At 34.5% G+C, this 72,089-nt stretch overlaps 2 protein-coding genes across 6 annotated transcripts; one reads left to right on the plus strand and one right to left on the minus strand.

The window, feature by feature from the left end:
- The first annotated feature begins 31,997 nt into the window (after positions 1–31,997).
- On the plus strand, positions 31,998–36,628 carry LOC145071149 (AUGMIN subunit 8-like). Of its 5 annotated transcripts, XM_079018064.1 has the most exons (7): positions 32,006–32,154; positions 32,490–32,537; positions 33,711–34,940; positions 35,045–35,281; positions 35,401–35,490; positions 35,560–35,667; positions 36,324–36,628. In XM_079018064.1, exons 3-7 carry the CDS (start codon positions 33,843–33,845, stop codon positions 36,384–36,386), a joined length of 1,596 nt encoding a protein of 531 aa, XP_078874190.1. In that variant the 5' UTR covers positions 32,006–32,154; positions 32,490–32,537; positions 33,711–33,842; the 3' UTR covers positions 36,387–36,628. The 5 variants fall into 5 exon arrangements, with proteins under 5 accessions (XP_078874185.1, XP_078874190.1, XP_078874187.1 ...); XM_079018059.1 differs by lacking the exon at positions 32,490–32,537 and having other exon boundaries at positions 31,998–32,154; XM_079018061.1 differs by lacking the exons at positions 32,006–32,154; positions 32,490–32,537 and adding an exon at positions 33,165–33,491.
- A 428-nt stretch (positions 36,629–37,056) lies between these two features.
- On the minus strand, positions 37,057–41,267 carry IRX3 (Cellulose synthase family protein). Its single transcript, XM_079018058.1, has 10 exons — positions 40,942–41,267; positions 40,652–40,848; positions 40,357–40,453; positions 40,156–40,276; positions 39,806–40,072; positions 39,379–39,724; positions 39,034–39,297; positions 38,686–38,898; positions 38,192–38,602; positions 37,057–38,114 (listed from the first exon to the last, which is right to left on the minus strand). The coding sequence occupies exons 1-10, from the start codon at positions 41,210–41,212 to the stop codon at positions 37,179–37,181; spliced, it is 3,123 nt and encodes a 1,040-aa protein (XP_078874184.1). The 5' UTR covers positions 41,213–41,267; the 3' UTR covers positions 37,057–37,178.
- Between the last annotated feature and the right edge of the window lie 30,822 nt (positions 41,268–72,089).

Here is a 72,089-nt window from a genome sequence, read left to right on the forward strand (position 1 = left end):
ATTGAGCTGTATTCATCTGTGAGATAGAGAAAGGCTAAGATTGTATGTTCTAGTGCATTTTTGGAAGGAGATTGAAGAGCAAAAGGATTGGAACGAGAAGAAGCCCTTGGATCCGGTGTTATTTTAGTGCTAGCTGCTATTTGGAGGTAAAAAGCTATCACATTGATCATTGATTGGTTAGATCTCTTCACTAGGAAGTTTATGACCATTTCTATCTTTTTCTTTGGGTCCTTAAGTTGTTTGAGCTTGCCATGGAGTTGAGAATTCAGATCTGGACAGTATAAGGTCCCTTGGGTCTAAAGATTCAAGCTTTATCAGGATATTGGCCAACTTTCATGCATTGAGCCCTCTATAGAGCTTGTTTTGGCACTTTGAGCCCTTGATGCCATGCATGGACGTAAAGCTTGCAGCTTTACGTGATACTTCAGCCTTAGAAGGCTAGATCTAGAGTATGAGGCTTAGTTTTGCTTAAAAACGTCTGAATGAGAGAATAGACTAAGGGGACTCGACGAGTTGATGAGCCAACTCGACGAATTGGCTAGGGTTTTCCCCGATAGTCTGGACGCGTTACAACTCAACCAATTTGAGACGGATTTTCCCGTTACTTCAGAGAAAATGAAGGAACTCCACGAATCGCATAGATGCACTCAATGAGTTGGGTCAACATGGACTGTTGACTCGAGTGTTGACTTCCGTTGATTTTTAGGGTTTGGTCAAGACATGAATTATGGAGACCATGGAGGGGTAAAATGGTCTTTTACCCTTTCCAAGAGTTAGAGAAGGGGTTAGCCTAACTTTTTAGAGTTGTGGTTATAAAATGTTAATTAGAGATGATTATGATATGTAGGCGGAGTCTAGACCGATCGAGGGTACGAGACTTACTTGTTTACTTACAAGGTGAGTCTTCTCACTGTAGTTACCCGAGTGGTAATACTGTGTGACTGGAGGGTCTTATTGACTTATTGACTGGAGGGTCTTATGTACGTATACCGATTTATGTGATATTATGCATTTTATCTTTGTGATTTATGTTATATATTATTACGTGCCTTACTGAGTTAGGACCGGAGGGTCTTCACTAAGATACAGGACTGGAGGTTCCAACCCGAGCTGTGAGACTGGAGGGTCTTCACTGAGACACATGAGTTGAGGGTCTACACCGAGTCGTGAGACCGGAGGGTCCTCATTGAGAAGCATGACCGGATGGTCCATGCAGATCTATAGCCATGATAGGCTTATTATTTGTGTATGTGGTATTTTGGGGAACTAAGTAAGCTTCGTGCTTACCGTTTTGTGTGATATGTGTTTCAGGTAACTTCTCAGGATCGTGGGAAGACGCCAGCTTGATTGTACACACCAATTAGAAATTATGTTTTTGAGGGTTCTAGGATATTATCAAACATTTGTTGACTTGTGGCTTGAAAACTTATACATTTTGTGCATTTGGTTTGAACATAATGGTCATATATTGGCCTAAGATATATCTTTTCTTTCTGTTATCAAAGTTTATTCTACAATTCATTTTCCTTTTAAATCTTTTAATAACTTGTAAATTGTCTTTTTATGTGTATATGAAACATACTAATGGTGTGATGTCTTCGTAAAATTTGAGTTGTTACTCATCTTAAGCATTACACTCTCTTAATCCCCAGGAAAAATAGCAATAGTTTCCATTTTGGGATGTCTTTTTAGTGTTCTTTTGAAAACTTTCAAGCTAAGAACATATGTATGCCATAGTGATTGCAAAATATTCGTCGTATTGATTTTGATCCATAAGATTTCCTCTATTTTGATTTTATAAGGAAATTTTTTTATATTTAATAAATAGTCACGTACTTGCTATTAAACTATATGGTCATGATTTTCTTTTCTTTAAATTTGTGCCAAAAGAAAAGGATTTCAAATTCGCTCTCTTAGTGCTCGGACAATTTCACAAGTTGACATCACTTAAAAGATTTTTTTGAATCAAACTTATCATGCAAATTGCATAAAATTTGAAGAGATTGTCTTCAAGGTAGCCTTGATGTTTATTTTATTCTACTAATTGGACTACCTTCTTCCCTTCCTCATAATAAGAATTTATCTCTCTAAACCTAGAATTTTTGGGTTTGGAACCCGAGAAAATCCAATGTTCTAAACATTACACTTTAATTATTCATATTTTCCATTTTGAATGCAATTTAATTTACTATGTCAATCCCGTTAAAATATACATTAATTATTCATATTTTATGAAACAAAATAAACATTACACTTTTATCCCCAAAATCCAGCACCCAATTAAACATAACCAAAAAAAAAATAATAATAAAAAACCTACTAATATATCATTTTTTTGGTCATAGAATCTCGCAATAAGGAAGCATTTATTCATGTTATTAACTAAAAAGCAAGATGTCTTTATCCCCAAAATCAACAATAATTAGTTTTAATTGGTAAAGTTTACCATTATCTCTAAATTTGGAATGAATTTTGAACAATTATCCTCCTACCCACATTAAATGTTGACAAGTAGACTAAAATATTATCAATTTCATTAAATGTGTCATTAAATGAGACACATGTTAATATTTGATTGAGTCGGAAGATAAGTAGAACTAAAATGTAGGAGGATCTTTAATTTCTCTTTTTTTTTAATATCATCCTCCCTAATAAAAAAAAAACATTTTGTCACATGTCTTCTTCTTCTTCATTTGGACACATGACATTTTCTAGAATTTTTGATTTTTTTTTTCCACTTATCATTTTATTAAATTAAAATTCCACATTTAATATGTAAGGTATTTATTAGAAAGAGTTTATATATATATATATATATATATATATATATATATATATATATATATATATATATATATAATGTATTCATTACATTAAACTCTCATTAATTTTAATAATTCAAAAATTTTCTTCTTTTTCTTATACATTCAAAATTTTCAAATTGTTAAAATTTCATATTTAATTTTTTTTGATAAACCAATGTAATACATGAATCTCACACATAGTTATTTAATATAATATAAATACGTCTCATCCTAGATTAAGGTGTTGTTTGTTTTTTTATTTAAAACCTCTTCAAACCTCTTTGTGCTGCGCGGCGCAGCACACGCGCAACACTTTCATTCCCGCAGCTGTTTATTTTTTCGCAGACTTACAAATTAAAAACCTCTTCCCGTCCTCTGCTTGGGACAACACTTGAAAATTGCTTCTACCCTCTTCTAACCTAAACCAAAAAAAAAAGCGGCCGACCTCCCCGATTCTTTCCAAGAAATCGATCACAAGCTCTCGTCTCCTACCTCCCGTCGACCTCGTTGCTACTTTCAGCCCAACCCCCATCAGCGCAGCACCCCACCGGCGCCTCTTCCTCTCCCTCTGGCATGTTAGGTGATTGGATTGGAATATTAAATTACCTTGGATAGGGGTGAGCAAAAACCGCACCGCAACTAAAATTAACCGCAAAAACCGCAACCGCAATAAAACCGATGGTGAGGTTTTTTGTTTTTCAAAAACCGCAAATTTACGGTGCGGTGCGGTTATTAGTTTTCAAAAACCACAAAAAAACCGCACCGCACCGCATATATTATAATACAACTTTTTTTTATTAATTATTAATATATTAAATATTAAAAATAAGAAAAGTTTCATGAATGAAAGATGAATAAAATACTAGAAAACAAAAGTGTTGGTTTTTTATTATGTTTAACTTTGAAAAATGGTGAAATTAGATAATTTTAAGAAATTTATTGTTAATTACTATTGATTTGACGTTTTTAAGATATTAATTGTTTGTGATTTAAGTTAAATGTCTTATACCTTATGGGTTTTTTTTTTTTTTTTTTTTTTTTTTTTTTTTTTTTTTTTTTTATGATTACAAGTAATATGTTTGAACGCTTAAAACTGTTTGAGCTCTAAATTGTGGTTAAAAACCACACAAAATAACTGCACCAAATTCATGCGGTTAATAACCGCAACACAGAAAAAACAAAAACGCACCGCAAAAATAACCGCCTAACCGCACCGCAAAAATAACCGCATCAAGCGGTTTTGAAAATGGATTAACCGAATTTGCGATTAGTGGTGAGGTTTTAGCTAATAACCGCATCGAACCGCACCGCGCTCACCCCTAACCTTGGATACAGTTTGAAGATGACACCTTTGGGTAACAAACCCATAGGCAATCTGTTTGATTTAATATAACACCTGGAATTGCTAGGTGTTTGGATATTTTTGTGTAGGGTTTAAGGGAATCGGAGATATAGAGATAGAAATAGATGGAGAAGAGAGTGTTGTTTGCCAGCAAGAATACAGAGGGGATTAGGAGAATGATGAATTATTGATGCTTGTATTCTTGGGCTTTGTTTGGGTCACCCATAACCAATCGGGTAGATCCATGTGGACGTTTGTACACAAACTTAATATATATTTATATTTAGATGTATATAACTATATATAACTATGAAATCTCAATAACATCATTTTTAGCAATAGCTATTATTTGCCCTTCACCATTTTCATTTATCTATTTGAAAAGATGTTTTAATTTTATATTTTTAGCAATAGCTACAATTATTAATTTTTTGTTATTAAAAAACTATTTTTGGTTTATTAAATTACTTTATTTTATTTTTTTTTAATATTTGCAACAGTCTGCAGACGTTAAAAAAAACAAACATGCTTCTCATTACAGTCTGCAACACTTTGATCCACCTCTTCTGCTGCAGAGGGCAACAGAGGTGGTCTGCAGGCTGCAGACAGTTTCGCTTCGGAAAAACAAACAGCACCTAAGCTTCTCACCTTTGACGGTTTGATTTTCATGTGTTCATCTTTTAAACTCGATCAACGCCTGTAACTATAGAAAAATACCATTTTATCAATTTAGTGTATGCAATTTTTGGTCCTTCTTCCTTCGGTGTTGTCATCTAGTCTCTTTTTTATATACAAACTCCTTATAAGAGTCGATGACAATCTTTTATCACATTTTCGTTTGTTTTTCAGACAACATGTTTTTACACATGACTAATTCTATATTGTCATAAGTAGAGTTCAAAGTAAATAATAATTAAAATTGTTAATTTTAGATAAACATCGTAAACTTACAAATATAACTTTTAATGTATATAAAGAAGTTTTTAAATATATGAAAAAAAGTACATTGTTTTTTTTTAAATTGATTTGTAACACTTTTCTTTACAAATACAACTTCCAATGTTTTGTAAAAAAATATATCTTCTTATATTCATGTATGTTTGTTATATTACCTTACTTTCTTATTTTAAAGAAAACAATATTATATTTATGATTGTCTATATTATATTCATACATGAATATAAGAAGATATATTTTTTTACCAAACATTGGAAGTTGTATTTGTAAAAAAAAGGTGTTACAAAGTTGTATTTGTAAAGAAAGGTGTTACAAATTATTTTTTATATCATTAATCTAGATATAAAAAATGTTGCTTATTTATTCAAACCATTTTACATATAAGGATTATATATGTACAAAACATTTACCTATATTTATAAATAACTCCTTGCAAATAAGATTATTTTTACACTTTTTAAACTTTAAATGTTGTTTTACTTTGTCAACCGTGCTATAACCGGTAACAGACGCGGAAAGAAATACAATGAGTTTCACAATTTTTTTAGGGGTGCAATATTAGAAAACTCATTTTTGACAACAGTTTCCGTCATAAATTCCGTCACTGAAAGGGTTTCACCGATAGATTTACACTAAATTTACAGTTATGAGGACTTCATGACGAATTTCCAATAGATTTGTGATAATTTTTGACGAATTTACATTAAAGTTTGAACTTAATGATAAAATTTAAGAGGTTGTTCGTGTTACTGCGGAACATCTGATATGTCCCTTGGTGATAGCCTAGTTCTTTCATAAAAAAACCAAAACCCATTTTCCTAAAACTAATATCGTTTACAATCAACAAATTAGTTATAATACATCTGATGATAATTTTTGGATAATTTTTATCAATTATCATATGATACATTATTATAAAGCAATTTTGTTAATTGTGTATGAACCTACCAAACACGTCTCTAAGAAATCTTATTGTATTTTAAACATAATATTCCCACATGTTCTTCACTTGCTTTGGAAAATATCAAGTGGATACACTTAAAAAAAATTACAAAATACTGTATATCCATAACTAAATGCTATCCATTTTAGTAATTTTGTATTAACTTATAAAAACTCACAACTTAAAGTACTTGCAACACAATTAAAATTTTATCATATCTTTTAATAAACGACTGTTTGCTTGAGAAGTTTCCATTGAATATTTAAGTTTAGATAGTATATATGAATCCGAATTTGTCACATGAACAGTTTGATGCAAATTTATACTCGTCTGGTATATTAAACGCTCTTAAAGTATTGAGTCTAGCAAATCATAAGTTAGTTTTAAGAATTGGTGTTCACACAAAATTATTGAGAAATATTGATCAGAAAAACGACTTATGTAATGACACAAGACTGTAGGTGATATCATTGGGCAAACATGTTATTGAGGCACGTATAATATCTGGAATTAATATTGGAAACCAAACTTTTATTCTAAGAATGTCTTTAAGTCCATCAAGGAAAAAAAATTCCCTTCAAATTCCAAAGAATACAGTATCCTTTGGCCGTATGTTTTGAAATGACTATTAATAAGAGTCATGAACAATCGTTATCCAATGTTAGTTTGTTTCTCAAAGACCTCGTTTTTTCACATAGCCAATTATATGTTGCTTTATCTAGAGTTCAAAGCAAAGATAAATTAAAATTATTAATCATAGATAAAGACGATAGAATTATGAATAAAAGTTACAATGTTGTTTATAGGGAAGTTTTTCGAAATTTATAAGAAACTTTTTTGTAGTATCTTTTAGTCATTTTAAGTAAATCACACTTCATCCATCGTATGAATTAATTTATCTATAAATATGTATTGTATTTCTTATGTTAATTACATTACTGAAATGTTTTGTTTGTTTTATTGCAATTCAATTTCAATGATATTTTGTGTTTATTTCGTTTTACTTAATTGTATGTTGCATTATACAGACTCATGACTTTTATCAAATAGTTGGATTTACATACTTGTTAAATACTTAGAAATTACAAGGTTAATAAAAAAATACAATATCACAATTCATAATTTTTTCTAAATTAATGATATCTTATGTTATTATACAATTAAAATTTTAATTTTATTTAAAATTATCAACCGTAGTTTTCATGGGTTTAACCTAGTTAATTATAATACATCGGATGATAATTTTTGGATTATTTTTATCAATTATCATATTATACATTATTATCGAGAAATGTTGTTAATTATGTGTGAACCTACCAAACACGTCTCTAAGAAATCTTATTGTATTTTAAACATAATATTCCCACATGTTCTTCACTTGCTGTGGAGAATATCAAGTGGATACGTTAAAAAAAATTTCAAAATATATCCATAACTCAATACTTTCCATTTTAGTAATTTTGTATTAACTTATAAAAACCAACAACTTAAAAGGACTTGCAACACAATTAAAAATTTATCATCTCTTTTAATAATATAAAAACCTCATCCGAAGGACTAGGCGTGAATTCTTTATATATCCTATAAACGGTTATATATACTAAATATCATTTATAATATTCACATTTCCTTCTACTTTTATCTATTTCATTATCACAAAAGAATTCAGTTTCAAGTTCTTGTTTGACTTTAAGAATCCCCTCTACGACCTACCAGGAAAGAAGAGCCAATTCTACACTTATCAAAGACTAAGGGATAATCAAAAGGGCCATATGATGAACAATAAGCCGATGATAAGTCATCATGTAGGAACTAGGAAGCATCTTCTAAGTAATTGCAAGCTTAAAAGCGATAAAAGCTTTACCTACCTCACTTGCAAAACTTGGCCTCTTGTGTAACGAATAAGCTTACATATTATCTATAAAAGGAAACCAATTATATCATTTTTTTCAACTGAACAGTCATTAAGAAATAATGAGCGAAAATCTTATCGGACATTCATTGTTGAAGATAACACTGATCATGATTATCTTCATTTTTCGAAGAAGTGGAAGATCAGATGAATCAAAACCCGAAGAACCAAAGTGAATAATTCCGCTGATTTTACGAATATCTTTTGGTTTTCTTGACAATATTTAAAAATTCTTAAAAGACAAAACTTCAAAAATGGTCCCTGTGGTTTTCAAAAATATCAAGTTTAATCCCTAAGTTCAAAAAACCTCACAGATGGTCCCTATGGTTTCAAAACTTTTAACATTTGGTCCTTCTGGCTAACTCCGTTACTTTTTAGCCGTTAAGTCAGGGGTATTTTTGTCATTTCAATACTCAGGGACCATTTGTGAAGTTTTCTATTATTTTAAACAAATGAAAAAAATATAAAATAATTATTTTAATATATAATGGTCCTCTCTGTGTGTGTGTGTGTGTGTGTGTGTGTTCGCCTGCAAATGAACTCAAACTAAAACCACTCACCCCAAATGAACACTACCTATTCCGATTCTAAAAGTTTATAAGCTCTCTCGTTATGTTCATCACAAAAGTCAATAAAAGAGATGATATTTACATGTTTGTATGAAGAAAGTACTTTGATCTCATTTAAGAAATGGGTTGCTTGATCGTTAGAAACTCAAAAACACCCACACATACACTTTTTGAAAATAAAAAAATCACAACCTCATCCTACTGTCTTCTTCTTCCCCTTAACCATCGTCGATCTCTTTTCATAACCATCGGCTTTTGCCACCAACGGTGTCATTAAACATCTCCATCAATCTCCTCCGCCGTCAGACGCCTCAACAGTCGTGACTCCTAATTTCATGGGGGATTTGGTTTAAAATGGGGGCAGAACACACAATACGCTTGATTTACAATTTCTTCATGTTTTTTTTTCCGTGGCTTGAGGGTTTTAGATTGGAGAATTTTTTCAGATTGGGGGAATGGTGGGTTTTTCGATCTTGTTTTAGGTTTAAAGCGACACTCTCTAATGGTGGAATGAAGGTAGGAAAAAAGAGCAGATCTGCAAAAATGGTGATTGATGGGGGCATAAGCTAGGATTCATGATGGTGATGGTGGTTTGAGTTGCAGGTTTCAAAAGAGGAATAGGAGATAGAGTTGCAGGTTTCGCACACAATCACCTGCCCTAATCCTCCTCAATCTTCCAATACCCCTCTTAACTTTCAAAGGACCACCAAAACCTTTTTACCTCTGATAAAGGAGTATAAGAGGCAATGAAATCGATTATGAGTTCTGAGTTATTGGGTTTGAATTTCCGAAACAATGGATTTGAATTTCTGAAACAATGTGAAGGTTCGAAGCAAGGTAAAATGACTGAAAGAAGGAGATGAAGTATATGGATGGAGATTTATGAAGAAGGAGATGACGATGGATGGAGATTTAAGGTCAACAGAGAGAGAGAGAGAGAGAGAGAGAGAGAGAGAGAGAGAGAGAGAGAGAGAGAGAGAGAGAGAGAGAGAGAGAGGGGGGGGGAGAGAGAGAGAGAGGGCCATTATATATTAAAATAATTATTTTATATTTTTTCATTTGTTTAAAATAATAGAAAACTTCATAAATAGTCCCTGAGTATTGAAATGACAAAAATACCCTTGACTTAACGGCTAAAAAGTAACGGAGTTAGCCAGAAGGACCAAATGTTAAAAGTTTTGAAACTACAGGGACCATTTGTGAGGTTTTTTGAACTTAGGGATTAAACTTGATATTTTTGAAAACCACAGGGACCATTTTTGAAGTTTTGTCTTCTTAAAATTTGAAAGATAGCGAAGACACCTAGATTGTTAGGGTGTTACTGTTTACAAGAAAAGTAAACGTATATTATTTGGGCTTCGGTTCAATAGTACATGATAATAGAAAAATATCAAACTTGGGCCAAATTTGTGTTTACATTCGATAATCCGACTCAAGCCCACCCCTTGCACACAAGCCTATTAAACTTTTTGAACTTCCATATTATATTTTTCCTTCCAAACAAAACACTGGGTTTTCAAAAACAAAAAGTCATACAAATTTATATTTTGCGTGGTTAAAAGCCATCAGATCTTGAAGTTATTGTTAAAATACTTTCAAATTTTCCGACCAAAGAACTTGCGTAAAACGATTTCATAAATAGTTAGCTTGTCCAACCTCTACATTAAAATTTTGGCACTGAATTTTCTCTTGTTCCAATGGCACGTTAAAAATAGAGAAAATATCATATTAATTATCTTTTAGGTTAATTATTGACGAATCTGCTTACCGGGGATTATTTTTGGAATGGTAGAAATTTTAGCAAGATATTAAGAACTAAAAGAAGCAAATAGCAACAAACGTTTCGTGAATCAAACCAATCCGGTTAACTTTTAACTTTGTGCTCTTATGAGAAAAGCAAAAAGAAAAAAAAAATTGTGACAACCTTATCAAACAAAGAAGGTTTGATTGGTTTAACTGTTCCATAAATTAAGAAGAAGCGCATCAAAAATAAAGTTGGCTTCTTTTGCGGATAGTTAATTTGACTCGGGTTCAATTATCACAAGCCTCAATTCGATTCTTAGATGACCATTTTTCTTCTTTTAAGGATACTTTGCTCGGGTTACAATTAGGGATGAGCAACGGGCCGAACCCGGACCGGACTGGCCCGAAGATCGAAAACCCGAAGACCAAAAATTGTGAATTACCTTACTCGAAAATCAGACCGTTTTTTGGTGTAACGGGTCCGGTTCCGGGTACTAAACCGAGTTTCGCGTTTTGGACCAATTAGACTTTAGTACTGTTCTTTACGGTTTCGGTCCAATCTTGTTTTTGATAACAAACTGAGTTTCGTATGTTTGTTGTTTACCTTTTCAGGTTTTGTTTGTCATTTTACTCTTTAGCATACTATTTCAAAAATTGTAATTTTATTACGTAATATCCATCATTCTTATCTTTGTTGTTTACACAATTCGATTAAAAAAATACATAAAAGTAGATGAATACAACGATACGTTGCGAGACTCTAATTAAAACACGTGCAAATGAAGCGTATGCAAACAAATACAAACGCTATTAAAAAACTACATTATTTTTATAAAAAAAACTGCACTATTTCTATATAAAAAATTTGCACTTAACATCACTATTTTAATAATAATAATAATAATAATAATAATAATAATAATAATAAAATTGTACTATTTTTTTAAAACAAAACCGCACTATTTTTATAAAAAAATTGCACTTAACAACATTATTTTTATTAAAAAATATCAAAGTTCTAAATAACGTAAGGCGTGACTTGGCGGTAATGTCAAGCCTCAATCTTTTCTGAGCCTTGACGAGTCACGTCGTTTGTAAGGCGTGACTTAAGGCGGCAATTTTGTATATAATTCATATTTTTATATGTATTTTCAACTATTATTTATATGTATACACATATATGAGTCAAGGCGGCGTTTTGGTAAAACTTGGCGGCACATACAAGCCTTGGAGCCATGACGAGCTTTTTAGAACCTTGAAAAATATCGTATTATTAAAAAAAACTGCAATATTTTTATTAAAAAAAAACTATACTAGGAAATAATTTTTGGTTTTTCGAGAAAAAAAAATCAACACCATAACGCGATCAAAACAAGAGGCCGAAACAAAAAAAATTGACATTATAATGGGATCCATATGAGAGGTCGAATCAATTCAATCGGATAACATTTTTTTTTAATTTCAGTAATACTCGCTTACTGCTCGTCGATAAAAAAAAAAACAAAATAACTTTTGGTTTTCTGGTCCGGTCCGGGTTGTTAGAATTTCGGGGTATAGATATACTTGGATCAGTGAGAGTTGTGAAACACTTTCAGATTAAAGCATTTCGAGGGTACACTCAAAATCTCTAATCGGATGAAACTCACTAATTTTCTAGAATATAGAATGAAGAAGATGTTATGAATCTGTACCCAAAGGAGAATCCGAAATTGATCATATATAACAGAAAACTAACTTTCTGTCTTAAAACTGCCATATGGTAGTTATATATCTAAATAACTTCCTGTCCAAAAACGGTCATATTACCTGTCATAAACTACCATAAAACCGGATCTATTAAAAGGATCACAAAACCGGGTGTTTTTAACAAAATACGGATTTCTGAAACATTTTTTATATAGTAACATAACTAATAAAAAAAATTTCTGAAACATTTGTAAGGCGTGACTTAAGCACGACCCCAGCCAGGGGCTCTGCCCCTTGGACCCCGCCAAGGGCTGCCGCCCCCGGACCCCCGTCAGTTCAGGGGCTTCACCTCTAAATAGCAGTATACTTTCAACAATGACAAAAACAAACAAATGTGCACTCCGCACCATATTAATTTGTTCGATAATTGTCAAAGTGACATTGATCAACAAATTAACCCCATTACACTTAAATAATACTAGTGATATAAAATCACCAACACGGGTTTAATCTTTTAATTCGGGTACGGTTCGGTCCAAACCCGAAACCCGATTATTGATAAAAATCAAACTCGAAAACCGGCCCACTAATATGATAATCCGGTTTTGTCCCGTCCAGTTCCACTGGTCGTATGCTCGGTAGGATACTTACCTTATTAAAAGTGGAGATGAGAAGTTTGGGTATTCTACCACATGTCAAATTTTAAGGTGTTAGGCTCCAGGAAAGAAATGGGTGGTATCAAAGTGAGGAGTCTTTTTTCTTTTAATAGAGCTCTTTTTTTTTTAAATAGACGTGTAGGTTTTTTTTAGCAACAAGATGTTCTTTGGTTCATGTAATCAAAGTTGTACATGGCCTGAGATGCATACCTTCACTAATCCGAGGCTACTTTGGGTTCTCAAGGGCCTTAGGTATATATTTCTTGAGTCATTAGACAACTTCACTAAAAAAGGATAGACCTACAAGGATTATGTATCATTAGAGTTGGAAATATGCAGAATACTGAGTTCTGGATGGATACATGACTTGGAAATGTTCGGTTTAAAGATAAGTTTATGAAAAACTACATTTTAGATCTGGATAAGGGCGTCATTGTTGTGGGTCGATTCGATGCGACTCGCTTTTTGGGGTCATTGAGGAGAGAGTTGAGAGGAGATAAGAGGCATCCCAATGGCAAGTGTTGGCTGTCCAGATTCATGATTAAATGCTTTAGTGGAGCAAGACTAGTTGGTTTGAGATTTAAACACTTTCGGTGTTTTTCCCGTGTCGTCAGTACGTCTTTTCCCGGATGGTGGTACTTTGACAACTAATGGAGTTCCTACTAGATGGAACAATTTCATGCCCATTAAAGTAAATGTCTTCTAGTAGCACTTTTTCTTTAAATCAGATTTTCACGTGGCTAAATCTTCGCAATAAAGATATTGGTTTTCGTTATATTATTTTCCTTTTTGTGTGACGGAATTCGGGAGAGTATAGATCACACATTTACTACTTATCGCCCAATTATATCTTTTGTGGATTTAGATAGGTGTTTGGTGAAACGTCTCATGCCCTGCGGTGTCCTCCGTTTCTAGTTTTGTCTCTTCGTCCGAAATGACTTCTTTAGATGTTTTGCAAAAGACGTGTCTTGATGCGTTAGTTATCACAACATTTTGAACTTTGTGGAAATATCGGAACACCTTCCTTTTATGAAAAGCTAAATTGAAGAAAAAAAAAGACATTTTATGTGATATTGTACCGATGTCTTTCTTTTGGATTGGTAATAAGAGACTAAAATACAAAATGCATTAGGATAGTTGGTTGTATAATCCTATTTTAGGTTTAACTCTTATGTAAATAATTTTTATCTAGTCCTTTGGTGGAGCTACTTGTTAATATATTTGCGCCATTATAAAATAAAAAATAATAATAAACACATATTTTACACTACCTTTGGGTATGTTTAAGACATTTAAATATCGTTTGGTATTTGAGGATAGCGTCTGACGTTCATGAGTATTAGAGAAAATCAAATATCGACTTAGTCAAATCAAAATAATTTCCTCTGCTTTAGAATAATTCGTTGTTATAAAAAATAAAAATAATAATAGTTTAAATAAGATTTTTACAAGTCGTTGTAAATCCGCAATTTCAATCATGAATCTTTAGATATTATTATTATTATTATTATTATTATTATTATTATTATTATTATTATTATTATTATTATTATTATCTAAATAAATATTTTCCCCGTAATTGTCTATAAGGACGTAATTTTGAAGCAACAAATAAGTATATAAATTAAATAATTTGATAGAAACAATTATATTCAAACCAAAGATTAATTCATTATTAGATTTTTGTTCGTGGGAAGTATTTAGAAACAATATAAATACATAGCATTTAGTTTTGTGATCTTCAACGTATAATACATTTTTTTTTGGGAACAATAGAGAAGTAGGACAAAACTCCATAATTCAATAAATGATGTTTCAATTTGAGATATCAACAATATTGAAGATACATAGCATATTAGCCTATGAGATGTGACAAAAGTTCTTTACTGATTATTGTATTTTAATGGTTTTTTTATAAATATGTTTTTCTATAATTAAACAAATTGATAGAAAAAGAATACATAAACAAAAAATGTCATGATGAAAGGATTTTGAAACAAAAGTGATTAAAGACGATTTAAGTAACGGACAAGTATTAAAAGTTTAAAACTGTAAACAATTAAATTGTATTTTTTTTTCTTTTTTTTTTTAGAAAGTGACATACTTATCATTACATGATTTTGGCTATGAAATAATAAAGATACTCTCCAAAATACATATCTTTGGCTTTCTTCGGTCGTCAAGGTTCGACAATGATTCCAAGAATTTATGGCTGAGAACAGTTTGTATTTCTCATGGCAAGTATCAGGAAACGTCCAAATAGTATATTGAAAAGTCTCTGTATACATGCAATACATTACATTATACTATCTCATCAAAGAAATATCAGTTTTTACCTTATTTACGTCCCACATGTGGTGACATAAACCTTCCATGCGCGACTCTAAAGTCTAAAACCACAAGGCATTAGCCATTAGGTACTTCTTTTCTTAACTTTCCATCATCAACTTAAGGGTATTTATCAGTTTTACCAATTTATAATTTCTTTGTAATAATGTTATATAGGGTTAAACTCTAGAAAATCGTCATTAAATGAACATAATACACCATTTAGGGTTATGTAGGAAAGGTTTGTGCCGTGTGGTGAATTCATGATTCAAACCCATTTTTTTGTCCAACTTAAAAGAGTAAAAAATGTTTGGTTATAAGGTCGGTTTAACAATAATACAAAATATCAAATGTAATCTTACAAATACTAGTAAGTAGAATTCATGATTCAAACCCATTTTTGTCTAACTTAAAAGAGTAAAAAATGTTTGGTTATAAGGTCGGTTTAACAATAATACAAAAAATCAAATGTAATCTTAAAAATACTAGTCAGTATATTATAACTGTTTTCGACGAGTTTTAATGTTATGAAAAGAATCTATAAGTGTATCATTAGAAATATTATCCAAGACATATTTTTCGATATATGATTCCACACAATCATTCATAAATTGATCATATATTTTGTTGGGCAAATATTTATTTGTCAACTTTATTGCAGAAGTTGCACGTGTCAGTTTTCACGGTGGATCTTGTAACATACATAATTTTTATTAATTTCAATAGAAGATATATCATTACTAATTTCTTTTCCCCCTTTTTTCTTAGCCCATCTTTCTAAATTAGGGCTTTTATGCATTGGATATGGTTTATTGGTTTACTCCCGTAACACGTCTAAGCTCAAAAACAAAGTGTGCCATCTAAAAAATGTCATATTATTTTCAAAAATAAACTATGAACAATTGAACATAAGATATTTAAGAATTATCTTATAGCATCTAGTTATATATTCCAACTATAATAGTTATTAATAGCTAGTTGTATATTCCAATTATAATATAGAAAGCTTTCGTAGAGTCTTTTGGATATTATATATGTGGTTCTTGTATTTGTAAGTTGTAACATATAAATTAAAATAAATTTTAAATTTTTAAAGATTGATTATAAGACTATAAACTTGTTATACCTATCAATTGAACATGTTAAAGAATTATCATATAAAATTGCGATTTTAAGTTGTAATAAATGAGAGATGCATGGACAACGGGAATATGGGATGATAATGGTGGACCATAACATACAGCCTTGCAAGCAAGCAAGAAAAAGCAAAAGACCAAAAGCCATTGTTTTCTTAAAAAAAGTTAGGCATGTAAAGCCACATTTGGACCCATTCAAATTTCGGAACACTTTAGGGACCAATCGAGACAAATCCCCCTCGTTTGTGGATGGTCAACTAATCTATCCCCAAGCCTCCACATAGTTTCTTTGCTTGTGATGATGGGAAACATTCATCGGCAGTCGGCACAACATAAGATAAACATAGAATTCACTCTTCAATATATGTTATTTATTTCACTTATTATTCATGATAAAACTAATTAAATTTAAATACAACTAATATATTTTGTTTTAAACGAAAAGAAATTTTAATATAGTAGGGTTGTAGAATAGAAAAGTACTTTACAAAGATGAAAAAACAATTCTAACACTCCTCACTTTGGACATATTGAATAAGTATGGTTGTAAACAAATCTAATGAACATGAACGTTTAAGTTAATTGAACAAACGAACCAATACGAAAACATAAATGAACGAGTTTTCTTGTTCATGTAACAAATTTCTTTGTTGCTGTTAGTTCGTTTATATTCATTGAGATGCTAAATGAATATAAACGAATTAACATAAAAGGTCGTAAATGAAGAAACATAAACAAAAGAGAACAAATGAACATAAACAAATGTATGTAAACAAAAACAGAAATACATGAGTAAAAACATTCAAATCAAGAACCATAAGTAAATGAACAATAAACATCCAAATCAAGAATAAACAAAAGTTAACGTAAATGAACATTTATAAAAAAAATCATTAAATAGACATTGCTAGAAATGATTAGAGAAATAAGAAAACTTACAAACACAAACGAACATAAACAATCATTAATGTGTTCAATAAAGAATGAGACTATTGTTCATATTTGTTCGTTTATCTAAATGAACAAAAAAATCTTGTTCATCTTCATTCATTTGTTAATAAAAAACATAAACGAATGATTCACGAACGGTTTGTTAAACGTTTGATTCGTTTACATATATGAATAGCCATTTTAATAATAAAAATTCAAGTTGAAAATATTAATGTTGCGAAGTTTAGGTCCCAGAGTCCCAAAACAAGGTTAGTTAAGCAACTTGTTACAATTAATCCAAAACATAACTAAAGTAAAGTAAATATTATTACAAAACCAAAATCTTCTAAATTTCCTTACTACTTCCAAGCATCCATCACTAGCTTATGTATCTGATTATATGTCAAAATACAAGTGTTATGATTGTAAAGCATAATGAGTAATCTTGATGTCAATTCTTCAGGGGAGGTAGAGGGTTGTTGTAATGTCCCAATTCCCACGATAAAATTTTCAATTTTGTAACTCATATAAGCGAATCCATTTGTTAAGCAACATCATAAAAAACATTTGTTCCAAAAATTTACATTCCAAAATCAGAGTATGTTCAGAAGTGCGAAATCACAAATAACGAAAGCTGCCAATGTGTGTGTATAGTCATGCTTTCGCATTCTCACGGTCTATAAAGTATCTGCAACATTTAATCCACAATTATGAGTAAAATCTTAGTGAGTTCCTCCAAAATACCACACACCACAATATACATACAAGCATATAGACATTATCCTTTAGTCCATGACTGGTTCGCCTTACTCGCCTGCAACATAAAGGTGGTTTGCACCTGGCTTTCAGCGCTACGCCAGTTTGCCTGGTATCTTGGCATACTGCACAAAGCAGGACCACCTCAACACAACACAAGATATGTCGATATATATATATATATATATATATATATATATATATATATATATCCATGTACCAGACTTGAGTATGTTGGGCGTACACAAGGTACGCATGGCAGACTCCTATGTATGCGCGAAGCGGTGATGTCCCCTACGTGTTAGATGAAGTGTCTAAGCCCATAACTATAATTGATATGTACTTGACCCGATAGTAGCATGATCCATTTCGGTTTGCCTTCACCAGAACAATTTGATAGATGAATATTTGAGTAAGAGGTTATTTATGATTTATTAATATATTATAAGTATAATATATTAATTGAGGAATCATATTATTTAATTAGTATTGATCAAGAATTAATTTAGAAATAATTTAATGATTAAAAGAGACTAATTAAATTGATACATATAGATTGGGCTAATGATCCATAATTGATTTGTGATGGGTTAAGCTTATGGATAGTCCATGAAGTGTTAGTCCAAATCAAATGCATGGATCATAAGCTTATATGTGTGGATTAGGGTTACACATGACTCTTGGATTTCTACACATATAAATATGTTATTTTAAGCCCTAAAATTGACCACTGCTTGCATTCCAAGAAGAGAAGTCGATTTTCAGTCTCCAACTTTATGATGTAGGCACAGGAGACAGTCTAACCCTATGTTGTAGGTCTGGTGTGCATGCATTGTATGTGTATTATTGTGTGAGGTATTTTGAGGGAACTCACTAAGCTTTGACTTACAGTTGTGGATTTAAATGTTTTCAGGTATTTCAGATGACCGGGAAGACAAATGCGTGATCGTACACATCCTCCTGCTGATTTATGTTTTGATAGATTATTTTGATACTCTGATTTCTATGGTTTTGTCTTGAAAACAGTGTTTGATTATCTTATGAGTTTTATGAAAATGTATTTTAAAAATGAAAATTTTTATTGTGGTTTTTGGGATGTTACACGATTACACAAACATGCTTTGTAAAAAGACAATAAGGAATAATGTGTGGTTTTCATAAATTAGCAACAATTCACATTTCCTAATATACCTAAGACGTGAATTTTGTTTTAGTACTTTATACATTATACTTTTATCATGACATCATCCTATTAAACCCTTCTAGCTAATGACAATTAACCACACAAAAAAGTGGTGGGTGAAAATGTCATTCATTCAACGGTCATTTTATATGTCGTTTCCATATACCTCGCTTATAGCATGGTCTCAGGAATGAGACATACTCCTAATTAGACTAACAATGTATTTAATATTTTAGTTATGCATATACTATATATAAACAATTATAATGATATGTATGGTGTATTTTAAACAATTTAAAATTACACGATTTAAGCATATTAAATTAAATTAACTCTTAATGATTTAATTTAAAACTAATTATATATATATATATATATATATATATATATATATATATATATATATATATATATATATATATATATATATATATCAGAGTAGGCGGTATAGCCCTGTGTTGTAAGCCTGGTGTGCGTGCATTGTATGTGTATTATTGTGTGAAATATTTTGGGGGAACCCACTAAGCTTAGACTTACGTACAATTATGGGTTTAAATGTTTTCAAGTACTTCAGATGGTCGGGACAGTCGAAGGCGTGATCGTACACATCCTCTTGCTGATTTATGTTTTGAGAGATTATTTTGATACTCTAATTTCTATGGTTTTGTCTTGAAAACAATGTTTGATTATCTAATGAGTTTTATGAAAATACCTTTTAAAAATAAAAAAATTTATCATGGTTTTTGGGATGTTACACGATTACCCACATACGCTCTGTAAATAGAAAATAAGGAAGAATGTGTGGTTTTCACAAATTAGCAACAATTCATATTTCCTAATATTACTATAACGAGAATTTTGTTTTAGTACTTTATATGTTATGCTTTTATCTGGACATCATCGTATCAAACCCTTCTTGCTAATGATAATTAACCACATAAAAAAGTGTTGGGTGAAAATGTCAGTCATTCAATGGTTATTTTATAACACGTTTCCTTATATGTTGGTTATAGCATGGTCTCATGAGTGAGGCATACTCTTGATTAGACTAACAATGTATTTAATATTTTAGTTTTACATATACTACATATAAACAATTATAATATTTATGTAAGGTGTATTTTAAAAAAATTTAAATTACAAGGTTTAATATAAATTAACTTTTAATTAATTAAATTTGAACCAATTATATATATATATATATATATATATATATATATATATATATATATATATATATATAATTTGACCTTTTAACTAAATCTAGTATGAATTAAATTCAAACTTACCAAATATGAATTAATCTAATTATTATGTGAATCTTTCAAATCCGATAACTTATGAAACTAAATCAGATAAAAAATTAAAATCCTTAACAAGTTTAAATTTTACAAAACTCCTAAAAGCAGGGTTGATCGAAAATTCTAGTGGGATTTGATGTTCTTGAAAACCTTTGAAGTTAAGCTTCTAAACTTTAAGAAATTCAAACTATAATGCAAATATCATAGACTAAGGCTCTGTTACCACTATTAGGTTTTTAGTAATCCTAATAAATAGTAAATACACAGGTATCGGAAACAACAAAATTTGTTCCAAGGAAAGTGTAGATCTAACTTGAAGATACCTTTGTTGAAATTTGAATTCTTTTATGCTCTTGGAAGAACTGGTACCTAAAGTAGAATGTCTCTAAAGAATCACACCTAAAAGACTAATTACTAGAAAATAGGAGAAAGTGATGGAGAGTCAAAATCTCGAACTTGAGAAGGCTTGGAGCAAAGGGACGAAAATTCTGGGAGCCAGGAGGGGGTATTTATAGTTGGAGGTTACTTGTAGATAAAACATGTTTGAATAATTAAATAATCCAATTTAATCCAAATTCAAATATTATGCTCATCCGTACCCTATGGACGAAAATTCATAGGATTATCCTAGGGAATTTTCGTCCAACCCTAGCAAGGGTGTCAGAATGTTCCAACTATTCAACTTTTGAATAACTACAATTCAATCCACATACTTTTAATTAATACCAAAATAATTATAATTAATTCCAGTTAATACTAAATTAATTATAACTATTTTCTAATTTATTTATCAAGCAATGATAAATTAATAAACTCTCTCTCCCTCTTTATATATATATATATATATATATATATATATATATATATATATATATATCAAATCTAAGTCGTTTACCTCTTGAGGGCAACCCTAAAAGGACTTTGTTATTATTCTCAAAATTACACCAATTAGTTATAAAATTAGATACCCATTTCCAGCAACACCAACCTCAATCATCATCTCTTTCTCTCTCTCTCACACACAACTATTAGGTTTTTACTAATCCTAATAAATAGTAAATACATAGGCATCGGAAACAACAAAATTTGTTCCAAGGAAAGTGTAGATCAAACTTGAAGATACCTTTGTCGAAATTTAAGTTCCTTTATGCTATTGGAAGAACTAGTACCTAAAGTATAATGATTCTAAAGAATCACACCTAAAAGACTAATTACTAGAAAATAGGAGAAAGTGGGGGAGAGTTAAAATCTCGAACTTGAGAAGGCGTGGAGCAAGCGACGAAAATTCTGGGAGCCAGGACGGGGTATTTATAGCTGGACATTACTTGTAGATAAAACATGTTTGAATAATTAAATAATCCAGTTTAATCCAAATTCAAATATCATGCTTATCCATACCCTATGGACGAAATTCATAGGATTATCCTAGAAAATTTTCGTCCAACCCTAGCAAAGGGTGTTAGAAGGTTCCAACTATTCAGGTTTTGAATAACTACAATTCAGTCCATATACTTTTAATTCATACCAAAATAATTCTAATTAATTCCAGTTAATACTAAATTAATTATAACTAGTTTCTAATTAATTTATCATTCTATGATAAATTAATAAACTACCTCTCTCTCTCTCTCTCTCTCTCTCCTTCTTTATTTTGTTTTTTACATTTATTGTGTGCTACAATGCACCTATAGAAATTTAGTAAAGTAAATAATTATTTAATTAAATAAATATAGATATTAAGTAATTTCTATAGTTTGTGTATATTAAATGATATCCATAATTATAATTCTTTTTTATGAAAACTAATTAAATCCATCATTAATGTGAGCAATAACATTCTTTCAGAATGAATTCGCATATAGGTTTTTATATATGAGTTCGTTTTTTGTTTCAGAACTTACTTAAAATACAATAAAGCTGTATAGAATATCAAGAATAGGAGTGTATTCTACTAGAATACACTCTCATTTTGCTGTAATACACTCTTATTCTTCTATATACGAAATCATTATGAAATAATATTATTGTTGACATTAATGACGAATTTAATTAGTTTCCATAAAATTAAGTTATAAGTATGGATAATATTTAATATATATATATATATATATATATATATATATATATAATTATTACTAAATTCTTATTGGTGCATTTTAGCACACGATAGATGTGAGAAACATTTGAATCTACCTCTTTCTTTCTCTCTCTCTCTCTCTCTCTCTCTCTATATATATATATATATATATATATATATATATATATATATATATATATATATATATATATATATATATATATATATATATATATATATATATATATATATATAGAACACCAAAAAGGTTGAGAACACGAGAACAAAATATATTCATTTGTGATTCCATGTATGCAGTTGTGGAGAAATGATAAATTTTCACGCCTTTAATTTCAATTGAAGAGAAAAAGCATATTCATGTTGATTTTGCGTTAAAAATTATTATTTCTCCACAAATGAATAATGAAATCACAAATGAATATACTTGTTCTCGCGTTCTCAACCTTTTAGGCGTTCTCATTTGATCATTTCCCTATATATATATATATATATATATATATATATATATATATATATATATATATATATATATATATATATATATATATATATCAAATCTAAGTCCTTTAGCTCTTGAGAGCAACCCTAAAAAGACTTTGTTATTATTCTCAAAATTACACCAATTACTTATAGAATTAGACACCCATTTCCAACAACACCAACCTCAACCATCATCTCTTTCTCTCTCACACACATAACTATTAGGTTTTTACTAATCCTAATAAATAGTAAATACATAGGCATCAGAAACAACAAAATTTGTTCCAAGGAAAGTGTACATCTAACTTGAAGATACCTTTGTTGAAAATTAAATTCCTTTATGCTCTTGGAATAACTAGTACCTAAAGTTTAATGTCTATAAAGAATCACACCCAAAAGGATAATTACTAGAAAATAGGAGAAAGTGAAGGAGAGTCAAAATCTTGAACTTGAGAAGGCTTGGAGCAAGGGACAAAAATTCTGGGAGCCAGGAGGGGGTATTTATAGCTGGAGGTTACTTGTAGATAAAACATGTTTGAATAATTAAATAATCCAATTTAATCCAAATTCAAATATCATGCTTATCCATACCCTATGGACGAAAATTCATAGGATTATCCTAAGGAATTTTTGTCCAACCATAGCATGGGTGTCAGAATGTTCCAACTATTCAACTTTTGAATAACTACAATTTAGTCAATATACTTTTAATGAATACCAAAATAATTCTAATTAGTTCCAATTAATACTAAATTTGTTATAACTAGTTTCTAATTAATTTACCAAGCTATGATAAATTAATAAACTACCTCTCTCTCTCTCTCTCTCTCTCTCTTTCTCTCTCCCTCCTTCTTATATATATATATATATATATATATATATATATATATATATATATATATATATATATATATATCAAATCTAAGTCGTTTAGCTCTTGAGGGATACCCTAAAAGGACTTTGTTATTATTCTCAAAATTACACCTATTAGTTATAAAATTTGACACCCATTTCCAGGAACACCAACCTCAACCATCATCTCTTTCTCTCATACTCACACAACTCCTAGAACACTACACACCACCATCACATACCACCACCCTTTGCTCTCTACCCTCATATATCCCATCTAAAACCGTAAATTTACGTCTCCTAGAATAACCCGAAATCTATAAATAATGGAATAATAACACCAATTGAAAGTCACATCACTACTGAAGGCTATCGAACACCACTAAGCGTTGCATCACCGTCTCTAACATCACGACTGAACGCCGCCTAAAGCCACACCTCATCGTCTCATATATGAAAATCTTATTCTTTGCATCCCCATCGATCCACTCATATCCAAACTTGAATATGAAGATGTGTGTCCATCGAATAAAACCCCACCCTTTTTACCTTCTCAGATGTTTGCTCTATTGTCATATTATGGTTTGGTTCTAGTATCAATTTCATATTATGGTTTGGGTTTTAGATTCTAGTTTGGGTTTGGTTCTAGTATCAATTTTTAGATTTTGTGTTCATTTGGGTTAGGGTTTTAGATTTTGGTTTCTTTTTGGTTTGGGTGGTGACTAATGGTGCTTGCGGCCTTATAAGAGGTGCAGGTAGTAATAGGTGGTGGTTGTTGGAGTTGAAAACAATGATGGGAAAGAGAACAAGAGAGAGAGAGAGAAGGGCTTTATTATTGGATTTAATGATCGAGTTAGGGTTTCTTGAACTAGAAAATAGAACTCGAGGTTTCCTCAACCCCCAAATGACAGAGAGTAAAAGTGTAATGCAACCTGCAACCAAAGCCAAATTAAAAATTGTAGCCTCGCTGCCTCAACCTCTTTTCTCGGTGAAAGTTGCGTTGGACTTCACCATGGAGGATAATGATAAGAAATTAAGAATATACTGCAAGATATATGGCTCAAAAGCATGTCAATTTCTGTTACCATATTGTTCATATGATGATTAGGGAACCAAAATTAACCATGAGGGATCTATGGAGGGAGTTGTGAGTTTCCAGTGATGGTGGTGAATGTGGCGGTGGTGTTTGTATGTATGTTTGTGTGGTTACAGAAAACATGAACCAAAAATCCAAACACACTTGTGTTTGTTCTTAAGAACCATTGTGAAGAAATCTATTGTTGGAGAGGGAGGGAGGAGAGAGAGAGAGAGAGCGAGAGAGAGAGAGAGAAAGAGAGAAGCAGATAGTCGATCGTTGTTTGTTTTTTTTTGCAGGTTTTTGGTTTCTTTTACTAGTATCTGCAATGGTAGTGTTGGATATGAACAATAATTGTAGATTTTTGTAGTTTCTTTTGGTGAAAAGCTAGATACAATATTCATCTCTTCTATATGTATTTAGGAATTAGGATATCATTGTAGCAATGATTCAATAAAAGTTGCATACCATGATTATAAACATACCCAAACACCCAAGTTGTGTTCAGATCTGGTATGAAAGAGAAAGAGAGAGAGTGAGAGAGATAGAGAGAGATGGGTGGGCCCCAAGCTTTATTATTTTTTTAACTAAAAAAATGCCAAATCATCAAGTCCACCGATCTCCACTTAAAGCACCATTATTGCCTCCTTCGATACGTACACGACTATCGCCTCCCCTAAAACTACACCACACTGCCTCCTAGATCTGTAATGAATAACCGCTCCTTCATCGATTTTTTTTACGTTCATTGATGAATATTGAGATGAAATGTCGAGATTAATCTTTATTATGATCCTTCAATGATGCAATTCAATATTTGGATGTTAGCAATTGCGAGCGTAAGTTCCAATTTCCAGTCAGATTTTCCGATGACGCTAAATCAATTTATGGAAGAAGTGTGCCGATAAGGTTTATTTTTGTTTTTCATTCGTTTAAAATTATTGCAATGTTAATATGACAAATTGCCTTTGTGATGAATCATTATAAACATATGTTTGACATCTTTGATTTGTATATATGTTTGTGATGTGTATTATTAAATTGCTTTGTGTCATTCTTTGATTATCATTATTCCACTCTAGGTTTTCATAGTTTGAATTTTCTATATATACTTGTGCTTCCATTGCGTTTAATTTCATTAGTTTATTGTTTAATTCTATTTATTAAGTTCATCTAATTCTGAATTGAAAACACCTAACACCATCAGGTTGGTATGGTTATGCTCAGGTGGTGTCCACAAACTAAACTCCTTTTCACAACATAACGAAATAGTTTGATTTGGTTAGTGTGATAACCCGAAAATTTTCGTTTGGTCAAACCCTAAAGTCAATCACTTCAAATTATAAGTCAAGTTTATTTTTATTTATTTAAAAGTAAATTTAACGTTCGTTTGATTATAATAATAATTATTCTTTAACCGAACGGGTGAAAGGAAGTGCCGTCTCGAGTCTTGAAATTCCAAAACCGCAAGTACCACGTAGTTAAGAAATTCACGGCCAAACTTTTATGTTTGGGCCGTAAATTCTTCCAAAACCGTAAACTCATGCCTTAAGCAAGAGTTTACTCCCCAAAGCACCTCACTTCTTACTTGCAATCTCAAGAGCAAACTCTAAACACTCTCAACTACCATCCCGTCTTTCACCCGATTTCCCGAAAACGTAAGTACATCTTGGCTTGATTTGTTGTTATATCATAACAACTAGTGATTATACATCTTTTCATCCATCAAATTTTGTGTTTTGTTTAGATTTCCAAAACACCAAGAACACCAAGAACACACACTAGTGTTCTTGGGTCCTTAGCACATTTTCAAGCTTCTAAATAGTAAGTGCTTCTACCCTAGTGTATTGTACAGCTTATTACCTTTCCAAGCATCAAGAAAATGTCCCAAGAACACCAAGAACACCAAGAACAAGGTGTTCACAGCTCAAGAAGTCCTTGAACCGTAAACACCAAGTAAAGGTGCCAAAGGGTGCCTTAGTCCTTCACAATGCCTTAGGGACATGCCTAGATCCTTCCTTGATGTTTTTAACACATAAAAAGACACAAAAATCCATCTTTTATATGTGTTTACGGTGTGGGGAGCTCCCAAAACCGTAAACACCCCAAAGTAAGTATAAATGCCCCATTTTCCTTCCTATGCCGTAGAAGCTAGCATGGATCCATTCTTTGTTGAGCTAAGGACTTGAAAAAACCCCAAAATACCATAAACCTTTTGAGTTTACGGTAGTAAACTCAAATGAAAATGGTTTAGGGACCGTAAACTCCAATTAGGGTTGAATTGGTGCCCTAACTTCTTCCATAGGCTTATACTTCAAGTAGAAAAGCTTATAGGGACTTTTTAGACTTCAAACCAACAAATGGTCAAAAGAGTAGGAGCTTTCGGCCGTAAACTCAAGGGTTTACGGCCGTAAACTCTTTTAGTTGTGACCACAAAACCGTAAACTCCCTTAGGGAGTTTTCCTTGAACCTTACACTCACTAGCCATGCCCTACAACACTTGGTTGCAACCCTTGTGATCTTTAACACTTGAAACAAAGTGTTCCCATGTCCTAGAGTGTCTTAACTTGATTAATTAGTTATTAATTGACTAATTAGATTACACATATGTCTATTATATAATAACTAGGATCATAGAGTGTGTTCAAGACTTCACTTGACACCTAGTAATCCTACATCTTCAGTTCATTCAAACCATTTGCTACAGGTGAGTTCATACCCCTTGAATTAACCTTTTAAATGTTTCTAAATGACTTTAAATAGTTTATGGAGGAGAATACAGGTTGAATCATGCTAGTTATTATATCAATCACATGTGATTAATAACTAACATGCGATAAGATTTACTATACGTTAGTTGTTTTACTAAACAAATTTCTTCAAATGTTTCATTAAAGGTTTTATATGTTCAAAACTCTTTATCAAACCGCTTTATAAACCAACATCAAGTCGAACTTTTCTTAGATATTAATCTTTTTCAAAGGCTTTATAAAACTCCTTTTATGCTTTTATATTATCAAATACATGCCTGTATATGTATGGTTATATAAGTAATGCTTGAAGGACTTAGGAAGGCTATCCCGCTTTATTTCCTTTTCCTCGTTGGGATGTGGTCTGGTAGGGTATCGAGTACCCGTCCGAAGGTCATTCAACTATTAGTTATATATAATGTATACATATATAGACATAAAAGTACCCTCAGTCAGTTCAATACCTTTGGCTAGCAAAGGTATACCTTCAGTATACTTGTACCTTACTAGTAACTATTATAGGTATAGTTAGGAGATACTACTTACCATTCCAAGTACAAGGAATACACCAGAGTTAGTTCATTCATGAGTTTATACTAAATGATATATGAAGGGATACACTTACTTGAATACACTTACATATATGAACATAATAGTTCTAGTCAGCCAGTTCAGTACCTTTGGGTAGCAAAGGTATACGTTCATATATCCCTAGTAAGCTATTATATGTATAGTTTGGGCCTATATGATTTGGTAATAAATATGGATTTCGACCTAGCGATTCGTTGCGGAAGTCACCTTTAGTTCCAAATGTAGAATAGGGACTACCAATCATATTATTACTTACCTACAACGGGTCTCGTGAGAAGACTACTTACTTACTAGACGGGACTAACCATTCCGGCACCCAACTGTTAGCAACAGAGGTAATGAACATCTACAGATGCCTACGGTTAATACTTATATCAGGGTACCTTTACGGGACTAACCAGTCCTACGCCCTGCTATATGCTACAGAGGAAAATGAACATCTACAGACGTCTAAGGTTATTACTATTTCGGTAGTCGTGATGTCGGGTTGATCCTAATACAAAAGGATAAACACTTACATGGCTATATTTTTCCTATTACTTTTATTTTGTGTTACATTCACATGAATGATGAGGTAGAATATATATATATATATATATATATATATATATATATATATATATATATATATATATATTGTTAATAGTAGTCATACAAGGGAAAAACCATCTTTGTTACTTTCAAAACACTTAGGTCTTGGTAGAAGATTTCATCTATACTAATAGAAATCATAGGGATTTCTAGGGTTTTTCAAACGCTTTCCTTTACTTACAAACATTTCCACACTTGTACGAACTTTCTTTCAAAACAATGTCAAGACTTTCATTACAAGTTTTACAAATCAAAGACACATTAATACTTATGAATTCACCAGCTTTTTGGCTGATACTTGCTTTCAAAATAACTTGTATTCTCAGGTCACAAATAGACAGGTACGACGACCAGGTTTTGTGAAGATGGAGCAGTTCAGACTCGTCTTTTATTTTTATTGTGCATTTTGTTGTCTTATACTATGAAAGAACACACGTGTAACTAAAATTATACTATTAATGCAATGGATGATGTTGTTGTTTGTTTACTACTTTGCATTGTTGTGATACATTACATGATATCCTCCGCCCCAGAACGTTTCCGCCGTTCCGATTTTGGGGTGTGACAGTTAGCTCTTAGTTTCCGATTTGATTTTGGATTCATTTCACACGAAATAAATTGCTTTCAATAGATATAAACTACAAACCATTTTTTTTTCTAATTTTTGTTCACATGTAAATCACAAGTGATTCACATATGAATCAAATGTGATTCATATGAAAAGTCTTATGTAATTCACATATAATGTCATATGTAAATGTGATTCATATGTGAATCGCATGTGATTCATATGTTAATCATATGTAAATCACATATGTATTTTTGGTATTGTTTTTGCATCAATAAATTATTATTATTATTATTATTATTATTATTATTATTATTATTATTATTATTTTAATTTATTTTGTATATTTGGTAGAAATTGTGTTGAATATTGAAGAGGTGGAAAATGATAAATTGAAGAAAATATGGAAATATTGACATAGACATGAAAATGCTTTGAAAAATTGTATCATTTTTTTTTGTTTTTTATATTTTATTTTGTATCGAATAGAATACTTATTCTATTTTGTTTATAGATTAGTAAATAAATTGAGTTTTCATATGATTTCATTACAAATATTCCAGTATATGAAATATGCATATATGCATTTGTAAAAAATATGCACATATGTATCTAAAATGTTGGTTTTTTTGGTTAAACATTATTGTATTTTTTAAATATTTTAGTTTTTTTATTGATTTTTTAATGCTTTTAAAAAAATTATAGTTTTTTTTAAAAAAATATTTTTCCACTTTTTTTTTTCAAAAATTCATGTTTTCTATAAAAAAAATTAAAAATCTGCACTTTTTTAAAAAAATCGAAAAATACTATTTTTAAAATAATCCGAAAATTTGATTTATTATGTAAATTTTTAGACATTTCTATTAATATTTTCAGTAACACAAAAAATTAAATATTAAATGAGATTGATAACCAAAAGGCTTCTAGCCCGGTGGTATCGGGTGTTGCCCTCCATTATAGAGGTTGAGGGTTCAAGTCTCATTAGAAACATAGGTGAAATTAAGAGTAGTTTAGGTGTAGATAGGATTGTCGTTCTAAAAAAATGAGATTGGTAAGATAACAATCATGTCCTTAATGAATTACTTTTGATCTAACGGTCCACTTTAAGTTCTCGGGAAACTATGAGTTCATAACCGATCTCACTTCTATATATATATATATATATATATATATATATATATATATATATATATATATATATATATATATATATATATAGATTAAACACATAATTTGACATTTAAACTAAAGACGAACTGTATATTTTTTCAAAAAATTATAAAATCCGACGCGAGACCCAAGGGAGAGGGGGGGGGGGGGGGGGGGGACTATGTAGGTTTCAAATTTTAGAAAATCCAATGTATTGTGTTTAGGATGAAAATCTAAGGGGGTGTTTCGATAGGAAAAAAAGAGGTGCTTATTGCTTATTCCTACAATAAGCTAATTTAGGTGTTTGGATAAAATTCAGCTTATTAGGCTAAATAAGCTAATTTTAATAAGCATCCTTCCCCATGCTTATTGCTTATTCCCACCACAAATAAGCTATAAACAATAAGCTAAAAATCTAATCCAAACACCCCCTAAATTTTAGTATCTAACTTAAAAATATAAAAACTGCTAATTTCTTTTCTCTTTTCTAATATAGTGTAATTTTCAGAAAAGTATAAATTGGCGAATGAATGAACAGATCTTGAGCCCCACAAGGCAGAGACATATCGAGAGAATTGTAATCGATACATCGTGCTTGGTTCTAGTGGTCCTAATTGGGGTTTTTGTTAGCATGTTGTATTCCAATTTCCTAATTATAAGAAGCTGATGTATAACATATCTTTTTATATGAACCAAATAAAATTAATTCTTATGTTGAAAGATGGAGGTGTCTTATTCATCAAGTAAAATTTTCTCATTAACATGGTCTAATCGTTATACAAACTTTGAAGGTTTTTTAACCATTATATACAAGGCTTTTAGGGTTTATTTGTTTTTAAATTAGTTTATGTCTGTATATGGATGCTTCTCGAAAATAAATGATAAGTGAAAAACTATTGTTTGTTTTGGCCTTTTGGGTCAAAATTATCTTAAAATTGGTCAAATGTATGAGAAGTGGAGATCTAACAATGTGATATCGGCATATAAAAACATAGGAGATGCACAAAGCTATGACACTTATATGTTCAAATCAAACGTGATTGATTTCTTAGTCACAAAGAACCGTTGTTGTTATATGATGAGAAACAGAATCCCTGAAAATTGGAATTGAGAAATGATTTGGTTATTTGTGTTCATGGGTTTTTTTTGTTATTTAATAAATTTCAAACTTTATTATTGATTATGTTAATGGCTATATTTTACGGGCATTTTACTCTATGCACACAAAATACTACAACTACAAATCTACAATGCTTATAATATATATATATATATATATATATATATATATATATATATATATATATATATATATATATATATATATATATATATTTTTAACTATCTTCAAAGTATTTGTAATATATAAGTTACATATTAAATTTATGTTTGTAAGCTTTTAATATTAAAAATAAGATGTATTTTCTTTTCTTTTTGGCCAGGGTCATGCCAGATTATACCTACAAGCTTTTCCGGATCAGATTTTGTATGCTACAATTTCACTAAAAATATTAATATTTTAATTAAAAAATATTAAATGTTATTTTGGTCATTAGTAAAATGTGACAAAATACTCATCTCTTCTCCTTCAACCGAACGATTAACTGTTTATAACTAGAAGCCGTCTCTCTTTCTCTCTCCCGCTTTTCGAATTCCTGATATTGACTGATTCAATATTCAAAACTTAACGGCTGCGTCGCCGGAATATTCAGCCCTCTCAGCAATCTCCGGTCATCTAGTCTAATTGATCACCGGTCAGATTATTTTTCACTCTATCCTGTGTTTAATTTGTGTGCATCCGGTGAAAATTTCAAATTACGTTTAGTATCGTTTAAATTGTTGACTAGATTAACTAATTCACCGTCAACTTTCAGTTTCGAGGTCAAATTTAATGTCATTAATGGTGAATCAGGAGTTAGAAGTTTAATCAGTTTTTATTGAATATTTATTTTCATGTCTACGGTATCCGAGAGCATCGAGATGAAAAAGAATAGAATCAATCTCTATGCAGATCTGTTTTAGTTTATAGAAAAATATATGATGTAGAATGATAGTATATTTTATATTGATATCTCTTACTTCGACACAGTTCCTGATATTTCAGACAGAAATCTGTGGAATCCAGCCACTACATCATGTATGGTTCTCTGAATTTTTTACTGTTATATTATAGAAAATAGGGATTTTTGTAATTTGTATGAGGTTTCTTCCTTGGTTCTTAAAAGTATCAAATTGATATAAATATATTGATCTTTTGAACAAAGTCAATAACTATGATAAGTATCAAAAGAGTATCATATATGTAGCTTCTGAGTTTTGAATATGTATGATATAGGGTTCATACATCTATCATTAAGTGGTATTTGGTTAAAAGGTGTTCATGTTGTTTCATTTCAGCTTAATCAATCTCAATATGCATTTCATTATGTAATAATGAGATCTTTACCTAAATATCTTTTAGCCTTTAGTTAATTAGGTTGAGTTTTATATTGATAAATAGTATATGTTTTGTGTCTGTGTGAACGGATTCAGTGAATTAATCACAAGGAGGGACAATGATCCTGTTTGGCACATGGTCCTCCATGGATGCTTCCATAATCCCATCATTACATGCTTATTATTGACCATAATCTAATATTTACAGTTAACCTTTGACTGTAAATGTAAAAAGTAAGCTTCTAAAGTTTAAAAATCCAAAATGTTGATTGTATTAAATAATCTTTACTCAGATGTAGACAAACAAAGAATAAATATAAAGTATTAGACAATCTGGTGGGATTGTATTTTTGTTCATCAATGTTTTCAAGATTATATTGTGTGAATTTCCGCCATTACTCTGCAACTCCTTTTCCTTTCAGTCCTGTCGACCATGGCAAATCCGTGAAAGAGACAACAGGTGGCAGTTTTTGTGTTTTTTAGCAGGATTCTTCTCATAATCTTATCCTACGCACCCCTCCATCTCATCTCTTGTACCTATCGCCTTCCCTTTCTTCCTACTGTTTCCAGTATTCGAGTTAAATGGGTTGCATTCCTCCAATCAAACAAACGCACTTTTCCCTTTTTTTTATGAGCTGTAAGAGTAAGTGTAAGTGTAAGTGTAATATTCTTAAAGTGCAATTTTCTTGATGATGTTTAGTTGTTTATGATCATATTTAGTTTGTTATTATGATTCAAAGATATCCATTTGCTTTATTTTGGCTCCAAGTTACAAAAGGTTTCGCATTTTCAGATCTGTGTGCCTGTAAAGATGTGTACTTTTTATCACTTTTTTTCTTTTTTCATCATATTATCTTCTGTTTAATAATGACAGTGAAAGGATAGAACAGAAGAAGAAGAAGAAAGCAAATTCCATCGTCTTTTCAAGAAATTCGTGGATTATTTTTGGCAAATGTGTTGTTCGTGTGATAGAAGACATCAATGTGGTTGAATTCGAATAGAGTGGATGGACGTATGTGAATCAAATCAAGCATCAGACACCCGAAAGATCAAAAACAATGGAAGAATTCATCGGGACGTTAATTCAAGGTACAAATCACCTACACCACGGCGTTTTCCATCTCCAAACACCAAAACAACAGTCACAACTTCAACGTCAGCGCCGATTTCAAAGAGAGCTGTATCCGCCGGACGCAGACAACCGCCAGCGGCAGCAACACCACCGTCGCCGCCGTCCCCCTCCACCCCAGTTCACGATACATCTATTTACACCGAACTCGCCGCAAGAAAGGCGACTGGTAGTAGTAAATTGCCGGAGTCGTTATGGCCTTCAAGAATGCGAAGCCTAAATGTTGCTTTCCAATCAACAGCATTTTCAATGCCGATTAGTAAGAAAGAGAAGCCTCCTCCTCAAGCCATGTTTGATCGGACATTGAAGCCTTCGTCAAATGTCGGCCATAAACCGACTGTAACACCACCACAACCGACATACCGGAAAGCTACGCCGGAGAGAAATAGAAGTCCTCTCAAAGGCAAAAACACCATCGATCACTTAGAAAATTCTAAACCTTTCGATCGATTTGATCACCATAGATGGCCTAACAGAACCGGGTCTTCTAATGTTTTAACCAAAAACATCGACCCACCCGATCATGAACCCGTAACTCCAAAATCCACAAACGGAAATTCAAGAAAACCATCGTCGCTTTCCTATAATCCACAAAGAATATCCAATCTTTTATCCGAAAAAAACTCAATTCGATCTCAGTCGCCAAATAAGTCATCTGGTATCATTTCACGAGGTGTCAGTCCATCGCGAACAAGGGTTTTAATTTCTCCACCACCACCACCACCCGCCGCCGCTAGAGGCGCCAGTCCTAGTCGCGGCGTGACGTCATCTACTCCTACTCCTTCCCCCCAATTACGCAATTCGAATACAGTCTCTGTTCTCACATTTATCGCCGACATTAAAAAGGGGAAAAAGGTTGCAAATCGAATAGAAGACGCTCATAATCTACGCCTACTTTACAACCGGCAAGTCCAGTGGCGTTTCGTTAACGCCGGCGCGGAAGCCACCTTAAATTCTCAGAAACTAACGGCTGAGGTAAGAGGTTTGGTTCTTTCATTTGTCTGTTTTGTAAATATTAATTAAAAATTAAAATAGTATTCTGAAAACCGATATTGATATTATCGTATTTTGTGATGCAGAGATCTTTACTTAATGCACAGAGAACAACGTCACGACTTCAAGATTCAGTAACTGCAAAGAGGGTTAACATCAACCAGATGAAACTGCAGTTAAAGCTTTACTTGATTTTAATGACTCAAACTGGTTACTTAAATCAATGGTGTTCAATTGAAAGAGACCATAATTTTGCATTACATGGTGCTATTGAAGATCTAAAAGCAAGTACTTTACGCCTTCCTGTTACCGGATGGGCAACGGTATGTTTTTGATGCCTACGTGGCGTCCACATAGACAAAATCGAATAACCTATATATTAATATTAATATTAATATTAAACTAATAATAAGTAATAACACTTGTTTTTACAATTTACAAGGCAAATATACAAAGTGTGAAGTCAGCGGTTTATTCAGCTATTCAAGTAATGCAGTCGATTGGATCCTCCTTACAATCTACACTATCAAGAGTAAGTTCTATATCTTTTATTACTTGAAGTTTATATAAAAAGTGAATAAATAAATTCCTTTTGTTACAGTTGGAGGGGACAAATTGGGTGGTTTCTGAACTTGCAACTGTAGCAGCACAAGAAAGAGCTCTTCTTGATCAATGTGAAGCTTTATTAACTTGTGCATCTTCTCTACAGGTAAATAAACATTTACATTTTAAATGGTCAAAAAAGTTTATTAAAAAACATATTTACATATTAGTCCCACCACTTTTTAGTAAAGCATAACAGTAACATTCTATGTTTAAGTTATGGGCAGGAAGTTTAGGTAGCCTAGTGGTCCTCCATCATGCCATATGCAATTAAAGCATATGGTATGTGTCTGTGTGATGTGATGTGCCATATGACTATGATATGTCTCTTTTAATTGGGTAATTTTCTTTCTTCTCATTGATACAATAATAGGGTTCACGCGTGTAGTTGCGTATTGAAACTTTTGGCAACATTCTACATTTTCGGTTGTATAAAAAATGCGATCTTTCTATTCTTAGAAACGTAATTATGTAGTGTGTATAGAAATTAGTTAGGTTGGCAAATTAGGTAATTCGTTTTCATGCTTTTAGAGATTGTGGACCACTTGCCCATTAAGAAGCTTATTAATGAACATGGTTGTTATAAATGCCACAAACATAATGTCTTTTGTCCCACAAACATGGGGACCTAAGTATGGGCCTCTTGTATTTCTGTGAAATAGGTCAAGAGTTCGAGTTTTAGCAGCTACAATGTAACAAGAATAAGACTTTTGTAGAAATGTTTGGATTATCTTGATGTTGATTTTTTTTGGATATATACAGGTAGAGGAATACACCCTTAGGACACATCTCATACAGTTGAAACAAGATTTGAAGAGTCTATGATTTCGCCCATAAATGACTCCATCCATGTTCTACACTAACTTCACTTTATATTCTTAAGAAAAAAAAAAGAAAATACGTCAACGACAACATATAGTGTGTGTACAGTTTTCTTTTGTGTGTGTGTGAGTGCTTCTTTTTCTCCCATCACTTTAGGAGAGGTGTTGGGGGGTAATTATAGCAAAAAAATGTTACCGGTTTATGTATCCATATCAATGGTAATGCAATGGTTCTAGCTTTATTCCTCTTCTTATTGTCATTTTTAACATCTTTACTAGAAAAGAAATGCAAAAAAGAAATTACAAGTTAGAGTAAATTAGAGCTTTTGTCAACACGGCATCTCTTATGTCTATGTTAAATGACAAATATGTCCTTGTCTTCTTCATCTTCTTCATCTCATCTTCAAAAAAAATCCTAATAAAAAAACACATTTTAACTAACCCATAAAAGTTCAAATCTAAGATTAAAGTAAAAACAAAGGAAAATCAAAACTCAAAAAAAAAAAAAAGTTACTGTCGGGGGACCAAACATGCAATGATACCATGCTTTAAGGACCATAGTGCCACAAACCAAACATATGGATGAAATGTGTAATTTACTCTAGAATTTAAACTTTGTTGTATGCTTAAACGTCACAACACAGAAATTCAAAATATATCATCAGAAAACACTCTCAATAGAAACAAACTTTCTTTGATCGGCATTAGATTACAATCTTAACAGAAACAAACTTTTTTCATCGAGTACAATGAACAAAACTTTTCACTTGAAGGAGGAGGTATTTCATGTTCATGTTCAGCAATTGAGTCCACATTGCTTGACATCGGGTCCTTTAGTTTTCAACACAAACGGGTCAATCCTGACCCAAAGCAACGAGAAGATAGAAGCAAGAAGAATAGACCATATAACCACAATAGTCGGGGTTCTATTCTGCTTTCCCATGAGACCTTTAAGAAACGGGTAAAGATGAACAATCACCCAAAACGCAAAGAACAACTTCCCGAATAGTGGGCCCCACGATTGGTACCCGTTGTTAATCGCATCAGAAATCCCCGCCACAACCCCCACCATGTTAATGATCAAAATAGTAGTCGGAGGAATGAGTAAAGTTGTCCATTTAAACGCGTACAACTCCCCAAAATCCTCATCATCCGAAGCTTTCGATGTCACTGTGAAATTCGTATCTATTCCCGCCAAAATCTTTAACAAACCTTGTACAACCGCAAACAAATGAGCCGATACACCACCAATCACCCAAAATTGCTCGTTCCTCCACCACTCCTCAATGCTGACACCGCTCCACCGGAGCTCGAGAATTCCGGTGGTGAAAATGGAGAGAAAAAGAGAAATGAAGAAGAGACTTGCTAAGGTGCTAATCTCCGGCATGATGAACTTTCCGGTGAGGAGGCAGACGGCGGGGAGGGTGCAGTATGCGAGGAGGGGGAGGGAGGTGAAGGGGTAGACGGTGGTGTTGACATAGGATAACCGCTCGAGCCATTTTAGGTTACCGCCTTTGTAGCCATACCAAACGGGGCTGTGCCGACTGAAAAAGATCTCGACTGATCCCAGGGCCCACCGGAGGACTTGATTTAGACGATCCGAGAGATTGATCGGAGCGGATCCTTTGAAGGCGGGTCGTTTTGGCATACAGTATATCGACCTCCATCCACGACAATGCATCTTGAATCCTGTTAGAATGTCTTCCGTGATCGACCCATAAATCCAGCCCAACTATATGATAAAGGGAATTTGTGAGAGGAGGTGAATATGAGATTCAATCAACTAACATACAAATAATGTGTTTTTACCTCCAAACCCCATTCGGTTTTGTCTTCATACCCACAACTGATGACATGAATGGCTTCTTTGAGAAGCGATGCGGGGCTTGAAGATGGTGGAACTCCACCATCCACCATTAAAGTGGAGGTGACAAAGATAGCCGATTGTCCAAACTTCTTTTCAAAGTTCATTTGAGATTTCAAAAGTTCTTTATCATCATCGTATCCTTGGATGTTTTCCAAATCGCCACCCGGTCCATGTTTTTCATACTTGGGAAGCTTCTTACGGCGTCCAAAACAAGGGCAGCAGTCACAACTCACCATTTTCGGCCTCTTGGGACCCTTTGGTGGGTCATACCCGTATAATGCTTGTCTTCTGAACACACATCCTGTTCCGACATATACCGGGCCTTGAATTCCATCTAAACCCTTCATGTTAATCTGAAAAAAGACAAAAACATACATCGATTAAACACCAAATTTCAATATCATTAAATAAAAACTAATAGTTTTTGTATGTTTACATCGAAGAAGACGGTGTTCCTATTGGCATATCGATCGTGCCTGTCTATGCCATCGAACCTTTGTGGAAACTGAACGTAGCAAACCTTTCTTCCTATTTGTGGATCCATCAAGAAACACATCGCCTCTCGTGCAGCCTTGCTATTGTTTAAGTAATGATCACAATCCAAGTTCAGCATAAAAGGAGCATTCGTCAAAACCGCGGAAACTCTCACCTGTAAATCCAAAAAACATCCACAACAATCACATATTCGTTACAATTATATTTCTCTTCAAAATAGCCCTTAAAAAAGGGTAGACTACAAGATGTATAGTCAGATGAGACTGTGTCAAGCTGATGTGATCATTACCAGGGCATTCATGGCACCGGCTTTCTTGTGATGTTGAAAACCAGGTCTCTTTTCACGAGAAACATAAACAAGACGAGGAAGTTCGTTTCCTTCGACATCAGTCCCTCCACTTTGACCAAGAAACACTTGAATCATTCCCGGGTGATCTTTCGTGTTATTCCCCGGCCACGGTGTCCCATCTTGCATGATCCAACCTTCCGCAGGTACTTTTATAGCTTTCGCTACAAGCGCATTAACTCGTACCTTAAATTCTTCATATTCTCTCTACAAAAAAACAATTTTTAATATGGTATCAGAGCCTGTTTACACTAAAACATCATAGAAAAAATATTAAATAATAAATACCTTCATGGCGCGTCTTTCCTTGACAAACGTGGGTTGAACTTTATCCTTAAGGTAATCGATTTTATCCGAAAAGTACATTTCAGGAGCTCGCGGCTCAATTGTAAATTTCTTACAAAACGGAACCCATTTTCGTGCGAATTCCGCGGTTTCCGATAGTGATTCGAAGGTAAGCATGGAAGCACCATCATCAGATATGTAACATGAGATTTTATCAACCGGGTAATCCATAGCTAGAATTGATAAAACGGTGTTAGCTGTAACAAGTGGAGGTTCCTTCAATGGATCCACTGTACTCACAAATATATCCACCGGACACAACATATTCGGCTCACCTTCCCTCTCATACCTGTGCATCACAAAACCAATGAGCTCACAAATTTTAACATGATATCAGAGCCAGTTATTAGTCTGTGATCATGATCACTACCTGAGAGAAAGGCGATCTAGATAAGTTTCGCGATCTATAGGGAACCATTTCGGGAACTGATCGAGGATCCATGAGAAAGCGAACCAGATCTCACAGATAACAGATGTCAACCATAACCCAAATGCATCATGCACAGGGTTCATGATTCTGTAACGAAGAAAGATTGCCAAGATAAAAAGACGAGCCACAATCACCATTCTGTAAGGATTGATCTTGCTGGATGCAATCGGTACTTTTCTTGAAAGTGGTTGTCTTGCTTCATCTAACCTGTATCATATGAAAAGATTGAATTTTATACGAGTCGATAAAAGTTTGAAACTTTATTATATTGAGGACAAAATTAAACATACATGGCCATATCAGCATCAGCTGAATCATCAACTTCAGTACCAAGATTTCCTTGCTGCATTTTCCAGTCATCCATTCTTTCTTTCCACCCTCCATCTTTTTTTTCATCCCATCTTCCACTTCCTATGAAAGGAATTCATCCAATTATTATTTCATAACTATTAATTCTTTCAAATGACATAAAAAAAAGTTAAAAAATGTACCAATCTCATGAGCCGAATAAGGATGCACACGTTTATGAAGTGAGGACAACGTTTGCTCTCCATGAGGTTGGCTCGATATTGGAAACTCGCCACTTACCTACATCCATGGCACTTAATCTAGTTAGTTCTCGGTGTTTGTTAGTGTCTCACATCAGCTATACACAGTCTACTCTGTCTTTGTATATATTAGAGACTAGAGAGAGATTCCCTGATTCAACATTTCTTACTAACATGATATCACCTAGACACAATCTTATCTGTCTCGATCTTTATAAAAACAAAAGTTGTTCCTTACGGGTTTCGAACGGCCAGCAATGACAGGTGGATATTGAGCATTGTCATCATCTTCATGTCCTCGACCATAACTCATCTTTCCTTGAAGCATTGCTTCTGCAATAGTGTTGTTCTTGTTTTGATCATCATCAATATTGAATTCATGTTCAATGTCATCCACATCTTCCTCATCGTCGTCTCCTTCAACCCTAGGACTTCCTATAAATGTATAATTAATATTTAATACTTAATCCATTCGTAAGAAAAACAAACCTGGATAAGAATTTGAGTTTTTTGAGGTCAAAGTCAAACCTTTGAGACGTTTGTATCGGGTTTTGCATTGAGGGCAGTTCTGGCTACCTTCTCTTCTCTCATACTCATAGCATGGTCGGCACACCGGAAAACCACACTCGTTACATGCTACAAACAAATCTCCGGCGACTGTGACGCCGATCTCGTCACCACATATCTCACAGACTTGACCAGTCAAATCCTTCAAAGGCTTGTGTTCTTCGTGGCCATGGATGACTACGAGCTCGTTCCGGTTGTGAGATCCGGCGACTAGGCCGGCGCTGGCTTGCATGGTGGAGAACACAGGGTGGTGGTGGTGGTGGTGGAGGTGGAGGTGGAGATGGAGAGAGGTGAAGGGTTCCTTTTAATGGAAAGAACGAGGGGTGTTGTTTTCGTTTTAGATTCGAGGTGTCCCTCATGTACCTATAGGTTTGTTGCAGGGTCTCCGTTGCCTTTAAGTTAAGTTTCCCTCTCGTTTTTCTTCAACTACTTTTATATATGGTTTCTTTATTTCAAAGATTTTAGTAAATTAATTAATTGATATATAGTACTTGAGAGACTCCATATCTCTTGGATAGTTTGATTTTTGTATGTTCTCTGATTATTTTGTATCATAATATTAACTATATCTCTAGAATAAATGTTGAATAATGCTAATTCTTTGATAGATAACAACTATAGATTACATTCTAATCATAAATACAACAAAAACATTCAAAAATCAGATCCAAAAAGTCAAACGTAAAATTGCTAAAAGTCTATTGTGTTTGTGCTTGTTTAGTTGTACATTAACGCATTGCTTAAAATCAAAAATTAAATATTTTTATTATTAAATGGATTTCTAGAAATAGTTGAGATCTAAAAAAGTTATCATATAAAAATTATTCGGATGCCGTATGGAATGATGGTTCTGGTTCATCATCTTTTTTCACCTTTTGGTCTCAAAACGGTTAACATCTAATTCGGATGGTAAAATATACGAATAGTTGTTGAAAGTTCATATTCTATGTATCTAATCATGTCATAGAAGATACGTTGTGACATTCAATATTCTTGTTTTTTTGTAAATTTCTATGTAGTGACTATTAATTACTGTTTTCAGTTTTTAGATTGACGATGATGGGAGCATCTAAAGGTACCCAAAACATTTTTCTTTTAAAATTTTGCATTCAAAGAAATTTTAATTGATGATTTGTAACCTTTTTATCCATCCTCTCTGTCTAATGATACTTTTATTATTTATTGAGATTAAATTAGAAACCAAGATACAAGTTTTTTCTTTATAAATATAGTTTATTATCATAATATAAAATTACATATAAACAAACACTCCATATATAAATCACTATTGATTTCCTATAATATTTCAAAAATACTTAGTAAAATTTTTATTTTTAAATAAGTCAAAACCATTCATTCATTATCCCAAAATACAATGAGAGTAAAAATATTCTAAACATTAGACTAAAATCATAAACAATCATTGCGGAATAAATATTCAGGGGATGCAGTGCCATCAAGTCGGACTACTCCTTTTGAAACTAAAAGTACTTGAAAATATTTAAACACAAAACCGTAAGCACAAAACCGGATGCAGTGCCATCAACATGATGTTTAGATGTATAAAGTTTATCCATAATAATGTCTCAAGCTTTCAAGATCTAAACTTTAATACACCAAAATGACCTAAATGACCAAGATAAATTGCATGGATGAAAGGGAAGGCAAAAGATCAAAACTTTCCTAGTCCGTGAGGCCCAAGAAAATATTCAAAACTAGTCAAAAGGTGTTGGAATCCAGATCTGAAGCATACAACATTCTTGGGACCAAGGATAGTAATAAAGTTGCAAACTTTATTCCCAACTCTCACTCAAAACTCATAAAAATGGACCAAAACACCAAATCCGCTCAGATCCAAGATGAAATGCAATAAAGCTTAGAACTTTATAACTTACAAAGGTCTAAAAGGTAGATGAAAGTTAAGATTTTCAATTTCCAAGCTTCAAGGATCAATCTTACAAGAAACATTGCTCCAAAACCACCAAAAACTCCAAAAATGGACGAGAGAGGAGATGGGAGGCTTAAATTTTGAAAATGGAGGCTAGGGTTTCTTCCAAGAGGTTCTAGATATGATGGAGGCTAAGAACATACTCTAAAGCATGAATCTTTAGTTCCTTACCTTTAAATACCTTGAAAACCCTTAAAAATCATGGGTTTGGGATGCATAGTTTTCACGTCATGAGAATTACTTCTCACCTCGTGAGAACATGTTCCTCACGTCGTGGGAATTATTTATCACCTCGTGAGAACGGGTTTTCACCAAATTTCACTCCAATTTCAAACAATCATAACCTCTTCGTTTCAACTTCGTTTTCGACGATCTTTATATGCATGAAAATATATTGAGGAGCCCCACAACTCTATCTAATTACATTTGACTTAAAACACACTAAACTAAAATCTTTAATTTATGAAAGGAGTTTGAACCATCACTTTTCCTATTTTACCCTTTGACTCCAAGACACAAACCAAGGGCTTAGATCACATAACCAATATTATCGACATCCAATAGGGTCTAAACCCTATTCCCTTGAAGCCCAAAGATTTTATTTGATCCATTTATTGTCCACAATCCCCAAAATAAGAAACTTCTCGAAACAGGATGTTACATTTCTCTCTAGAATTTTTTCTAACATAATATGATAAATAAACATATATACTTGTAATATACTTGTATTGATGAATTCACTATAACATTGACCATTGTAATAATAAGTATACCATATACAATTCTCCTTGGATCGTTTTGTCCATATAATTTCTTACTTTAACCATCTATATGTAAAATTGTTAAGATATCATATGATTCGTATATCCATGATGATACTATGCCACAACACGGAATGACACTTTAAAATGTCATTTTTATGGATCTATTCCATCATATTCATTGATTTTGAATCCTTACTCTAACATTACATGTTCAAACCGTTGATATCATTCTCTTAAAGATTGCTTTAAGTCATATATCAATTTCATAAATTTACACATTTTTGTTCTTTCCCATGGCCGTCAGACAAACTATATAGATTTATACTTTCAAATCTCCATTTAGAAACTTTAGTTTCATATCCGTACGAAATATTTCCAAATTTTGAGAAGTTATGATCACTTATCATTCTTATGGATATTATTGTCAAAATAAGAACATATGAATTAAAGTAATTAAAGCATGCTTATGTTTATAAACTAACTTTAAATGGGTAATCAGACTCTTATTTCCTATTTGAAATTCCACCGAACCTTTGTGATTTCTTTCTCATTAAAAAGACACTAGTTCCAATGATGGAATCATTTGTATTTTATAACTTAATCTAAATGAACCTTTGAGAAAACATTAGACTATTTCTCAATTGCAATATTCAAAATTTAGTTTCAGATTACATATATTTCCACCTTTTAACTTTGTATGGGAAAATGACACAAATGCCCTACGAACTTTCTAGGGTTTACCTGTTGAGTCCCTAAAATTTTTGCCGGGTTTTATGGGTCCCTAAACTAGGATATGACCTGCTCTTTTAGTCCTTGTCAACCTGTAATAGCCGGTTTAGTGACCTTTTAGACCAAAAAAACTCATATGGTGCCTCTATAAAGCCAAAAAAATAAGTTCGGGGATCAATTCATACAAAAAAATATCTCCTTTTCTTCTAAAGCTGATTCACACTTAATTTGTACCCTCCTGAACCAACTGCTCATCAACATTTTATTCAGCCATTACAACCACCATAACCCACCTTAATCACCATCGAATCAATATCACAACAGCCCAATCCAAACACCCTTATTCCTCCCCTTTGTCTCGTGAAATAAGCGACCATTGGAGCACCCATAACCCACAAAAAGCACCAGTTAGCCACCAAAACCAATCACCTTCAAATCAAATAAAAAAAGAGATTAATTCTCGTTTTCTCTATGAACCTCATCAAACCCACACATCCTTCTCAACATCGTATCCATCAAGCCTACAACTTGGAGGGAGAAGGAGAGGTAGCTTGTGCGATTTTAAACAGAGAAGAAGGAAGGAGGGGGTCAATTCTTTGAAGAGCTGAAATCGTATCAAAGAAAATAATGGAAGGGGTTGTGATCGATAATCGATTAGAAGGGGAAAATGGTTGTGATCTTTAGTGAGTGTGTGTGATGATCGAGGGTGAAGACGGAAAGAAGAGCAATGATCGATCTCTTTGGAGGGTACGAATTGAGTATGAATCCGCTTTAGAAGAAAAGAAGGAGAGTTTTTTTTGGTACGAATTGATCCCCGTACTTATTTTTTTTGGCTTTATACGGGCACAATGTGAGTTTTTTGGTCTAAAAGGTCACTGAACAGGCTATTTCAGGTTGACATGGACTAAAAGAGCATGTCATATCCTAGTTTAGGAACCCATAAAGCCCGGCAAAAACTTTAGGGACTCAACGAGTAAACCATAGAAAGTTCGTAGGGCATTTGTGTCATTTCCCCAACTTTGTATTGAATACCTAAATGTTCATCAACTATATATTGTTTTGATGCATTTCATCAAATATTATTGGATTTTATGGAAATAGTTCTTTAAATAATGTAGTGTAATTTGATTATAAATTTACAAACAAGAAATCTGTACACATCGCCACTGAAGACATAAACAATTGTTTCCAAACCGATTCTCATATTCTTTTGCAAGACACCTCATATAAAGTATCATATTACTGACTACGATAAATCAATCCCGAATGACACATCTGGAAAGCATGGGAAAACCATAATCGAGCTATACGTCCCGAATCCAAATCGTATGTCAAGAACATGTTGATTAAGGCCACCAATAGTCGAAACGGATCTCCAAGACCACCAAACCGAGCTAGCTTGCACTTTACCTTGACAACAACTAGAAAACACAGTCATAGAAAGGAGAAGAGCAGAGAGTTGTTGCCTTGTTGGTTCATCTTTCCCGTGTACAATAATACTTATCTATAGTGTAAGCATGTAACGATCACTATAATCACAACTAATATTATAAAGCCTAAAACTTAACTACCAAGTTAAATAATCCTAAACACAAAATTATAAGCGAAATTATGGGTAAAGCCATATTTTTCCTACACTTTACAGTTACATACGCAATGCACATACCAAGTTTTTCCTATTGCCTTGAGATAATTTTGAAGGTGACATAAAATTGATTTCCAAAACAAAATCTTGGGAAAATGAGTTGTACGACGACAATGGTCAATGAACTTATTACTTCATTCTTAGTTATCATTGCCGTCAATTATACAAAAGTGTTTTAGTATAAATTCCTACGCAACGAACATCCATTTTTTAAATAAAAACATGCATGATGGATGGCATGAGGATTGTGTCTTACATCTCAATAAATGTCTTAAACTACCGATTGGATAATTTATCATACAAATATCATGTAATAACGCCAATAATTCATAAAGCGCATTGACCTAACAGAAATAGATGAGCATAGATCTTATTTTATACGATGATCACTAACAATTTCCAGCTATCACACGTTCAAAATACATATCATTTAATTGGATGACTTGCATTGTAATCAAACTTTTTATTTATAACCATTTGATAATTAGTTTAACTAGCAACAACTTTAAATTAAAAACTAAGTTTTTTTTATTGAGAGAATGAAGCAAAGGAAGAAAAAAGAAAAAGAGAAGTGCTGCCGAAGGCTATTTGAATTAAGTACATGTTGAAATAATATTAAAATATATTTGAAAACACCCAACCTAAGTATATGCCACAACTCTTTTGTGAAGGGAAACGTGTTATTGCTTCACAACCAAGAACGGTCATCAACTCACATACGCTTCCCACCATCTTTCTTAAGAGTTTGGTGGCAATGACTTGTCAACTCTCTATGGTACAATGAGAACGTGTACCAATATATAGGGATGAAAATAGGTCGGGGATGGATCGCGTTAGCCATCCCCGTCATCCATTTCCCGTCCCCATCCCCCACGGCTGCATAACAGCACATACTCACTTTCGCATATATATAGTGAGAAAAGTGAAGATACCTTTAAAGGTAAATATGCTTAGGTACCTAAACTTACCATAATACATCGTTTTGTATCATATATTCATTATAATACTCTTAAACTTCAACCTCTCACTTGTTTTACTTTCAAGATTTTCGAAATTTCACTATTATCGTTCTCTTACATCACATGTTTCTGCCGAACACCTACCAAATTATATATATTATAGTTAAAAATGAAAATTATGTAAAAGGAAGATAATGGTGAAATTTATAAAAATCATGGAAGAAATCAAATTAGGAGTTGAATTTTAAGAATTTTGGACGCTTACAATGCATATATGATACAAAACGACGTACGTAGTATGGTGAGTTTGAGTACTTAAACTTATATATCTTTAAAGGTATATTCACTTTGCCTATATATATATATATATATATATATATATATATATATATATATATATATATATATATATATATATATATATATATATATGGGGATGGGGCTGGTTAGGAAATAGTGTACTAGGCCCCGACCCCAACCATAATTTTTCCATATGGGATCTCGGATCCCCATCTTAGTCCTCGTGACTTGTTTGGTGGGGAATACCCATGCCCAATCGGGGAGCACTAACCGGGTTCTCAATGAAAGGTGGTACTTTTGGCAACGACTTTTGGAAGTTTTTAGATTTTAGAAAAAACTCGAATTAAAGAAAAAAAAAATATGTTCAGTAGTATGAGCTTAAACTTCTATTTCAAATAAAAGACTTTATCCAAAAACTATTTCAAATAGTTTCTTAAGAGTTTTTAGCTTTTATATTTTTTCATTTTACACATTTAAAAAAATTAAAATGGTGGAACCAGGACAAAGTCCAAGGTATAGCACACGTGATTTTGGGATAACACGCCAGAAAATTAACATTATGCCAGAAAGTTTCTTAAAAAAATTACCTTATGCCTTAAATTTTAAAGAGCAACACATGACACTCCTTCCATACAAATAAAAGCTACAACTTTCACTATCGAGCCTCCATGCTTGTTTTCTTTTTCAGCTACCAACTATTTTTTGTCAAATATACCCTAAGTATTCAAAGGACTTTAGACACGCTTGAGGGATTTGGATTTAAAATCTTTTTCATTATCTTACTAGTTGTGAGACCCATGTATTACATGAGTTAATTTAAAAAAAAAGTTAAATATAAAGCTCAAAATATTTGAGAATTTTGAATTTATAAGAAAATAAGAAAAATAATGATTTATTACAATGCAAATGTTTTTAATCTTTTAAATTTAAACAAATAATTTAAATAAAGAAAAAAAAAACTAATGAAGTTTAATGTTGGGAATTTTAAAATTAAAATGTAAGTTTATTAGTGAAATTAATATCCATTTATTACTACATTTATTACAATTATTATATTAAAATATTATATGAAATTTAACAAAATAAAAAAAACTCATAAAATGACATGTGGAAAAAAAATTAATTCAAAAAAACCACAAAATGACATTTGACAAATTGAATGAGAGTGTGAGAAATTGAAAAAACCCTTCATTTATTAGAGAGGATTTGGTTCAAAAGTGTGAGTTCAATTCATAAGATTTAATCCAAGTTCATCATATAATGGATTTTATAAATCCTTCCACATGACGAGTAATTCAGAAATACATTTCACACGATATTTCAAAGAAATTGCTCTTACAATACTACAATCCTTCCATGGCCCCTGCTTGCATTTCCACCAAGGTCGCCATCGCCGTGTGATGAACTCTTGAATCATTGAGGAAGTCAACGGCTGGAAAGTAGCATCGATCTTAGTATCGGTAATACTTGAAACAAACAAAAAACCTGCTAACCATATTCTCGGATTGGAACTTGAGTATACACTCCGATGATAAATTTAGGATGTGTTGGACTAAATAATCAAGAAAAAGAGAACAAAAGTTTAATGTATTTTTTCCCCCTCTGTTTGATGTCTTACCCTTTATATATATAGGCGATGTACACATGTTGGATTAAGCTAAGGGAAATAACATGTTATATAGTTGGAGTCTAACCAATGTGGCCCTTCCATTTCTCTTACATTTGTCATTTCATTTTCATGTTGAAACCGAATTTATGGAGCTCAGACATCTACCAAATATGCACGACAACTACTTGATCTTTCTGCTTATCAAACTAAGGAAAGAACAAAACTGCAAGGTCTAACCAAGTCTTATCTTTCCTGTAAAGTCCATAGGTACACCTATAATTAAGTTTTTCAAATTAAGGCACGATGGACATATAGAAAGTAGTAATGACATAACAAAAATAATCGAAAGAATCAAAGCGAAAAACAGTGAAATGGTAGTAAAGAAGCCTACAAGCAGCATGCCCATGAAAATAAACTTTGGATATAAATTGCAGTTTGTTCTCAGGGTGCTTTCAGAAAGTACATCGTTATTTAAGCATGGCCCTTTATACAATTTAATATGATAGTTTTGACATGAAAAATCATGATACCAGTAGCTTAAATGCAATACTAAGGCAACTTACTTTACCATAGTCACCAAAATGAGCAATGTACTCTAACTTTACTCATTGCTTGATATATCATGGTGACCATTAAGGACCAATCATAACAACACATAATCGATGATGACTCGATGGCAAGTGATAAGTCTCAAAACCACCATCAAGAAAGTTAAAAACCCATTGTCAGTGGATTTACTTATTTAATTACCTCAATAAAAAAACATCAATTATGGATCTTCCATGGTCATTGGATTTATTTGAAATATCCCAAAATAATGCTACATTCGATTTCATTTCAGAGAGATTCAATGCAAATGTAAACTCATTTCAAAATTTTATAAACAAAGTCCAAGATCCAACATTCAATTTGTTCAAGATAACTATTTACAGTTGAATAGTTATTTTGGAATGATGAATAGTCGTTCAAGTATAGGGATATAAATAAATGAATAAATTTTAATACAATTTGTATATGCCTAGTAAATTAATTAACATTTTCTTTCCATTATTAAACACTAGGTGTGAGACCTATGTATTCCATGAAATTATTTAAAAGAAAATTTAAATGTAAATTCAAAATATTTGAGAAGTTTGAATTTATAAAAGAAACTAAGAAAAATATTAAATTATAAAAATTAAAGTGTTTTTTTTCTCTTTTAAATTTAAACAAATAATTTAGATAAAAAAAATTAAAAAATTAATGAAACTTTAATTTAGTAATCTTGAAATTAGAAGGAAATTCATTAATAAAATTGATATGTATTTATTTTTAAATTTAAATAATATATAGAATTTAATAAAATATAAAAACCATAAAATGACATGTTGAATAAAAATTAATTTAAAATAACCATAAAATTACGTGTGCCAAAATGAATAAGCATGTGACATGTAGCAAAAAGATCTGTATTTATTAGAGTATATATGCATAAAATATGGATAGTATACATCTAGAATTTAACTACTATTGATAAATAATAAATATGATGATTATTGGAAAAAACATAAAATGACATAAAAGTTTTTGAGGTACATATGTGTACAAAATAAAATTTTGGTGACCATAATTGAAATTGATCGGGCCATTGGGTGCAACTATATTCATGAAAGTCAATTTCTTCATTGTCCGTTCCCCCGTGAAAGATAGTTAAATATCCTAGAGGCTTGTTTGGTTAAAATTTTTAAAATTGAATAACAATCTTAAATTAGTTAACCTTTCTATCAAAATAAGGAAAAATCCATAAATAATAGAAGAAGGTAATTAAAATCACATTCATGAGGGATTATCGAAGATTACCATGTTATCCTCTACCACCGACAATCATTGTTGCCTTTGCAGCCACCACTACAACCACCGCTACCCACCACTTCCATCACCTAGTCATTTCCAACCCCCCCTTCAACCGCCGCTACCACCACTTACCACTGCCACTGCCACCACTACCATCGCCACCACTGTCACAACTACCAACACTCACCACCTCAATCGTCACCACCACCCAACACCTCCATTGATGTCACCACCACCCACCACCAACACTCATTGTCGCCTTTGCCGCCACCACTACAACCATCACCATCCACCACAACTGCCACCATTTCCATCACCACCGCCGACCATCATTCCACCACCCCCAAAACCACCACTGCCACCACTCACCACCATCACATACACCATTACCATAACCACAACTGTCGCAGCCGCCCATACTTGCCACCACCAACACCCTCATCTATCGCTACCACCTACCACCTTCAATATCACTACCGATCACCACTATCCACCACCTCCATTGATGTCACCACCACCCATCATCTTCATCATCACCACCACCACCACCCCCTACCACTCGCCAACACCATAATTACTATTATAATTTATATATGTTAGTATACATGTATGTATGTATGTATGTAGCCCATAGCTCAACCATGTTGATATTTAGGAGGGAAATTAGGAAATTCTTGGTATTAGCTCTGATACCATGTTTAGAAATGATCTTCCTTGAATTCATTAACGAGAGAATACATAATATATATCAATACATACACACAAGTGGGCCTAACCTAAATATCAACTTGGGCTACATACATACATACATACATACACGTACACTAACAATATAGAATTGTTATATATATATATATATATATATATATATATATATATATATATATATATATTCTCTCATTAATGAATTCACCGAAGATCATTCCCAAACAATATAATATCTCTTTTCATAAAAGTTATAAAATAAAATAAAATTAAGAAAAAGAAACATTATTCAAACCAACCAAAATATGGATTTGGATTTTAATTCTCAACAGATTTCAGTTTCTTGACAAACTTCAGTTCTCTTATAAACATTTTATAAACCGAAAGTCACTTAAGGGTCTGTTTGGTTGGAAACTTTCATTAGAATTAGAGGGAACTGAAATCCAATTCCATGATTTATTATGTTTGGTTCAAGTTTTATAAAATAATTTAAATATTAAGGGCGTGTTTGGCAAAACTAACTGAAAGTTGGAAGCTAGAAATGGTAGTGGGTAGTTGGTAGATGACAATTATAACTTTAATTTTTTATATGAGTGTTTTGGCAAAAATAGATAGGAGATTTTGAAATGTGTAAAATTATATAAAAAGACAATTGTTTAAAAAAGATAAATATATAAATATGTTTTTAAGGACAATTCTAGAAATTCATTAAAAAAACTCAATAACTTTTTTCTTATATGTTGCATGTAGTAGCTTTTATGTTTGAAGTTTTTTGTTTAAACTAAAATTAAAACATTAATACTCCCAAACAAAACATTTTGTTAAAACCTAACAACTAGAAGCTCTCACTATGACAAACACGTCATAAATGAGTTAACTTTCAATCGAGGAAAGAAAACTAAATTCCATTAAAAGCTCATACAAGAAGGATGTTTTTTAGTGAAAATGACTAAATAGGGTAATATAGTTTTTAGTTTGTGCACATTTAGTCCTTTTTTATTTTGCAAAATACGTTTTGGAACTTGTTGTTTTTGTACACATATAGTTTTCATAAGCGGCTATACAAGGTTAAATTATAAGTTTGTGTACATTAGTCCTTGATGGTTTTTTTTTCAAAATAAATATTTGTTGTTTTGGTACATATTCAACCCTTTTGAGTAATTTCTTCAGGTTTAACTCACGTGACATCTTACGTGGACAATCCTTAATGATGTGTTTTCATACGTGGCTCGTCTGGGTAGTGGAATCATGTGTCACATATCTTGGTTTTAGTTTGGTAGTGGGATCATATAATACCATTTAATAGAGGAATATTAATAATATTGTACTTTTAATATCATTACAAAATATTATAACGATATGGAATTCTTCTTCAGATCAATCCCTTATTTCTTGAGGCAAGAAACCTCTTCTTTAACAACTACAAGCTCATCTTCTTAATCCAACTTTAGTTTAGGATGTTCTTCATCAATCCATTACCAAATTTTGCAGTTTTTACCTGGTCTCGTCTTCAAGAGACCACCAACAGTCAACGCCACCGCCGCCACCACCACTTGATGAACTCAAACATAAATTTTCCATATCTCAAGCTCAAAAACTATAAGATTTGTAAAGAAAGAAACCTTATCACTATCTTTAAGAAACTTCCAAGCAACTCTTCAACGTACAAAATAATCATGCACATCTTTGTCATCTTCCTATTAACCTATGAAATGAAGCCCATACTGATGTATGGAAAAGAGACCCTGATGTATGCAAATGTTATTGAATAACTCTTGTCCTAAGAGAAAAGACTGAAGAGTAGCAGCCATGCTTTGTCAGAATGAACGGTTATAATATGCACGAATAGGAAGAAGAAGAAGTCATAAAGGACTCCAATATGGTGGAAGTGTGGACAGTCTGGACATGTCAAGAGTAATTGTCTTGAGGAAGCAGATTCGACAAAAGGATTCGATATAGCTAACGATGTATCTGTAACACTTATTGGCGGTGGTGATTTATTTTGAATTCATTTCATCCCTATGGTATGCCAATGCTACCATGAAAAAGAGATGCAGTTTGTTTAGTGGTTTCACACTTTACACATGGACATTGGATTGGCATAAATGTGAGATGTGTGGTGAATATGATGTTGATGGCTAATGAACTTGCAGGTATGCCAAGCGAGGAAGTTGCATCATAATTTTTCAACATGTGTCGATGTGAAACTCTTAGAATGATCTATAAGTGGCAATACTCTTTTATGTTGGAGTATGATAATTCTTTGTCTTTAGCATTATGATTGTCAGTTGAAGACGATGTTTCATTTATGTGGTTGCGATTTTCATTCATTTATCCAATATGGAGATTATTGAGTTTTGGCTAAAGAATGAATAGTGTTTTCTCATCCCACATTGCTAGAAGGATGAAAACTTAGGAGGTCTCTAAACTTATAAAAGAAAACGAAGGCTTTTGTTTCAATGCACCCCAACCAAAATACACTTGAAGTGTTTGGTTCTCTCTTTCTTCCCTTATTTTAGAGCTTCTTCTCGTGTTTTAGATTATATAAAGTTTTAGTTAACACTTTGGAAGAGTGTGATTATTTTTGGGGGAGGTTTGAGACTAGTCTATGTGATTGTAACAATTTATCATATAAATTTTTTTCTCTCTAGAGGCTAGTGATTTTTCTCCGGTTTGGAGTTTCCATGTATATTATGGTAGGACCAAACAGGGCTGATAAGAGAGAGAGAGAGAGAGAGAGAGAGAAGTGAAAATGTGGTAAAATGGAAGCTACAAACAAGGTTAAAAATGCTTAGTTTTGGGTGTTTATTGTGTCATTGTTTACAATAAATTGTCGAAAGTGTTATGTTATTTATAACAATGTAGTTTGGTGAAAATGGTATAAATTCTAAAATTCTAGAAGAAAAGAGGAAATAAAAGCTTTATGTTTATTTCTCAACCAAAAAGCGTACAAAGCAAGGGCAATAAATAGACCTACAATACCATACCAAACTTTTCTAAATATGGGTAAGATAGACTACGAGATAACTTAGAAAAAGGAAAAGATATTATGAAATTCAATACTCCCCCTCAAGATGGAGCATGCAAATTTGTAATGCCTATCTTGCCAAGTAAAAAATTTAGTTGTTGTCCTCCAAGCCCTTTAGTTAGTAGGTCTGTAAATTGTATCTAGCTGTCAATATTAAGGGGCATAATCTCATTTGACTCAACTCGTTCCCAAAAAAAAAAACAATCCATCTCAACATGTTTGGTTCGCTCATGAAAGACCAGATTATTGGCAATGTGACGGGTTTCTTCGTTATCACAAAATAAAGATGTTGGTGACGAAATTGGAATTTGCAATTCTCGAAGCCAAACAATTTCGCTGACCATGAGGGTCATTCCACGATATTCGGCTTCTGTAACACCCCGATTCTAAGGTATGGATTTTTGTAATAAGATCTTCTTGATTTTAAGGTCTACTCGACGAGTTGGTTGCTCGACTCGTCGAGTAGCAGCGGGTTGGTCCACGTGTTTAAGTGACCTACTCACCGAGTCGAAGAAGGGACTCGGCGAGTAGGAGCTGGCGGATGAAACCCTATTTTACGGGGTTTTGCATCTTATTTAAAGAATCATTGGCCTCCCCAGCCTCCCCTTCACAACCTCTTGTCATTCCAAAACCCTAATTCGTGTGTGTATGCTACATTGGTGTGTTTAAGCTTTGAAGAAGGATTTTGGTGAGAAAAGCTTAGGGAAACATGTGATTAGAAGCAAGGAGCTATGCGGTATGATCCGTTTGATCAGTTGTTGTCTATAGACTGTTATGTGATTATCTATTATATGTGCACATGTTTGTTTGGCGGTTGAGGCTTATCTGCTTTGTGCGAAATCTAATTGAGCTTGGCATTCCAACCTGTTGGTTGTGGGCCGTGAGTATTCCATCCCGAGGATGACTAGTATCAGAGCCTTGGTTTGAGTGAATTGGATGAATGCGCGTGTGACCTCAATCTCAAATCAAGGAAAAGATTTTCAAATGGTTTTCAAAATAAGTAAAGGAGGATGCAGGGTGTACGATCAACCGGAGCCAGTAAGTTGACCCCAAATAACCATACAGTTATTTGATTATGTGATACGTTAGAAAAACATGCTAGTTAAAGGCTAGGGATCTTCAGGAATTGCATGATTAAATTGCTTGATTACATTATGTCTGCTAGCCTAGGGTTCCTCTATATGAGATTAACATCATTACTGTGGTTGTTCAGTGTATGCATTACGGTTATACATAATTAAGATCTTATAGCCTGAGAATGTTTGATTTAGCCTTATGTTTTGTTCTTGTTTGAATGGGGGCTTAGGGTAGGATTGGATATTCGAAAGTATATAAGGTCCAGCTGTAACGCCCCGATTCTGGTATGTTATTTAATATTATTATTTATTCAAGTTTCAAGAGGAACTCGATGAGTCAGTAGCCCGACTCGTCGAGTAGAGACGGGATTTCGAGCACGTTTAAGTTGGCGACTCGGCGAGTCCATATCCTGGACTCGGCGAGTCCATCAGTCTGAATGAAACCCTAAATCCCCAGATTTGTATCCTATTTAAACGACCTTTTGGGCATTTAGTAGCCTCCCTCACCCAAAAAAGAGCCTCACATGAAAACCCTAGCCACCCTTATCATTTTGGTGTGTTTTTCTCACTTGGTGAAGTTGTGGTCCATTTGTGGAATAGAGGAAGAGGAGAGAAGAGGAGGAATCAAGGGAGAAGCAGTTAGATCCGAGTTTGTGGTGGTATCATAGTCTTCTTTGAGGTATCAAGCTCAAACCTTTGTCATTCCTCGATTAGATCTCTCGTTTGGCTTGTTTTTATCATTTTTGGCTTGGTAGTAACATTGAAAGCATGTGTTTTCTAGTAGCCTTCAGATCTATCTATGTTTGAGCTTCAGAAGCTCATATCTTCTGCCTTTATGGAACCCTTTTCACATGAACACCCTAGATCTATCCTTTTAGTGCATTTTGAGCCTTTAAACCCGTATTGATGCATATCTACACGTAAAGTTGGAAACTTTACGTGCTAATCAAGATTTAGGAACCCAGATCTGTAAGTTGCATGCACCGGTTTTGAGCAGAATCATCGGAGTAGTGTTGCATGCAACCGACTCGGCGAGTTGTTCTTCAGACTCGGCGAATCGAGTCGCGAGTCCCTGATTTCTTTCCCTTTTATGTGTCATGCCAAGTGGAACCAGTGATCTTTAGGTGGAATCAGTGAGTCGGAGGTCGGACTCATTCATGAAGGGACTCGGCGAGTCAATGCCCTGACTCGGCGAGTCCAAGGCAATCTTCATGCATCAGGAACAGACTCGACGAGTTGTTCATACAACTCGGCGAGTCACAGTCAGAGTGTTCATGTGTTGAAGGAGGACTCAACGAGTTGTTCATACAAATCAATGAGTCGGATGCAGATTGACTGAGTGTTAGTATCGAAGAGGAACTCGTCGAGTCTATGCCAAACTCGACGAGTAGTAGCGAGCAGAAGCAAGAAAGTGAGAGTAAGGACTCGACGAGTTGGTGACCCAACTCGACGAGTCAGGTCAACTGAATGTTGACTTTGACCAATAGGTTGACTTTGACCAGGGGGTAAAATAGTCATTTTACCCTCAGTATTTGATTGAGGGTACTTGTGGAAATTGTAGCCGGGGTGAAATCGGAGCCGCAGCAGACAAATTCCGGAGCAGTTCTTTCAGCAGCTAGACTACGAGGTGAGTTTCCTTCCAATAGGAACGGTTCTACGGCCACAATGTCGGCCCGATTAGCTAGCAGTAGTTTCCGGACTTCGGTCCGACGCAACAGATAATGTGGTTGATGCCTTCGTGGCTCTGGCATGATTTATGTGTTATGTGTTCCGGGCTACGGCCTGATGCGGTATGCAGTATATGTGTTTATGATGATATGTGTTATGCTAGTTGATATGTGTTTATGCTATGCTATGATCGGTTAGTTCCGGACTTCGGTACGATGCAGCTAGTTTCGGACATCGGTCCGATGCAGGGGACATGGTCCCAGTCAGTTCCGGACTTCGGTCTGATGCAGTTTCCGTCTTTGGTCCGATGTAGTGGGCAAGGCCCAGTACGTCTTTATATGTTATTGTATGGTATGTGGTAGTTTGGGGGAGCTCACTAAGCTTCGTGCTTACAGTTTCAGTTTTGGTTTCAGGTACTTCTGCAAGTAAAGGGAAGAGCTCGGGATGATGGCATTGCACACACCACAGCTTCAGTCTTTATCCTGGGAGTTTGTTTTCATTCATAGTTTGATTTGATACAGTTGTTTCACGACATTTTATTATGAGTTGAGATATTTGACGTATGGTTTTATGATATGACGATCAATATATGATTTTTATTATTATTAAAACAAAAAAAAATTGGGTCGTATTTTTGGATGTTACAAGTTGGTATCAGAGCCTTGGTTTGAGGGATTCGGATACACTCTTTGGTGCGTCTAAACTCAAACTAAGGAAATGGTAAAAGGTTTTAAAAGAAAAACATTTTTTTTGAAAAGAACTTAGAACGAAAAGAGTTTTGATAAAGAGAAAAGGGTGTGGTGCATGTGATCAGCCGAGCTCAAGTAAGTACTCCCAAATTACCCATACAAGTTTAAGATTATAATTTTCAGTTTCAGTTTCAGTAGAACAACATGCTAGTATAGGACTAAGGATCTAGGAGGATGCCTTATGTGCCTGCTTTATGTGTTTCAGCCTTCTGAGAATCGCATGCTAGAAATTGAGTAGACAGCAGTAGGATAGTCTGTTTAGGTTATGTCTGATAGCATGAGCTTAGCATCATATGATAGTATAGTTTCTCATTATGAGGATAGAATTGTTTGAGTAGTTTTCCGTGTCTGAATGTTGTTTGCTTCGTGCTCTGTAGGACTCTGAGTGATGGGAGTTAGCCATTAGGTGAATATGCCACATCACATGTGAACAGGGTTGAATAATCTCAGAGTGTTGGATTTGTCCTTGCTGCACAGCTCTTGTCTGAGTCTACCTGTTGTGGGGACGAGTCTTTTACTCGAAAGATTATCTGAGCCTCGCCACATGTGATGATATTCAGGTAATGGTTAATTGGCATTACAAGGAGGCCTTCAGCAGCTGAGGACTAGTTGGGTTGAGTCCGAGATTTCCCTAGGGCAAGCCTAGGATGAGAGCAATAGAGATCAGCAGCGGTAGTAGTGGTTAGGTGAAGTCGTGGCAGTTCTTGAGGAAAGTACGGATAGATGTGGAAGGTAGTAGGGGCCCATACTACTGGAAGCAGAGGATCCGTACTTGAATCGAGGAAGGGTGAGATGAGACCAAAAATTCGGTAGTAGTAATGGTCCCCCGAGTCATATCAGTGTCCTGACGTTTATTGTGATATGTTTTCAGAATTGTGGTTTTACGTCCTAGACCAGCAGGCGGCAGTTTAGGTGCCGAAGAGGGATCGGGATCAGTCTCGGGAGCCGAGCAGTTAGATGAGCAGACTAAAGAGTTCTGCACTTCAGAGGTTACTTGTATCATTCTTGAGTAGACTCTAGTGATCTTTGGTTTGATCAAGGAGGGTATATTAGAGTTGATGGAGGAGAAGCTAGGCACATTTCGTGCTGAGGTGGCGGCCATGATGGGGTCGCGCATGCTTACTTTCAGGGAGTTCCGGGCATGTGGAGCTCCAGATTACCACGGGGCGCGGGACCCCATAACGAGTACCAGATGGTTGGTGGACATGGCCAATGCTTTCCGCACAAGCAGGTGTCCCGAGGGGGACAAGGTCAGGTTGGCGTCCTGTCTTCTGAAGGACAGGGCACGAGATTGGTAGGAGGAGGTTGGTCATGCCATCGGGAGTGACGCAGCTTTGGATGCCATGACCTGGGTGGACTTTATCACCAGGTTCAGAGCCGAGTTCGCACCCGTCATTGAGGTGCAGCAGTTAGCACGAGAATTCCAGGATTTGACCCAGACTACCGAGACAATGGCGGAGATTACCGCCACGTTCAGAGAGAGGGCACTTCTCGTTCCTCAGTATGCCGCTGATGAGGAAATGAAGAAGGCCCGCTATCATGAGATGCTGCATAGTGATATCCGCCAGTTTGTGAGCCGGTCTAGTTGTAAAACGTTGGATGACATGATTGCCAGCGAGAGAGAGAGAGAGAGAGAGAAAGAGAGAGAGAGAGAGAGAGAGAGAGATTGACCTAGAGATGGAGAGGAAGAGGAAGCCGTAGGCGGCTTTAGGTACAGGGGGTTTGGGCAAAAAGCCCAAGGTTTCAGATCACAGATCCAGGAGTCATAGAGCCACAATCAATGTGGCAAGTGTGGGAGATTGCACAACGGAGTGTGCAAGGCAGGGAGTTCTAGCTGCTACAAGTGCGGCCAGACTGGGCATATGAGCAAGGACTATACAGCCACTACCACCGCCATTGCGGAGTCAGATCTGATTTGCTTTTAGTGCAATCAGAGGGGACATAAAAAGTAGTGTCCGAGTTTAGCAGCTGCAGGGAAGGTGTCAGCACCTGTCCCTGCTACTTTGAGGATTACAGATGGCCGTTAGGGTCGAGCTAAGACGCCGGTAGCGAAGAGTAGGGCTTTCCAGCTGACAGCAGAGGAGGCACGAGCGACTCCTGACGTGGTGACGAGTATGTATTTCTCCCTTATCCATGCATTTATTATTGATTGTTTCTGATGGTTATATGTTTTGTATAGGGTCGTTCTCAGTGAACGACATTTCAGCTACAGTATTGTCTGATTCGGGGGCTACCCGATCATTCGTCTCTCTTGCGCTTAGCAAGAGGTTTATCAGAGCTCCAGGGGAGCTAGATTGTCCACTTGAGGTTGAGATCGCAGATGATAGGACTGTTAGGGTTGCAAGGGTACACAGAGGATGTTCTCTACAGTTATTCGATGAGCAGTTTCTGGTGGACTTAGTCCCTATTCCCCTGCGAGGGAATAAGGTTATAGTAGGCATGGATTGGTTGAGCCCCAATGAGGCGGTGATAGGTTGTGAGCTGCAGTTAGTGAGGGTTCACACTCCCAGTGGGGGGGAGTTAGTGATTCAGGGCGAGAGGCCACAACACGGACCAGTTCTGTGTTCAGCGGCGAGAGCGAGGCGCTATTTTCAGCAGGGTTGCGTCGGTTATGTTGCCTATGTTTTAGACGCCCGGGAGAAGGGCAAGACGACAGTTAATGATGTTCCGGTAGTGCGAGACTACCCGGATGTATTTCCAGAGGATTTGCCTGGAATACCTCCCGAGAGGCTGGTCGAGTTCAGGATTGACCTAATTCCTGGTGCGGCGCCGATAGCCAAGGCACCGTATCGGTTGGCTCCTCCAGAGATGCAGGAGTTATCTACGCAGCTGCAAGAGCTGCTAGACAAGGGTTTTATCAGGTCGAGCAGTTCGCCCTGGGGTGTACCGATTTTGTTTGTAAAGAAAAAGGACGGGTCACACCGTATGTGTATAGATTACCGGGAGCTGAATAAGGTAACGGTGAAGAACCGTTACCCACTTCCGAGGATAGATGATTTGTTTGATCAGCTACAGGGAGCGTCTTGGTTTTCCAAGATCGATTTACACTCCGGGTATCATCAGATGTGAGTCAAAGGCGAGGATGTGCAGAAGACTACTTTCAGGACCAGGTATGGTCATTATGAGTTCGTGGTGATGCCATTTGGGCTCACCAACGCCCCAGCCGCGTTCATGGATCTCATGAACTGCGTGTGCAGGCCGATGCTGGATCGCTCTGTGATAGTATTTATTGATGACATCTTGGTTTACTCCAAGACTCAGGAGCAGCACGAGGAGCACTTGAGGGAGGTGCTGGAGATCTTGAGGAGGGAGAAACTTTTCGCGGAGTTCTCCAAGTGCAAGTTCGGGTTGCGCGAGGTGCAGTTCCTCGGGCACCTCGTCAATCAGAAGGGTATTTTTGTGGATCCGGCCAAGATAGAGGTCGTGATTCAGTGGGAGGTCCCGAAGTCTCCATCCGAGATTCGGAGCTTCCTAGGTTTGGTAGGGTATTACAGGAGATTCATCCAGGACGTCTCCAAGATAGCAGTACCGCTCACCCGACTGACCAAGAAGTCGGTGGCGTTTCGATGGGGGCCTGAGCAGCAGGCGGCATTTGAGACCCTTAGACAGAGACTGTGCGAAGCACCGATTCTTACCCTGCCGGAGGGAATAGAAGATTTTGTAGTCTACTGTGATGCCTCGATCACAGGTATGGGAGCAGTGCTGATGCAGCGAGGCCGTGTGATAGCTTACGCCTCGAGACAGTTGAAGCCTCACGAGGCTAACTATCCTACGCATGACTTAGAGCTGGGGGCAGTGGTGTTTGCCCTCAAGATTTGGAGACATTACCTCTATGGGGTCCGTTTTACCATTTACACGGATCACAAGAGCTTGAGGTACCTCATGGATTAGCCGAATCTGAACATGAGGGGGAGGCTATGGTTAGATGTGTTGAAAGATTACGACTGTGAGATCCTTTATCATCCAGGGAAGGCCAACGTAGTGGCCAACGCCCTGAGCCGCAAGGCAGCAGCGGCCCCGATCCGAGATATTTGTTTGAGGATGACAGTGATTACTCCATTGTTGGAGCAAATCAAAGAGGCGCAGGCCGAGGGCCTCAAGGAGGAGAGGCAGAAGTGTGAGAGGATTGTAGGCCGAGTAGCTTCTTTTGACTACGACAGCCGAGGATTGTTGACCCTTCATGGGAGAGTATGGGTACCGTACTTGGGCGGAGTACGGCAGGTGTTGATGGATGAGGCCCATAAGTCTCGATTTTCCATCCATACAGGGGAAACGAAGATGTATAGGGATCTTCGACCCGACTATTGGTGGCCCTGCATGAAGCAGGATGTCGCCTGGTATGTGGAAAGATGCCTGACTTGCAGGAAGGTTAAGGCAGAGCACCAAAGGCCTCACGGCAAGATGCAGCCGTTAGACATTCCAGTGTGGAAATGGGAGGATATCACTATGGATTTTATCACTAAGTTTCCCAGAACCACACATGGAGTGGATTCGATTTGGGTTATAGTGGACCGGTTGACGAAGAGTGCTCATTTTATACCGATCCAGGAGAGCATATTGGCTGAGAAGCTAGCCAATATATATATATATATATATATATATATATATATATATATATATATATATATATATGTGCGAGAGGTTGTGGCACGGCATGGAGTGCCGGTATCAGTGGTGTCAGACAGATATGTCCGTTTTACTTCCAGATTCTGGAAGCGGTTTCACGACGAGATGGGTACTCGTCTCCATTTCAGCACCACTTTCCACCCTCAGACGAACGGGTAGTGCGAGAGGACGATTCAGACTCTTGAGGACATGCTCCGGGCATGCGTCCTAGATTTCGGTGGCAGTTGGGATACATATCTTCCATTAGCAGAATTTTCGTATAACAATAGTTATCATGTGAGTATTGACCGCCCTCCTTTCGAGATGCTTTATGGGAGGAAGTGCAGGACCCCGATTTGTTGGGGCGAGGTCGGTCAGAGCGTCATTGGGAGCACCGAGGTGGTGCTCAAGACGACAGAGTTGATCCAGCAGGTTCGTAGTAGACTGCAGACTGCGCAGAGTCGGCAGAAGAGTTACACTGACAGGAGGCGTTCAGACTTGGAGTTTCAGGTGGGCGATATGGTCCTCCTGAAGGTATCACCCTGGAAGGGTGTCATCAGGTTTCAGAAGAGGGGCAAGCTAGGCCCCAGGTTCATCGGTCCTTTTAGGGTTTTGGCACGGGTGGGTCAAGTCGCTTACCGATTGGATCTTCCGGCAGAGCTTAGCCAGATCCACAACACTTTCCATGTTTCCCAGTTGCGGAAGTGTTTAGTGGATGAGTCAGCAGTCGTACCCATAGAGGACATTCAGGTTGATGGCAACCTGAATTATATTGAGAGACTAGTTGCGATCTTGGATCGAAAGACGAAGACCTTGAGGAACAAGGTGGTTCAGTTGGTAAAGGTGCAGTGGCAGCACCGGAAGGGATCTGAATGGACGTGGGAGGTAGAGGAAGAGATGAGGGAGCACTACCCAGAGTTGTTCCCAGGCACCGTAGCAGCAGACTTCGAGGACGAAGTCTGAGACAAGTGGGAGAGAGCTATAATGCCTCGATTCTGGTATGTTATTTAGTATTATTATTTATTCAAGTTTCGAGAGGAACTTGACGAGTCAGTAGCCCGAATCGTCGAGTAGAGACGGGATTTCGAGCACGTTTAAGTTGGCGACTCGGCGAGTCCATCAGTCTGAATGAAACCCTAAATCCCTGGGTTTGTATCCTATTTAAACGACCTTTTGGGCATTCAGTAGCCTCCCTCACCCACAGAAGAGCCTCACACGAAAACCCTAGCCACCCTTATCATTTTGGTGTGTTTTTCTCACTTGGTGAAGTTGTGCTCCATTTGTGGAATAGAGGAAGAGGAGAAAAGAGGAGGAATCAAGGGAGAATCAGTTAGATCCGAGTTTGTGGTGGTATCACAGTCTTCTTTGAGGTATCAAGCTCAAACCTTTGTCATTCCTCGATTAGATCTCTCGTTTGGCTTGTTTTTATCATTTTTGGCTTGGTAGTAGCATTGAAAGCATGTGTTTTCTAGTAGCCTTCAGATCTATCTATGTTTGAGCTTCAGAAGCTCATATCTTCTGCCTTTATGGAACCCTTTTCGCATGAACACCCTAGATCTATCCTTTTAGTGCATTTTGAGCCTTTAAACCCATATTGATGCATATCTACACGTAAAGTTGGAAACTTAACGTGCTAATCAAGCTTTAGGAACCCAGATCTGTAAGTTGCATGCACCGGTTTTGAGCAGAATCATCGGAGTAGTGTTGCATGCAACCGACTCGGCGAGTTGTTCTTGAGACTCGGCGAGTCGAGTCGCGAGTCCCTGATTTCTTTCCCTTTTATGTGTCATGCCAAGTGGAACCAGTGATCTTTAGGTGGACTCAGTGAGTTGGAGTTCGGACTCATTCATGAAGGGACTCGGCGAGTCAATGCCCTGACTCGGCGAGTCCAAGGCAATCTTCATGCATCAGGAACAGACTCGACGAGTTGTTCATACAACTCGGCGAGTTACAGTCAGAGTGTTCATGTGTTGAAGGAGGACTCAACGAGTTGTTCATACAACTCAGCGAGTCGGATGCAGATTGACTGAGTGTTAGTATCGAAGAGGAACTCGTCGAGTCTATGCCAAACTCGACGAGTAGTAGCGAGCAGAAGCAAGAAAGTGAGAGTAAGGACTCGACGAGTTGGTGACCCAACTCGACGAGTCAGGTCAACTGAATGTTGACTTTGACCAATAGGTTGACTTTGACCAGGGGGTAAAATAGTCATTTTACCCTCAGTATTTGATTGAGGGTACTTGTGGAAATTATAGCCGGGGTGAAATCGGAGCCGCAACAGACAGATTCCGGAGCAGTTCTTTCAGCAGCTAGACTACGAGGTGAGTTTCCTTCCAGTAGGAACGGGTCTACGGCCACAATGCCGGCCTGATTAGCTAGCAGTAGTTTCCGGACTTCGGTCCGACGCAACAGATAGTGTGTTTGATGCCTTTGTGGCTCAGGCAGGATTTATGTGTTATGTGTTCCGGGCTACGGCCTGATGCAATATGCAGTATATGTGTTTATGATGATATGTGTTATGCTAGTTGATATGTGTTTATGCTATGCTATGATCAGTTAGTTCCGGACTTCAGTCCGATGCAGTCAGTTCCGGACTTCGGTCCGATGCAGCTAGTTCCGGACACCGGTCCGATGCAGGGGACATGGTCCCAGTCAGTTCCGGACTTCGGTCCGATGCAGTTTCCGGACTTTGGTCCGATGCAGTGGGCAAGGCCCAGTACGTGTTTATATGTTATTGTATGGTATGTGGTAGTTTGGGGGAGCTTTCCGCAAGTAAAGGGAAGAGCTCGTGATGATGACATCACACACACCATAGCTTCAGTCTTTATCCTGGGAGTTTGTTTTGATTCATAGTTTGATTTGATACAGTCGTTTCACGACATTTTATTATGAGTTGAGATATTTGACGTATGGTTTTATGATATGACGATCAGTATATGATTTTTATTATTATTAAAACAAAAAAAAAAAATTGGGTCGTATTTTTGGATGTTACAGTATTCATATTATCAAACAACATTTTTTTTTGTCATTCTCACAGAATAAAATTGTCCTCACGATCGCACAAAAAATGTCAATCTATATTTAAACCTAACTCTCTCTCTGTCTCTCTCTCTCTCTTTCTTTCTCTCTCTCTCTCTCTATATATATATATATATCCCTATTCTAATAAAAGAAAAAGTTTATTCTCTTTTTGTCATGTATCACCCTATTATTTCTCCTAATTAATGTCATGCCACTTGTCAATCTTATTGATTCTCAATTTCAAATTTCAAATTTCAAATTTCAAATTTCAAATTTTTAATTTCCAACTCTAATTACATTAACTTAATAACATTAGAATAAAAATTAAAATAATATTAATACAAATTAGGTGTCTAAGTCCATAATTATATTTGGTATGTACTTGACTCAATAGTAGCATGGTTCTTTTTGGTTGTCTTCACCAAAGCAACTTGACTGGATGGATAATGGAGAAAGAGGATAAATGTGATTTATTAATATATTATTAGAATAATATATTAAAAGAGAAATCATATTATTTAATTAATATTGGTTAAGAATTAATTTAGAATTAATTTTGTGGTCAAAAGAGATTAATTGAATTAAGGGGACCGATATTGTAATTATAAGATAATTATAAAATAGGCTAAGAACCTCTTGGATAGGAGGTGGACGGAATCTTATGGGAGCCCACAAGGATTTCGTCCAAGGCTAGGGGTTCTGGAAGATTCCTATGGGCTACTTAAAGCCTAAGCAACCGGATTAGGTCTTTGACTGAAACCATAATTCCTCACCTATATAAGGACCCCCTTGGCATCTTATTTCCGGCTACAAGAAACCCTAGAAGGATCCTTGAGCCAAATTTAAGCCTCCTCCCTTCTCTCTAACATTCTCCAATTGCTTGTGGTGTTTGTGATCGATTAGAGGTATTACACTTGTGATACTAAGCTCTCAAAGGCAAGGTCTTCATGCTACAATTAGAAAACCTAAATCCAAAGCTTTAGGGTTTGCATGTGCACCATAAGATTGTTGTTTTGCTCTAAACCCAACAATTAGAAGATTACATATTTATTTAAATCAACTATTATAATTTTATATAACTAAAAAATATCTGTTATTTAATAATTTATTTAAAATAATTGATTAATAATTTTGAGTTTTTACTATGAAATTTTAATTAATTTTATAACTGTGATTCTCATGGGCTATAAACTAGTATATATATATATATATATATATATATATATATATATATATATATATATATATATGATTGCAGCAACAAGCTACAGTTTACTTAAAAATAGACATTTTAGCATCAATTTACTCAATATAGTTTTCTACTTATTGTGTTTCACTATCTTCTAAAAGACTTGCCAAATCCCATTTTGAAAGATTAAAAAGAAACTACAAAATAGAATACATGTTAACAGGGAAGCATAATAGAAAGTAGGAACAAAAGTCGTTAATAATGGAATTGTGGTATAGGTAATTGAAGGAATTGTAGAATATGAGTTTAAGAATATGTAATATATAATCGATTGAATCTATTGGAAGCATTAATCGAAAAATGTAATATATAATCAATTGAGTTTATTGGAAGCATTAATCAAAACATTAGAACCTAAATCGAAGGATCTATTGTTAATCGTCATTGTTTTTAGTCGACACTAGTTTTCCTGCCAATCTCCAAATCGACGATCCAATCCAAATTAGTGATTCCAATCATGAATCGGACCTAGTTCGATTGTCGACTATGGTTGAAACCTATCAACATTCATTGTGGATGATGACTGATAGAACGATACCATTCTAATTGTCGACTTCATGTTCCCGATGATGGAGATCGAGAAGAGATGTAAGCGACGTTGGATATTGCAAATGGTTACCTATCAAAACCTGATAAAAGAATTAAGTTAGGCAGTCTAAAAAATAAAAGTAGTTAAAATGTATATAAAAATAGTAAAAGGGTTTCTTTTAAGCATATGCATAGGTTTTTTTTGGTTTCCCTTTAGGTACCTTTTCAAAACCCTATATCCGCTTCTTCAGCGGACGAAAGAGTGAAGACGACAAACACTGTGAGACCTACGACTTCTTTGTAGTTTCCGGGGGTGTTTGGATAAGGAGAAAATAGGCTGATTATTGCTTATTGCTTAATCCCACCACAATAAACAAATTTAAGTGTTTGGATATGAGTCTTTAAAAATCAGCTTATTGCGGTAGTAATAAGCTAAATAAGCTGATTTTAATAAGCAAGGCGGGGAATGCTTATTGCTTATCGTTTATTTCTTATTGGTCATTTTACTCATATAAGCTGCTTTGTTTGCCAAACACTTAAGATGCGTATTGCTTATTTCTTATTCCTACCGCAATACGCTAATCCAAACACATTTTAAAAAGGGGTTTATTCCCACCGCAATAAGAAAATAAGCAATAAGCTAATACACTAAAAACTATTTATCCAAACACCCCCTCCATTCTCATCGACGCCGATTGAAAATCATCGCCAGTTAGAACTCCTCTTGTTGCCTATTGAAACCCCTTCCCTCATCGTCGATTGAAACCCTTTCTCTCATCGCCGGTTGGAACTTGTTACTCGTCGCCGATTGCAGATTGTATCTCATTCTCTCATCACCGAACAAGTAAGATTCTTGACTAAATCTCTCTTTGGTGATAAAATTACATGCATCCTGGTTTCCTTCATGTCTCACATGACAACTACATTCTATCTATTCTACATGTATTGAGACTTGTGGATCCACATACTGATGCTGCCCAATCCTTTTCTGTTTAGCCATGAATAACACCAAGATTGATTGATAATTATTAGATGTCCTTAATGCCTTACGTTTTTTTTTCTGTAATGGAACCCCATTCTCTTCTTTCCTGTTCGTGAAACCAAAAGCACCTCTGTTAGCCTTGCTTGATACCTTTCCTTCGTCCTAAAAAAAGACACATATGCTGCTCGAATCCTTGAGTTTTTCCTGATTAATTCCTACCTTTAGGATCATTGCTTCTGTTGGTTTGTTTATGGCTGTGATATGAATTGTTTTTTTATTACAAGTAAAGATTATAATTGTTTACACCATCAATTTGAAAGGGAAAAAAATGTAACTACTTAGTTTAACAACTCACAATTTTAGACAGAGGCAAACTTCATTGATCTTTACATATAAGTTATAAAACAAAGTAAAATTGAGAAAAAAAAAAACAAGGGCAACTCTATCATTTTACCTTATTTGAAATCAAATTCATCTAACATATTCATGTCTACGAACCAATCAAACATAACATGGAATTGGGCCATTTCTATTTGATGCCAACCAAACCAGCTTCATATTCTAATTCCAATTCCAATTCCTATTAGATTTCATTTCATTGACAGATTCCAATTCCTTCCGAAAAATTATGCAAACAAAATGCCCCTTGAGTTTTTCCAAGGATGATGCCACAACTCATTCTATATGTGATTCCGGTTAGTCGCCAATTGTTTGCCCATACCCAATTTACCACATTGACTTGACATGTGTATAAAAAAGTATTATATTCGAATACATAACGATGTTTGAGTTTTTGGAATTAAATAAAGTGTCTAAATATGAGCAAATGACCATTACACCTTCAACTAATAATTGACATATTGTAACGACCATAAAATTTACAATCAATTTAAACTTTTCAAAAACAACCATATTCATTAAGTTATTACAAAAAGGTTTCCAGTTCATTTATTATCAGAGTATCCCAGAAACATCAACATAAAACTGAGGAGCGGTACGATCATGCCTTCACCTTGCCACGGTCTCCTGAAGTACCTGAAACAATACACTGAAACTGTAAGCCCGAAAGCTTAGTGAGTTACCCCCAAAATACTACATACAGCACATGTGCCCTTCCAGGCCATAACAACACATACGCCCTTCCAGGTATGAAAAGGGTTTGTAACTGTTTTGCGAAAAATGGTTTCGTATACTCCCAGAAAATCCAATATTTTCTTTAATATGAACTGTAACTGTATGTAGTTACCTTGTATCTTTTCCTTGTGAAGTAATAATGTATGTAACCAGAAAATCCAATATTTTCTTATAAGTAAGTTGTAGTCTTAAACCCTAAGACCAGAAGTGTAAGTGATTGTGTACTGAAAATGATATGTAGTTTTATATTTTAGTAAATCCGATGAAGTGTAAGCTTCCCATAAACCAATATAGATTTGTTAATCCCTATGTGAGTTCTTATAACCATGCTTGATATGACTGTTATGCCTGAACGACGTTCTTCAGGCGTCAGAATTGGTAGACTTTTGTTACCCTAGACTTGTCGGTCCAACTGTAGAGAATGGCTGAGGTGTGGGGTTGTCAATCTCGTATAGATCTATACACGATGGTCTCACTCTCCCTCAATGAGACTCTGGTTATAATGCAGGACTTAAGGTGTACGCTAGGTAGGTACGGTGAAAGAACGTCTCATTAGAGCATTAACAGATTTACGCAAACTACGACTCCTTTTGTCCTTGTAAAATGTAATAAGTATGTATTCAAAACTATTCATATATAATCTTTTATATAAGGGTAAATGGCACAAAAAACACTCTTTTTACACAGAAATTCGATTTTGACACCGTGTTTTTTTTGTCAATTTTGACACTGTGTTTTCCAATTTGTTACAATTCTGACCACTTGACCGGTTAACCAGGTTGCATGCTGACGTGGCATGATATGTCAGTTTTGATGATGTGGCATGCTGACATGATATGTTGACGTGGCAAAATTGATTTTTTTCCCACAAAAAACACTAAGTTTTCACTTTTTTTTATTTTGACACTAAGTTTAATTTTTTATTTCAATTTTGACACTAAGTTTTTTTTGTTCCAATCGAACATCATTTATCAAATTTTGTTCGATTTTGTTTATTTTCCATTTGAAACCGTATAAATATATTTTTTTTTATTACATTTTAAACCGTATAAACATATTTTTTTCGTTTAAAAACCACATTTTTATTTAAATACAAAGTGTTTTTTTCTTACTTTCAAAGCATTAATTATATCATGAGAATCAAACTAATCATAAGCTTTTAATAAGATGTAAAAATTTGATGGGTTGCAAACTTGATATCCGAGTTCTGATCGACTACACGCCTCCAAACCTCCAAACACATTTTAAAGTTGCATATTTGATATAAAATACAATTTTTATATAACTAATACATATTTATACATAAAAATATGGTTTAAGCGTAAAAAAATGTATGTATACAAAACTATGGTTTTTAAATGAAAAAAAAACATATTTATACGGTTTAAATGTATTAAAAAAATATTTATACAGTTTCAAATAGAAAATTGTCAACATTGAAGAAAATTTGAAAAAATGATGTTCGATTTGGAACAAAAAAACATAGTGTCAAGGTTGAAAAAAAAATTAAACTTAATGTCAAAATCGAAAAAAAAAAAATGAAAACTTAGTGTTTTTTGTGAGAAAAAAAATTCAATTTTGACACGTCAGCATGCCACATCATCAAAAACTAACACGTCATCATGCCACGTCAGCATGCAACCTGGTTAACCGGTCAAGTAGTCAAAATTGTAACATATTAGAAAACGCAGTGTCAAAATCGAATTTCTATGTAGAAAGAGTGTTTTTTGAAATCAGAACATAATATTTTTGGGTTAAAACCCACTAAATTAGTAAGTGACTATGATGTAACCATTTTTCCTAGAAAAGCTCTATTTATATAATCAGATATATAAACACATGTAAGTTATCATGTCTAGATGTTTTAAAAGATTATAACATATAAACTTACATCTAAACACAAATATAAAACATTTAGTATGATAAAGACAATTTCTAGTTTTTGACTTTTCTGTCCTTGTTTTTAGAAAAATTATAGAAAAATCAACATAAGTCGAAGTTTGGATCTGTAAACTCTCAGAGCTTAGAAAATGAGTCTACTTTTTCCATAGTATTTTTCACTAGCCTTAAATGGTTCCTAAATAGAGTGAAAACGTACATTTTTACAGATTGGTCTGAAAATGTTCTGAAATGATAGGTAGTTTTGTAAAAATCACCATAAGTTGTAGAAAAATCATATGAACGTGTGCGAGTAGTACTTAAAAAGGTACAGACCTTAACTATTTGTATATTGAATAGTTTTGAAATAGACGAAGTTTAAGTAGGGAAAAATAGTCGGTGAACAGACCACTACTGTTCTGTAGAAAGCTGATTTTTAAGCTTAGATATGTTTTAGTGACATAACTTGTATTTTTAGTTTGCAAAGCCTTTAGATCATCCAAATAAGATTTTCTTACTTGTATCCCCTCCCCCTAAAAACTTGGAAAAACTTGAAAATGAAGGGGTATGAACTCACCTTTAGTGGATTTCTTAGTAGATAAAGAAGTGAAAATGAAGATCCTCAAGCTTAGAACACTTGAAGATGGTTGAAGCACACTTGAAGGTGGTATTACCCTATGGATAATAACACATATAAAT

The sequence above is a fragment of the Lactuca serriola genome, chromosome 8 (assembly GCF_051521515.1).
Source record: "Lactuca serriola cultivar US96UC23 chromosome 8, Lser_US96UC23_V15, whole genome shotgun sequence".
NCBI lineage: Eukaryota > Viridiplantae > Streptophyta > Magnoliopsida > Asterales > Asteraceae > Lactuca > Lactuca serriola.

What these genes read in the sequence shown, in the direction of transcription:
- LOC145071149 (XM_079018059.1), top strand. Translation starts at nt 33,843, where the DNA reads ATGGACGTATGTGAATCAAATCAAGCATCAGACACCCGAAAGATCAAA. An exon ending in CTGTTACCGGATGGGCAACG is followed by an intron (nt 35,282 to 35,400) that starts GTATGTTTTTGA and finishes ACAATTTACAAG; the next exon opens with GCAAATATACAAAGTGTGAA. An exon ending in TACAATCTACACTATCAAGA is followed by an intron (nt 35,491 to 35,559) that starts GTAAGTTCTATA and finishes CTTTTGTTACAG; the next exon opens with TTGGAGGGGACAAATTGGGT.
- IRX3 (XM_079018058.1), bottom strand. Translation starts at nt 41,212, where the DNA reads ATGCAAGCCAGCGCCGGCCTAGTCGCCGGATCTCACAACCGGAACGAG. An exon ending in CCGATACAAACGTCTCAAAG is followed by an intron (nt 40,849 to 40,941) that starts GTTTGACTTTGA and finishes ATACATTTATAG; the next exon opens with GAAGTCCTAGGGTTGAAGGA. An exon ending in AGGAAAGACGCGCCATGAAG is followed by an intron (nt 39,298 to 39,378) that starts GTATTTATTATT and finishes GTTTTTTTGTAG; the next exon opens with AGAGAATATGAAGAATTTAA.